The 71,665-nt window shown below is 44.0% G+C and overlaps 3 protein-coding genes across 17 annotated transcripts; 1 reads left to right on the plus strand and 2 right to left on the minus strand.

Moving 5' to 3' along the window:
• The first annotated feature begins 14,808 nt into the window (after positions 1–14,808).
• Positions 14,809–22,210, plus strand: LOC103643412 (katanin p80 WD40 repeat-containing subunit B1 homolog). Of its 14 annotated transcripts, none has more exons than XR_004855495.1 (18): positions 14,809–15,072; positions 16,181–16,311; positions 16,411–16,528; positions 16,634–16,860; positions 17,045–17,147; positions 17,309–17,379; positions 18,243–18,266; positions 18,415–18,489; positions 18,574–18,717; positions 18,797–18,920; positions 19,011–19,949; positions 20,031–20,086; positions 20,176–20,301; positions 20,406–20,493; positions 20,561–20,673; positions 21,432–21,548; positions 21,645–21,713; positions 21,819–22,210. XR_004855495.1 is itself a non-coding variant. In XM_008666584.4 (18 exons), exons 1-18 carry the CDS (start codon positions 15,026–15,028, stop codon positions 21,895–21,897), a joined length of 2,661 nt encoding a protein of 886 aa, XP_008664806.1. In that variant the 5' UTR covers positions 14,812–15,025; the 3' UTR covers positions 21,898–22,210. The 14 variants fall into 14 exon arrangements, 5 of the variants coding, with proteins under 5 accessions (XP_008664806.1, XP_008664807.1, XP_008664808.1 ...); XR_004855492.1 differs by having other exon boundaries at positions 14,812–15,072; positions 16,388–16,528; XR_560995.4 differs by having other exon boundaries at positions 14,812–15,072; positions 16,388–16,528; positions 20,419–20,493; positions 20,599–20,673.
• Positions 22,211–28,932: 6,722 nt separating this feature from the next.
• LOC100274384 (uncharacterized) lies at positions 28,933–32,995 on the minus strand. Its single transcript, NM_001148744.2, has 3 exons — positions 32,651–32,995; positions 30,720–30,778; positions 28,933–30,195 (listed from the first exon to the last, which is right to left on the minus strand). The coding sequence occupies exons 1-3, from the start codon at positions 32,966–32,968 to the stop codon at positions 29,121–29,123; spliced, it is 1,452 nt and encodes a 483-aa protein (NP_001142216.2). The 5' UTR covers positions 32,969–32,995; the 3' UTR covers positions 28,933–29,120.
• A 29,975-nt stretch (positions 32,996–62,970) lies between these two features.
• Positions 62,971–66,903, minus strand: LOC103643414 (ABC transporter G family member 11). Of its 2 annotated transcripts, XM_008666592.4 has the most exons (7): positions 65,987–66,639; positions 65,188–65,477; positions 64,916–65,090; positions 64,652–64,774; positions 64,396–64,527; positions 64,071–64,265; positions 62,971–63,933 (listed from the first exon to the last, which is right to left on the minus strand). In XM_008666592.4, exons 1-7 carry the CDS (start codon positions 66,410–66,412, stop codon positions 63,118–63,120), a joined length of 2,157 nt encoding a protein of 718 aa, XP_008664814.1. In that variant the 5' UTR covers positions 66,413–66,639; the 3' UTR covers positions 62,971–63,117. The 2 variants fall into 2 exon arrangements, with proteins under 2 accessions (XP_008664814.1, XP_020402335.1); XM_020546746.3 differs by lacking the exons at positions 64,396–64,527; positions 64,652–64,774 and having other exon boundaries at positions 65,987–66,903.
• Positions 66,904–71,665: the final 4,762 nt, after the last annotated feature.

A 71,665-nucleotide genomic window follows, 5' to 3' on the forward strand; every position in this document is an offset into this window, starting at 1 on the left:
ACGGGTAGGATTTAATTTAAACATATTGTTTCATTTTATTTAATCAAAACCCTTGATTGGAGATCTAGTGGCTCAAGGTTCGTCCACCTCCCACGCCCAAGCGCCAATTTATTAAAGAGTCCTTGAGTTTTGTCCTAATTAATCCACCATCCACTCTAAGGCAAAGAATATTACAAGTAGGTCCATAATTTTATAAATGGAACCCTGCCTTTTCTACATACTGAACTCGCAGTCCTCCGGTGTTGACTTTACATAGCAGACCTTATAGTTTTAAATAAAATTATATGATAGCCCCTAGAATTTTACAAATAATCCCTAATATAAGGAATGGACCTCGACACATTTAATTATATGATTTTGGTGTTTGATGATCAACATAATATTATGGACTAATGTGTTTACTAGTGTTTATGTTTATAGTTCACACGATGCAAAGTGGACTTGGACTAAGGTAATAAGGAAGCAACACCTTAAAAGAAGACATTAGAAGACCTATTGAAGGCTTACAAGTATCAAGAAAAAGTCTAAGACACAAAATAAGAAAAAGTCCATGGGTGGGCGGTCCGATCTCCCTATGTGGACGGTCCGACAGCACACCGGACGGTCTGATGCACCAAAGGCTAGCTCTAACAGCTAGTACAAGTGGAGGTACGAGCGAACGGTTCGGTGCACCGACCGAATGGTCCAGTGCACCAACAACTAACTCCAATGGCTAGTACATGTGGAGTCTGGTGCACCAACCGGACGGTCCGGTACGCCATCTGCAGGGATCCAATAACTACATAGCACATACGGTCTAGTGCACCACCCTATAAAGTCTGGTGCACTGCACGGAGCTAGAATCAACTTTCTAATATCTAGTTTTGTTTGGGGCTATATATATACCCACCCCAACTAGCCATTTCCAAGAGTGGGAGCCCAAGCAACACTGCTATTGAATAGAAACACATATTCATTGCTCCAAACACCCAAGTTCTTAATAGAATCACTCAGTGATTAGTGTAGGTGCTTTGTGAAGTGCTTAGGCTAGTTAGACTGCTATTGTGCTTTCTCTAGGTTGCGTCCTAATTGACTGAGTGAGGTTAAACAACCCACACAAAACCCTCGGCTCTTGTGCAAGCCATTGTACTTGTACCGAGTGGGGCTAAGTCTTGTGAGACAACACCAACCATGTTTGTGGTGTGGTTGCTACCGTGTACAAGAGGGAATGAGGCCCACGACGTTTCGGTTAGAAACTAGATAGTGAAGATGATGGAGAGCATCTGAGAGGTGTTGAAAGCGGAGCACCACTTGCATGTGGAGAAGGCTCATGGCTCTCTGCAGAGTTACCTATACGAGGTGCTTAGCCCTTGCATGTGCTTTCATTTGCATAGGGCACCAACAAAGATTATTTACAAACTTACACGGTTCTAGATACCTCGGTAAAAATACCGACGCGTCAACAGGAGTTTGTATCTTTACCTTTCTCTTTAAGCTTCTGCATTTATTGTTTACTTAAGTTGTGATCTTTAACATTCCTAGTTTAGAACATAGGCTAGTTGGTAGGGTTGGAACTTAGATTGCTATACTCCTTTTTGCGATAGAGATATCAACACTTAGACAAAATCTTAGTTGCACATTCATTTAGTTACTTGTATATGTTTTGTTTAAGAGATCGTTTATTGGCCTAGTTTAGAATGCAAAAAATATAAGTCCTAATTCACCCCCCCTCTTAGGTATTCATGTTCCTTTCCATTGGTATCAAAGCCAATGACTCGTTAGGAACCTTTTTGGCTTAACCGTTGTTGAGCCGACACTAGAACAGGAGTGGAGGGATGGATACCCATAGGCCACCTCACTTTGACGTCACTAATTTTCCGTATTATAGTACTAGAATTGCTTGCTACCTAGAAGATGTTGATCTAGGTATTTGTGAAAGGTCAATGGGAAAGATAGCCATTCCTACCTATTTTGGTGGTTGAATGTCCAACACAACATCATGGACTAACTTGTTTGCTAAGTATATGAGTACTAGTTCACTCGGATGCAACTTGGAGGATTCCAAGTTTCATAAATTTTATTTATAAAATTCACTGGACTGACTCCAACGACTAGTTCAATGGTTGGGTGACACGTGGTGGTGCGGTGGTGGTCCGATGTCAACCTGACTTGGAAGACCTCAATCAAGATCCTGGGGGACCTGTCCCTGTTCCCGGTTCGGTGGTGCACCTGACTGAACCGATGTATCAGTTGAGAGCAGATTTTTTGTAGTTTTTTTGTAGGCAAGTTCAACGGCCATATGGGCTCTTGGGGCTATAAAAGGACCCCCATTTTGACCTCCCACATACACCAAGAATACCAAAATAAAGTACTTCACACATTCGCAAGGTTCCAAAGTGGAAGACCTCCCCGCGTTGAAGATGTCTGCAGCACTGAAGGTGTTGGCCATGGAGCTGTCGTGATTCGATGTCGCACCCCCTACTTGGCGTGCCAGCTGTCGATGTTTAGTCCTGACTTTGCACTATGGGGTAGCCCACGTAATGCTTTTGGGAGGACGGTGACGTCGATCGCTGCTTGATGGTTCGTGCGGATGCACGTCAGAACACAGGGTTTATACAGGTTTGAAGCTGCGTGAGCGTAATATCCTACGTCCTGTGTGATGATGAGTGTTTGATTGCTATGAGTTTGTGGATTACAAGTGGTTGTGTAGGTGAATGAAAGAGTTCATATCGATCTAATGGTGAACGAGCAAGAGAGAGCCCTTGTAGGGGTACCTCAACAACCTTATATAACTGACTGAAGAGGTATCCCTTTACAAATCATAAAGCTTATCTAATTCCATCCGATTCTATCTTCTACTGAATGCTCTAGATCTTTTGGAGTCTGGTTGTTTTCTTCCAAGTTATCTCCCAAGTATCTCACTATTCGGTTGCGCGCAATACATGTCTTTGGAACATTAGCGATTCTTCTGCGATGGGTGCGTATGGATAGCAACCTTGCACCACACTATTTAGGATTGCTTTCTGCTCCGAGCATTATCTTATTCGGTGATACTTGCTTTGCCTAGGTGGGACCCAATAGTACGCCCTGCTGGGAAACTTATTGGGGGCCCACTAGGCAGCCCATGGAACGTGTCCACACTAAAAGGATCCATAGGATATATATCTCCCACATCGCCTTCCCCTTCTCCATGCTATGAGAACCTTAGAGAGAACCATCAAGGTCTTAGGAAAGGCCAAGAAGTCAATGAAGAGAAGTTAGGACGTTCATAACAAGAGAAAGCCAAGTCCGACTCAACTTTGTCTCCACCTCAGAGTTCATGACCAGTCTGCACTAAAATGGATGCCTAGGATGCATCCAAACTTCGATTATGTTGGGATTTATATGGATGGAAAACTAAGGAGGTAAGATTCACAACCCAATCGGAACCAACTTAATATTCATCTGGACTAAACGGGAATTGTCGAAACAAGTCAGCGTTTAGATCTTGTTTTGGTGCTGTGACACCGCATGTTGGGCTGTTGGCCTGTGTATCGTGTTGGAGCCCATTAGGGGTACCTACGAGGGTTGTGCTTGTGCATGCCCCTAAACTCTATTATATCAGCAACCACTGCCACATTAGGGTTTAGCTTTTGCTTATATCATATCTATCATCGAACAATGTCGTTGTTCATCGGTTTGTGAGACCCCACCTCGTGATCAATACAATTTTGATTGTGTTCTTCATGTTCTTGCTTGTGATCCTGATTGCACTTTCAAGGATAAGTCTTTGTGGCAAGGTCACTCGTGTGTCACGGATGATAACCAACGGAACAGTGGTGTAGTGATTGCAACGATCAGTTTGCTCAAAGCCTTGGATCATCAACGTTGAGATCTCCACCTAATCAAGTTATCCTACCTCACAGAAGATTAGGCCTCGCCTTTATCACCTAGTTTAGAATATAGGGTAGTTGGTAGGATTGAAACTTATGCTTCTAAACTTCTTTTGCGGTAGAGATAGCAACACTTTCAAGTTAGTTACACATTCAAGTTTAGTTACATGTATTGTTTTTGTTTAAGAAATCGTCTATTGGCCTAGTTTAAAATGTGAAAAATAGAAGTCCTAATTCACCCTCTCTTAGGCGTCCACATTCCTTTCACAACAAATAAATATGATGTCTTAACAGGAAATGAGAAAATATTTTTTTACTTATAACATAATCCGATTTCGTCTCAAAGTTCATTAGAGTCCTCTAAGAAAATTTCTTACTTGTACATTGCTTCATGTTTTCATGACTTTTCACTTTTAATAATAAGGCTCTAAAACAACAGTATCAATAAAATTCTTACCTGCATATTGCTTCATGGATTTTCACTTTTAGAATATCTCTACAACTTATTAAGGTTGCAAGGTTAGCCTGCCATTCCGTGTTTCCCATTCCCATGTTCTGCCACCATTCTATATTCTGTCATTCTCATTCCTTGTTCTACCTTTCTCATTCTCCTCTCCCCGCAAAGCCCATTTCCATTCTCAGTCATTGTCATTCCTTGTTCTACCTTTCTCATTCTCCTCTCCCCGCAAAGCCCATTTCATTCTCATTCCCCCGTACAACCCACGTCTAGATAAAATTTTAAAAACACAAATGTCCCTAAGGGGATTCGAACTCGCGACCTCTCAAGCAAATGCTAGCAATAGCTACTGCCACACCACATGTGTGTTTATGTCTACTTCTATGACAGGAAACACATCTACTACATCTCTCCCTAAGCCTACCTGGTACCCTTGCATAATGCGTAGTAGTAGATAAGTATCACCGAAATTCTTGAATTATATTTTTGGATGAAGGGAGTAGTATTTAAAGAAGAGCCTTGCATGCATTTTCTTTTGTTTGAATAATGTTTTTAACTTGAATTTTTTTGCATGCGTGACATTTATTCTTCTTAATATTTTTCCCTGTTGATCTGACTTGTGAGTCATTTTCATAAAACAACGCCAAACATGAATCCATGTTTCTTACTTAGAAACTCCGAACAAACACCATTAGCAGGAGGCACTCGCATTGGCGTCGCTCATCGACAACGAGAAGAAACTTGGTTACTGCCAGTTCGACCTCTAGAAGCAGTCCTACATGGCCGCATGCGTCGCTTGGACGCGGTGTAGAGCGGCTGCCCCGCGCTGTCCATCGTCAAGCAGGGAGATCTCATGGTCATCGCCAACGTCGGCGACTCTCGAGTTGTTCTGGGCACCGCATCCGACGATGACGCCATCACGTCGTCCAACTCATCGTCCACCTGAAGCCCAACCTGCCACATAAGTCGCTACTGACCGATCATAAATTCTTGTGCGCTGGGACTACGGCCGTTGCTGACGTTGTGTGAGTGTCCTCAAATATGATGTATGTAGAGGAGTAACACATCTTGTGGTGCAACGGACAGGGGTACTACCTCGCTGATGAGCTCGGGGTGCACTTCGTTTGGCAGCCTAGCCAAGAGTCATCGGTACTCGCCATGTCACGCGCGTTCGACGACTAATATATCGATGACTGTGGCGTCATCTTGGCGCCGGAGGGGACGCAAAGAAGGACCGACAACAATGACCAGTTGAGAGCACCTAGAGGGGGGGTGAATAGGTGATCCTGTGAAACTTGAAAACTTAAGCCACAAATCTTGATTAATCGTTAGCACAATAATTGCCAAGTGGCTAAAGAGGAATCCTCAACAAAACACAATAACCAACAAGAATCAATCACAGAGATGGCACAGTGGTTATCCCGTGGTTCGGCCAAGACCAACGTTTGCCTACTCCACGTTGTGGCGTCCCAACGGACGAGGGTTGCAATCAACCCCTCTCAAGTGGTCCAAAGACCCACTTGAATACCACGGTGTTTTGCTTGCTTTTTCTCAATCCCGTTTGCGAGGAATCTCCACAACTTGGAGCCTCTCGCCCTTACACTTGAAATTCACAAAGAACACGGAGCAAGGGAGGGATTAGCAACGCACACAAGACACAAGAATCAGAGTGTCAACAGTCAACACGCACACAAGTCGCAACAAGAGCTCGCAACACAACTCAATGAGTTCACAACTCCACTAGAGCTCTATATGCTATCACAATGAAACGAATGCGTGAAATCGATGTCTTGGTGCTTAGGAATGTTGTAGGAATACTTGGTGTACTCCTCCATGCGCCTAGGGGTCCCTTTTATAGCCCCAAGGCAGCTAGGAGCCGTTGAGAGCAATCTAGGAAGGCTGACCTTGCCTTCTGTCGACTGGCGCACCGGACAGTCCGGTGCACACCGGACACTGTCCGGTGCCCGATTTCTTTCCATAACTGGCGCAGCCGACCGTTGGCAGACAGAGAGCCGTTGGCGCACCGGACATGTCCGGTGCACACCGGACAGTCCGGTGCCCCCTTCTAGCCGTTGGCTCGGCCACGTGTCCCGCGCAGATCGCGCGGCCGACCGTTGGCCCTGCCGACCGTTGGCTCACCGGACAGTCCGGTGCACACCGGACAGTCCGGTGAATTATAGCCGTACGTCGCCGGTGAATTCCCGAGAGCGGCCACTTCGCTCGAGCCAAGACAATTCCAATTCGATTTTTCCTGTTTCCAGCACTTAGACACCATATATTAGTCCATAAACAATATACTAAGTCTGAGAAACATACCTTTATCCTTGATTTGTACTTTGTCCACCATTTTACACTTAAGCACTTGTGTTGGACACTAAATCACCAAAATACTTAGAAATGGCCCAAGGGCACATTTCCCTTTCAATCTCCCCCTTTTTGGTGATTTATGCCAACACAACATAAAGCAAGTAGAACAAATACAAAATCATTTCAAACAAGAACTCAAAATTGTTTTGGTTCAATTTTGGCATATATGGATCATCCTTTGCCACCACTTGGTTTGTTTTTGCAAATCAAAACTCAAAATTCTATCTCTACGTCAAACACACATGTTAAGGCATAAATAGAGTCATTTCAAGAGTATTTGATTCAAGATTCCAAAAACTCCCCCTTTTTCCCATAATCAGCATTTCTCCCCACAAGAAGCCAACTTTTGACGGGATAGACAATAAAAGAGTTTTGACAAACAAAAAGGCTCTATTCTACTATTTTCAAAATATCTCAAGTGGTAGCTGAGCCATTTATCGCTTTGGCCATTATTTTCTCCCCCTTTGGCATCAAACACCAAAACGGGATCAATCTTGGCCCAAGAACCCCATTGCCTCACCAAAATCTTCAATAAGAATACAAAGGCAATAAGAGTACATGAAATGAACTTGGAATAAGTTACCCTCTCATCAGAGTGCAGTGGAAGTCTTTCATGGTCCAAGTCCATCTTTTCCCTTTCAAACTTCCTTTGAGACTAAAACAAGCAAACTCAAGCACATGGTTAGTCTCAAGGGGCAAGTTGTAACACATCTCCCCCTAAATATGTGCATCACTTTGCAACGGACTTGTGAGGTCCAGGGAGTGTTTGTACAACTTGAGCACCACAATAAGCAACAAAATGCATAAGGAACATGATCAAAGGCATAACCACATGTATGCTATAAATCAATCCAGGTTCCGCGAATCTAAGACATTTAGCTCACTACGCAACCTGCAAAAGGTCTTCTCATCTAGAGGCTTAGTGAAGATATCGGCTAGCTGGTTCTCGGTGCTAACATGAAACACTTCGATATCTCCCTTTTGCTGGTGGTCTCTCAAAAAGTGATGTCGGATGTCAATGTGCTTTGTGCGGCTGTGTTCAACAGGATTTTCCGCCATGCGGATAGCACTCTCATTATCACATAGGAGTGGGACTTTGCTCAGATTGTAGCCAAAGTCCCTGAGTGTTTGCCTCATCCAAAGTAGTTGCGCGCAACACTGTCCTGCGGCAACGTACTCGGCCTCAGCGGTGGATAGGGCAACGGAAGTTTGTTTCTTAGAGTTCCATGACACCAGGGACCTTCCTAAGAATTGGCACGTCCCCGATGTACTCTTCCTATCGACCTTACATCCAGCATAGTCGAAATCTGAATATCCAATCAAGTCAAAGGTAGACCCCTTTGAATACCAGAGCCCGAAGCAAGGCGTAGCAACTAAATATCTAAGGATTCGCTTCACTGCTACTAAGTGACACTCCTTAGGATCAGATTGAAATCTAGCACACATGCATACGCTAAGCATAATATCCGGTCTACTAGCACATAAGTAAAGTAACGACCCTATCATTGACCGGTATGCCTTTTGATCAACGGACTTACCACCTTTGTTGAGGTCGGTGTGTCCGTCGGTCCCCATTGGAGTCTTTGCGGGCTTGGCATCCTTCATCCCAAACCGCTTCAGCAAGTCTTGCGTGTACTTTGTTTGAGAGATGAAGGTGCCGTCCTTGAGTTGCTTCACTTGGAACCCAAGGAAGTAGTTCAACTCGCCCATCATTGACATCTCGAATTTCTGCGTCATCACCCTGCTAAACTCTTCACAGGACTTTTGGTTAGTAGAACCAAATATTATGTCATCGACATAAATTTGGCACACAAAAAGATCACCATCACAAGTCTTAGTGAAAAGAGTTGGATCGGCTTTCCCAACCTTGAAAGCATTAGCAATTAAAAAGTCTCTAAGGCATTCATACCATGCTCTTGGGGCTTGCTTAAGTCCATAGAGCGCCTTAGAGAGCTTACACACGTGGTCGGGGTACCGTTCATCCTCGAAGCCAGGGGGTTGCTCCACGTACACCTCCTCCTTAATCGGCCCATTGAGGAAAGCGCTCTTCACATCCATTTGGTACAACCTGAAAGAATGGTGAGCGGCATATGCTAGCAAAATACGAATTGATTCTAGCCTAGCCATAGGAGCAAACGTCTCCTCAAAGTCCAAACCTGCGACTTGGGCATAACCTTTTGCCACAAGTCGAGCCTTGTTTCTCGTCACCACTCCGTGCTCGTCTTGTTTGTTGCGGAACACCCACTTGGTTCCCACAACATTTTGCTTAGGACGAGGCACCAGCGTCCAAACTTCATTTCTCTTGAAGTTGTTGAGCTCCTCCTGCATGGCCAATACCCAGTCCGGATCTAGCAAGGCCTCCTCTACCCTGAAAGGCTCAATAGAAGAGACAAAGGAGTAATGCTCACAAAAATTAACTAATCTAGATCGAGTAGTTACTCCCTTGCTAATATCACCCAGAATTTGGTCGACGGGATGATCCCTTTGAATCATCGCTCGAACTTGTGTTGGAGGTGCCGGTTGCGCTTCTTCCTCCATAACTTGATCATCTTGTGCTCCCCCTTGATCACATGCCTCTTGTTCATCATCTTGAGTTGGGGGATGCACCATTGTTGAGGAAGAAGGTTGATCTTTCTCCAATTGTTCTTGTGGTCGCACATCACCAATCGCCATGGTGCGCATAGCGGCCGTTGGAACGTCTTCTTCATCTACATCATCAAGATCAACAACTTGCTCTCTTAGAGAGCCATTAGTCTCATCAAATACAACGTCGCTAGAGACTTCAACCAGACCCGATGATTTGTTGAAGACTCTATACGCCTTTGTATTTGAGTCATAACCTAACAAAAACCCTTCTACAGCTTTGGGAGCAAACTTAGAATTTCTACCCTTCTTTACTAGAATGTAGCACTTGCTCCCAAATACACGAAAGTAAGATACATTGGGTTTGTTACCGGTTAGTAGCTCATACGAAGTCTTCTTGAGGAGGCGATGAAGGTAGACCCTGTTGATGGCGTGGCAAGCCGTGTTCACGGCTTCCGACCAGAAACGCTCGGGGGTCTTGAATTCTCCCAGCATCGTCCTCGCCATATCGATTAGCGTCCTGTTCTTCCTTTCAACCACACCATTTTGCTGTGGTGTGTAGGGAGCGGAGAACTCGTGCTTGATCCCTTCCTCCTCAAGGAACTCCTCCACTTGAAGGTTCTTGAACTCGGACCCGTTGTCGCTCCTTATCTTCTTCACCTTGAGCTCAAACTCATTTTGAGCTCTCCTGAGGAAGCGCTTGAGGGTCCCTTGGGTTTCAGATTTATCCTGCAAAAAGTATACCCAAGTGAAGCGGGAAAAGTCATCAACAATAACTAGACCATACTTACTTCCTCCTATGCTTAGATAGGCGACGGGTCCGAAGAGGTCCATATGTAGTAGCTCCAGGGGTCTTGAAGTGGTCATCACATTCTTGCTGTGATGCGCTCCTCCCACTTGTTTACCTGCTTGACAAGCTGCACAAGGTCTATCTTTTTCGAATTGCACGTTAGTCAAACCTATCACGTGTTCTCCCTTTAGAAGTTTGTGAAGGTTCTTCATCCCCACATGTGCTAAGCGGCGATGCCACAGCCAGCCCATGCTAGTCTTAGCAATTAAGCATGCATCTAGACCGGCCTCCTCTTTTGCAAAATCAACTAAATAAAGTTTGCCGTCTAATACACCCTTAAAAGCTAGTGAACCATCACTTCTTCTAAAGACAGACACATCTACATTTGTAAATAGACAATTATATCCCATATTGCATAATTGACTAACAGATAACAAATTATATCCAAGAGACTCAACTAAAAATACATTAGAGATAGAGTGCTCATTAGATATTGCAATTTTACCTAACCCTTTTACCTTGCCTTGATTCCCATCACCGAATATTATTGAATCTTGGGAATCCTTATTCTTGACGTAGGAGGTGAACATCTTCTTCTCCCCTGTCATATGGTTTGTGCATCCGCTGTCAATAATCCAGCTTGAACCCCCAGATGCATAAACCTGCAAGGCAAATTTAGGCTTGGGTCTTAGGTACCCAACTCATGTTGGGTCCTACAAGGTTAGTGCAAATATCCTTAGGGACCCAAATGCAAGTTTTGTCTCCCTTGCATTTTGCCCCTAATTTCCTAGCAACTATCTTCCTATCTTTTCTACAAATAGCAAAAGAAGCATTTAAAGCATGATAAATTGTAGATGGTTCATTAATTTTCCTATGAACATTAGCAACATTTCTCCTAGGTATATTGTGAACAATATTTTTCCTACCAACATTTCTATCATGCACATAGGAAGAACTAGAAGCAAACATGGCATGAGAATCAAAAGCATCATATGCATTATAACTTCTATAAGCATTTCTATATTGTCTCTTGTCATGATACATAAAAGCATGGTTCTTTTTAGCACTACTAGCCATAGGGGCCTTCCCTTTCTCCTTGGTGGAGATGGGAGCTTTATGACTTGTTAAGTCCTTGGCTTCCCTCTTAAAGCCAAGTCCATCCTTAATTGAGGGGTGTCTACCAATCGTGTAGGCATCCCTTGCAAATTTTAGCTTATCGAAATCACTTTTGCTAGTCTTAAGTTGGTCATTAAGACTAGCTACTTCATCATTTAATCTAGAAATTGCAACTAGGTGTTTACTACAAGCATCAATATCAAAATCCTTACACCTAGTACAAATTATAACATGTTCTACACAAGAATTAGATTTATTTGCTACTTCTAATTTAGCATTTAAATCATTGTTAACACCTTGTAAAGTAGAAATGGTTTCATGACAAGTAGATAGTTCATAAGAAAGCATTTCATTTCTTTTAACTTCTAGAGCATAGGATTTTTGTGCCTCTATAAATTTATCATGTTCATCATATAACAACTCCTCTTGCTTTTCTAACAGCTTATCCTTTTCATTCAAGGCATCAATCAATTCATTGATTTTATCAATTTTATTTCTGTCCAATCCCTTGAACAAGCTAGAGTAATCTATTTCATCCTCATCACTAGATTCGTCCTCACTTGAAGAAGTATAAGTAGAGTCTCGAGTACATACCTTCTTCTCCCTTGCCATAAGGCATGTGAGACGCTCGTTGGGGAAGAGGGATGACTTGTTGAAGGCGGTGGCGGCGAGTCCTTCATTGTCGGAGTCGGAGGAGGAGCAATCCGAATCCCACTCCTTTCCTAGATGTGCCTCACCCTTTGCCTTCTTATAGTTCTTCTTCTTCTCCCTCTTGTTCCCTTGGTCCTGATCACTATCATTATCGGGACAGTTAGCAATGAAATGACCAAGCTTACCACATTTGAAGCATGAGTGCTTCCCCTTTGTCTTGGTCTTGCTTGGCTGTCCCTTGCGACCCTTTAGCGCTGTCTTGAATCTCTTTATGATGAGGGCCATCTCTTCATCATTAAGTCCGGCCGCCTCAATTTGTGCCACCTTGCTAGGTAGCGCCTCCTTGCTTGTTGTTGCCTTGAGAGCAAGGGGTTGCGGCTCGTTGATCGGACCATTCAAGGCGTCGTCTACGTACCTCGCCTCCTTGATCATCATTCGCCCGCTCACGAATTTTCCAAGGACTTCTTCGGGCGACATTTTGGTGTACCTGGGATTTTCACGAATATTATTCACCAAATGAGGATCAAGAACGGTAAAGGACCTTAGCATCAGTCGGACGACGTCGTGGTCCGTCCATCGCGTGCTTCCGTAGCTCCTTATTTTGTTGATAAGGGTCTTAAGCCGGTTGTATGTTTGAGTTGGCTCCTCGCCCCTTATCATCGCGAACCGTCCAAGCTCGCCCTCCACCAACTCCATCTTGGTGAGCAAGGTGACGCCTCATGTGAAATCTTGAGGGTGTCCCAGATCTGCTTGGCGTTATCCAAGCCGCTCACTTTGTGGTATTCATCCCTGCACAATGAAGCTAGAAGAACAGTAGTAGCTTGTGCATTCTTATGAATTTGCTCATTAATTAACATAGGACTATCCGAACTGTCAAAGTGCATTCCACTCTCTACAATCTCCCATATACTAGGATGGAGAGAGAACAAGTGACTACACATTTTGTGACTCCAAAATCCGTAGTCCTCTCCATCAAAATGAGGAGGTTTACCAAGTGGAATAGATAATAAATGAGCATTTGTACTTTGAGGAATACAAGAGTAATCAAAAGAAAAGTTCGAATTGACCGGTTTCCTTCTCTCGTAGTCGTTGTGGTCGTCGACCTTTTGGGAGGAAGTAGACTCATCGCTGTCGTCGTAGTAGACAATCTCCTTGATGCGCCTCGTCTTCTTTTTCTTCCCATCTTTCCGTTTATGGCCCGAGCCCGAGTCGGTAGGCTTGTCATCCTTCGGCTCGTTGACGAAAGATTCCTTCTCTTTATCGTTGATCACGATACCCTTCCCCTTAGGATCCATCTCTTCGGGCGGTTAGTCCCTTTGTGAAGAGAACGGCTCTGATACCAATTGAGAGCACCTAGAGGGGGGTGAATAGGTGATCCTGTGAAACTTGAAAACTTAAGCCACAAAACTTGATTAATCGTTAGCACAATAATTGCCAAGTGGCTAAAGAGGAATCCTCAACAAAACACAATAACCAACAAGGATCAATCACAGAGATGACACAGTGGTTATCCCGTGGTTCGGCCAAGACCAACGCTTGCCTACTCCACGTTGTGGCGTCCCAACAGACGAGGGTTGCAATCAACCCCTCTCAAGTGGTCCAAAGACCCACTTGAATACCACGGTGTTTTGCTTGCTTTTTCTCAATCCCGTTTGCGAGGAATCTCCACAACTTGGAGCCTCTCGCCCTTACACTTGAAATTCACAAAGAACACGGAGCAAGGGAGGGATTAGCAACGCACACAAGACACAAGAATCAGAGTGTCAACACGCACACAAGTCGCAACAAGAGCTCGCAACACAACTCAATGAGTTCACAACTCCACTAGAGCTCTATATGCTATCACAATGAAACGAATGCGCGAAATCGATGTCTTGGTGCTTAGGAATGTTGTAGGAATACTTGGTGTACTCCTCCATGCGCCTAGGGGTCCCTTTTATAGCCCCAAGGCAGCTAGGAGCCGTTGAGAGCAATCTAGGAAGGCTGACCTTGCCTTCTGTCGACTGGCGCACCGGACAGTCCGGTGCACACCGGACACTGTCCGGTGCTCGATTTCTTTCCATAACTGGCGCAGCCGACCGTTGGCAGACAGAGAGCCGTTGGCGCACCGGACATGTCCGGTGCCCCCTTCTAGCCGTTGGCTCGACCACGTGTCCCGCGCAGATCGCGCGGCCGACCGTTGGCCCTGCCGACCGTTGGCTCACCGGACAGTCCGGTGCACACCGGACAGTCCGGTGAATTATAGCCGTACGTCGCCGGTGAATTCCCGAGAGCGGCCACTTCGCTCAAGCCAGCCTGGTGCACCGGTGCTCCCAGACTCAGCAGAGTCTTGGCTGCTCGAGCCAAGACAATTCCAATTCGATTTTTCCTGTTTCCAGCACTTAGACACCATATATTAGTCCATAAACAATATACTAAGTCTCAGAAACATACCTTTATCCTTGATTTGTACTTTGTCCACCATTTTACACTTAAGCACTTGTGTTGGACACTAAATCACCAAAATACTTAGAAATGGCCCAAGGGCACATTTCCCTTTCACCAGTTCGTCATCCTCGCCACCGTCGGAGTAGCTTTTGTGCCGGCCTACCTTTAATTCTTTTCGCAAACACACACCTGTCTTTTTTGTTTAAGCAAGAGCGTATGATGGTGCGTGCTTGATGACTAACGATGTACTAGTGAATTTCTTCTGGCATGTGTGAAACGTGCTCTCCATGATGAGATCATGCAAATCGTGGCATATATCGAAGTCTGCATGATACTAATGCTTGCAATGTAGTGGTGAAACAATTAGATTAAAATAACAAAATTTATGTATGGCTAGGATCATAAATTGATTAAAAAATATTTTTTCTCATAATAGTATAACACATATTTTGTATATAATTTATCGTAGTATATTGGTATTATATATTCCCGTTGCAACGCATCTGCGCGAAGCTAGTAAGAAAAAAAACTATAACAAAAATATATATGATAAAAAAAACTAAAAAAATGGCGTGAGAAACAAGAGGCCGGGAGCGACGCCGGAAGCCAGGACTCGCTGTGCAGTGCTTCCTTCCTCAACGTTCCTTCTCCCTTCACCATCCCACTCCACCTAACAATTGGGAGAAGTTTTAGCCCAGCTAAGCGGCTGTGGATGGGAGGATCCTAAGAGCACCCTGGAAATCCAAAACCATCTCGTCTCCGCAGCGGGAGCCCAGGCTTCGTATGACAGCGGCCATTGCCGATGGCCACTACGCGCGCCTACAAGCTTCGTATCCCGTGAATTGCTGGTTTGGGGATTTTGAATTTGAACTTGAAGTCGGATTGCTCTTGACTGCTTTGTTTGAACTGGTGCAGTTAAGTTGGGCTGGGTTGGGGTTGATTCACCCGCGATGATCGAATTCGATTCCAGGGCTTTGCGATTGAGTGTAGTGCAGCGCAGGAGTTGCGTTCCCACCAAGGAACGTATTCAGGACCATCCGAATTGTCTTGCTACTTGGGTTGGTGGGCATAGAATGAAATTTTAGTGCTGCAAAGTTTCAGACCTGAAATATTACAGCTTCCTGCCTCAAATCAACCTAATCTGGTGGTCTGGATTAACTTGAGACAGGAGACTACTGTTGTTTTCCAGGAATCGTGACTTCTGTTCTCTGTAGCTTATCATTTGCTTGGTAGGTTGTATCAATTGCTGTTAATAGGGCCACACTGTAGTTAGGGAGATCTATACAAGTTGCTCAATCCTCAATTACATACGTGTCGATTCTTTTGTCTGAGAACTTCTACTTCACGCTAGGTAGTTTGTTTCATAGAGAATGTAGCTGCTGGTATCATGGATAGTGCAGCTGCTGGTATGAACTTAGTGCTATGCCGAAAATTGGTATCATTTCGATCATTGCAATGATGAACAAGCATGCTCAAGTGCTATTGTTGCTGTCTGGTTGGAGGTCTTTGTTTTGTAAATTTAACCTTCTTTTTTACTCTGGCATGTGTGGTTCTTTCGGTAATTGATTGATTAACATGTTTGTGCTATTTAAACACTCTATTTCCTCTTAATGAAAAACATGCTATGGCACGGTCGCGAAAAAAATGAATTATGAAAGAATGAATTAAGAAAGAAACTCTAAACATGCTGGTAAAATGAATTGATATGTGCAATTGAGTAATTGTACTCTGGATTTTCAGTCAATATTTTTCATTGTGGAAATGCGTGTCTAGATCCTTCTGGAAAAAATGAATTATGAAAGAAACTTTAAACATGCTGGGTTCATGGTAGTCGAAAACATTTTGTTATATCTTTGGATATCATGCTGAGATAAGACTTTAATTCTCTTGTTGTTGCATGCAACCTTCAATATATCTTGTCTCCTTGACAATGACCAGAGGAGTTTGTCGCGCACACTTTGAATGTCAATTGTGCCAAGTTTGGGAGGCGAGCATCAAGGATCCTCATCACTGGTGGGGAGGATTTGAAGGTCAATCTTTGGGCTATAGGGAAACCCGGTGCCCTCCTGGTAATTTCCTATCCCGACGGTTTATGTGTAATGTCAATATGTCATTCTTGCTCTTTTTTGGCAACATCTACTTCAGGTGTTTTTCATTGTACATTGCAGAGTCTATCAGGCTTTACAAGTCCAGTTGAGTCAGTAAGCTTTGACTCTTCTGAAGTTACGATAGGTGCTGGTGCAGCAAGTGGAACGATAAAAATATGGAATATTGAGGAGGCGAAAGGTATTAACCAGTGTTGGTACTCAACAGTCAGTGCATTGAAAACATGAACTGCAACTATGTCTTGCAATAATCTCAGTTTCTATTGACAATTTGCACAATGTGCAGTTGTTCGAACTTTCACTGGACACAGATCAAGCTGTGCATCTCTTGATTTCCATCCTTTTGGAGAATTCTTAGCCACTGGGTCTTCAGATACAAACATGAAAATATGGGATACTCGAAAGAAGAGATGCATCCACACATACAAGGGTCATACCCAACGAATTAATGTGCTTAAATTTACTCCTGATGGCCGATGGATTGTTTCTGGTGGGGCTGATAACTCAGTGATGGTAAAATTTTGAGCATGTCCGTTTAATCGTAATGCAAAGTATTCGAAGATCATAGAACCCAAAAATTAAGGCATCTTACAAATTACAGCATGGTTGTTGAGATAGACAATCTCGTAATACCATGATATAAAATTTTACCTCATATTTCCTGATCATTAAAATTTTGTTTAAAATATCTTGCTAGGTCTGGGATTTGACGGCTGGAAAACTCATGCATGATTTTTGTCTTCATGAAGGTCCAGTCAACTGCTTAGATGTTCACCCCTATGAGTTTTTATTGGCTACAGGTAAATTTAGGCCCTATATACTCACACAGGATGTTGATTTACTAAAATAAGATTTCTATTATTTTTATTGAGGACCTATTACTCCCTCATGCTTCTTATTTGTACATCACCTGTAGATCTAAGTAACATATTCCATATTGTCCTTTTCAAAACCTTTGCAGGTTCAGTTGATAAGACTGTTAAATTTTGGGACCTTGAAACTTTTGAGTTGATCGGTTCTTCTGGACCCGAGGTACCATATCTATTTATAACGACTCACAAAATTAATTGTTCATATCCCCAGTTGAAGCTATTCTATGTTCAAAATCTGAATTAATATAGCCCTTGAAGGTTATATAGTGATCTGGAAAAAGCTATTTTTGAGAATGCTACAGTTTTAAAAAGTTGTATTTAAGCAATAGAATTTGGTCACATGCTTGAATTAATAATAATAATGGCAGCGAATTCGAGGTCTCTGACGAGCACGACGGATGCATACTGCACACGTGTGTTCGCGAGAAACTGGCGAACTGCAAGTTAGATCAGAATTTGGAAGTTTTGTCTCAGCTTCAGGCAAAAAAACAAAATAACCCAAATGGGGCATCGATGGGGACGGTTGACATGTGTGGGGACGGTGAACAACTTGGCGAAGTCGAGCATGGCGAGGACGGGGGCGGACGTGACGGCGACCTTGAGCGCTGTGAATGTCGCGGTCGTCGCGTCGTCCCAGGATAAGCCCTCCTTGAGTAGGGCCGTCAGTGGTGCAGCGATCGCCCCATTGTTGTGGACGAACTTGCGGTAGTGAAATAGCTATTGTTAAACATGTATAACATAATAATTTGTTTGTGAAATAAGTTGTTAAGTTTGAGGTTTTTTGTAAAATAGGTACATCAGTGTGCAGTTTTTTGACTCTTCTGTAGACTATTGGCACTCTAAAGTCTAAAATAGATATATTGGTATGCACCTTTTGTCACTTTTCTTTAGACTGTTGCAAACCAGATAGTGGCACGTATACCTGCTGTATTTCAATTTGATGAAGAATCTATTGTTACTGTCCATTCTCTATATAGGTTTTCTTTTCCTAGGATATAATTAACCTTTTCTTGCTTAATGCAGAACAACCGAGAATACTTTGAGCTGGTACGGATTCTATCATTAATTTCTTCAAATCATCATATTTCTCAAATTTTTGTGTGGAAATGGATGACATGCTTTCTGTAAACAAAGCACATGATCTGTAATCAGATAAACCAATTGCTTATTGTTGGTAAATGTCCTCAATTTTCAGGCTAGTGCAATCCGTTCTATGAAGTTCAACAGTGATGGTAAAACAATTTTTTGTGGATTGCATGAAAGCTTAAAGGTACATATCCAACTGATTTATCAATATCCTCATTTCATTCTTCTGGAAATAATAGTGAAACAAAGGTCATCTTTTTGCTTGTAGGCTCTTTCCTGGGAACCCACCATATGTCATGATGTGATTGATGTAGGCTGGTCCACATTAGCAGATCTAACTGTTGACGAAGGGAAACTTCTTGGCTGCTCATATAACCAAAATTGTGTCGGTGTGTGGGTTGTGGATTTGATGGTATGATGTGTTATGCATCATTTACTATGATATGTATTGAGTTGTTTCTTTCTGACATGGTACTTACATAAAATTTCAGAGAAATGAGCCTTATGTTGATAGTAGTGCTGGATCACACTTAAATGGAAGTATAAATAGGCCAATTCAATCAGATGATAGCATGTCATCAGTGTTTGGGAGGCTATCGATTTCCAGAAGCCCAGGTACTGAAAGCAGGAAACATTTTTCTTATGAGATCTCATTGTTATCTCTGCACTCTAAAACCAGATATGTTTTTGTACTTTTTGAAACAGCCAATGAAATTGGATCGGATACTCTGCTTGGATGCTCAATGTCTGGTTCAAAAGAAAGTCCTGTCTCAACTTCTGCATCAATGAGGGGATTGTCAAAGCCACCTGGAAAAGGGGACCTCCGGCTCTCAAGATCTATTTCTACACCTCTTCTTTCTCCTAGAGTTAGATTGAACCCAAATTTCATTGACAGACAGAAGAATCAGGCAGCTACTGCTGTACCATTACCAGAACCAATAGTCCGCTTTAAAGCGAATCTCTCTTCAGATGCTGGAATGTTGTCTCGCAAGTCACATGCATCAGCAGCTCCCATGTATAGATCAAGGTCCAATAGTTCTCGGTATGGTATTATGGAATCATCTTCCATACCTGTTCTGGCCTTGAGGCATAGCTCTAGAAAGGATGCTGGTCCCGTTCACAGTGAAGCTGCCACAGGTGAGTTAGCAGATATTGAGCCTCAAAATATAGAAAAGGAAGGTTTAGTTGCCAATCATGGCAAAGAAGATGGCAAGTTGGTACCTGTAATTGCTTCAAGGAGCTCAAAGATAGTCGAAGAAGTTGGCTATAGAAGAATCACCAATGATGTAGGATGTAAGAGAGTAACCCTAGAAAGTGGTTTGAGAGTTAATTCAGATATGGACTATAGAAGCAGAGCTCCAGAAAGCCACGAGGTGCAGCAGCTTATACATCTGTCAGAACCTGCTGGTTTACATGGGAAATTTATAAGAGAATCTTCAGGTGCTGGGGACAATAACTGTTCTGGTTCAATATGCACTGAGAGTGCTGAGTTTAATGAAGTTGATATCTGGTACAGGGTATCTGGTTTTGATAAATGGAACCCTGCTGCTGCAAGGAATCCAGAATTTGCCAGCATCCACAGAAATGAAGTGATTGGAATAAGACAGTTGATGGAGTCAAGTGGAAAGTATGTTGTTGACGATCGTAAGTGATCTAACAATTTGATATTGCTCTATTGGTTTCAGCCTTCTTCAGAATTATCACGAAGCTCTTTTGTTGGAACAGGACCTTCCTCTTCTAATTACGATAACATCCAGTATGTGACAACACTATACAGCTCGGTATGTGTACTTCCAAGATTGTGTCATTTTGGCACTAAAAGTATTTTTACATGGAACCTATTACGCATCTTGTATTACTGTTTCTGTAGAGGCTGCATCCTTCACTTTCTGGAAAACTTAGTGCATCTGCAAGTTATGAAGATGATATTTCTGGTCTAGTGGAAAACCATCAAGAATTCATTCATGTAATGAAATCTCGACTAACAAAACTAGAGGTATTAAGGGTCCAAAATAAGATCATCCATTGAGTTTTGTTCAAGAATCCATTTGGTGTTGTGGGACACAATTTGTTATATTATTGAGTAATTGTAGTCACTAGGTGATATCTGCAGGTGGTTTACCGTTGCTGGCAAAGAAATGATATAAAAGGATCTATTGATGCTACATGGAGAATGTTGGATTTTGCTGTATGTACTCTACTACTTTCTTGTAGTTGCACCAATTACAATTTCTGAATATTCTCTACTCTTGTAGGTCACTAATGATATTGTTAATGCTCTAATGGAGAATAGGAACTGTATCACATTAGATGTTTGCGCTTCTCTCTTACGTCTTACCACCAGTCTTCTTGAAAGCACATATGACAGGTCATTTCTCATATTTCCTATTAATTTATCAATATTGAAATTGTGAGATCATTTAAATTTGACCTTGCTATTGAACATGGCTGATTATTTTGATTAAAAGCTGACTTAATGCCCTTTTGGAGAGTTGGAACTCGCAATGGGAATTGAATCTGATTATAATGCCCCTTTCTTGAAAAAGAGATGGAATTCTGAATACGCAGATATGAAATATTGTTCATGGTCCAGACTATGGTCAAATTGTAGCACTAGCCGGCCTTTGTATTCAAGGCTATGACACGTACAGATTTGAGTATGCAGACTATAGGCTAGCACAAGCTGGTCATTCTATTCAAGGAATCAAGGCTAAGCCACATAAAAAAAAGAATCTTATGACACAGCAAATTACTGCATCACTAAAACCGCATTTGCACGACTGCACTTTTTCTTAATTCACTTGAGTCATGGGCTCCATGTTTCCACTTCTATGGATCGCAATCAAACAGTTTAGTGACCATGTATCGATGTCTTGCTTTACCTATTCCCAAAAAGGAAGTCCCAATGGTATACCCTCGGCTTCCTTCGCTGATGGTAGCACTAGTAGCCTCATCAATCAGAAGATTTTCTACTGTGCAATATTTAACTGCCCTTCCACTGTTTTAAGTTACTTTTCACATTTTGTATATGGTGCTACACTGCTGCTACTACGAAAAATGACTGGCGGTGTACATTGCAACAGTAACTGTTTTGTCAAAAGTGTGTGTTGACACTTTCCAACGCAGGCATATGAGCATTGCCTTGAGGATGATTCTCAGTTTCGTGAAGAGCTTTGGTCCCACAATTTCTTCAGCCTTGTTGGCTATACCACCTGTTGGGGTAGACCTTGAAGCAGAGCAGAGGTGTTTTTTTCTTTTCATCTCACTGAAATTGTAATGGATTCTCCTTCCTGCCTCATGCATACAACGGACTTGCTTCACGAGCGCGTATCTTGCTAGGATGGAGTGGTGCAATCTATGTTTCCAAGAACTGAAGAATGTGAGCGTCAGCCTCAAGTTTCTGACAAGGTAAACTTCAATGGCTCTAACCTCTTAAGTATCCCGTGAAACCTCATAGCATTGTTCAGTTCAATGAACTGAACTAATTGATGTCTCTCGGCATTTCCTTTGCAGGCGGCAAGGCGAGGTTGGGAGATTAGCTCAGGAGCTCAGCCTTTTTCTTCAGGATCTCTTTCAATTGTCAAGCGTGTAAACAGTGACCATACCACGACGTGCAAAATATTCACGCACTCAATTTCCTTTGGTCATAACAGATATAGCGACATATAGTAGGATTTACCTCTAGAAAGAAAGAAATATACAGAAACTATAGGGTGAAGCTTACAGGGTATTTTCTCCGAGCTAGTTTGGGAGCATCATTTTTTTCATAGAATTCCTATTTTTCTAAGGTCTCGTTTGTTTCCTTTCATTTTAAGGAATTAGAATCTTACTAATATAATATGCTATTTTTTTTAGAATATGACATTTCACTACTTTTCAAAGTTATCATATAAGCTTATCTTAAATTCATGGGGTGAGAGATGAAAATTGATTTTATAAATTTATGTTATTTTTTGATGTATAACTTATATCATACTCTTCTATTTGCTTTGCTATAATATAAATATAATATATAACTATCTCTCTCATATGATTTAGGATAATATATAAATACATTACATATATAAATATATGATCTTAATTAGTTTTGTCTAAATTATAATTATTAAAATGAAATTCAATTCCAATGAAACAAACGAGGTTTAAGGGAAGTTCGGTTTAAGGGAAAATGAACTGATTTCCCTTGGGAAAATAAAAATTCCTTAGGAAAATGGTGTTTCCAAACTAGCCCTTAAGGGTTAGTTTGGGAGCTCTATTTTTCTAAGGGCTAGATTGGAAACTTTATTTTCTCAAGGTATTTATGTTTTTCCAAGGGAAAATAAACTAAATTCCCTTACGAGGTGTTTGGATTCCTTCATTTTAGAGGAATTGGAATTCACTCAATAAAGTAACTTAGTTTGGAATTTGACATTCCACCATTTTCCAAAGTTCAGATATAAAACTATCTCAAATTCATAGGGTGGAGGATGAGAAATAATTTTATACATTAGTAGAATTTGTTTCCACTCTGTAACTTATATGACACTCTTTGTCTCACTCCTCTATAATAAAAATGTAGCATATAAATATCTCCAACATCTTCCTAACAATAGTATACAAATATATTTTGCATAAAAAACGAATTAGCTTAATTGATATATACCTAAATTACTATTATTAGAATGGAATTCAATTCCAATGATCCAAATGGGGCGTTAGGGGAAAATGAACTAAATTCCCTTGGAAAATAAGGTTCCTAAACTAGCTCTAAGGGATTTCTATTTTTAATGGAAAATAAACTAATTTCCCTTGAACAAATGAAATTTTTTTGAAAAATATAGTTCTGAATTAGCCCTAAAGATATATAGAGAATTCAGATGTTCTATATTTTTACCATGCGTGTGCACGCCCTCTTTTTACGCTTGTGTACCTAATGACAAATGTACATGCATAAGTGCCATTTATTTGAACCTTTTTATATTGGAAATTTTGAAATTTGTTAGTGTCATTTACTCCCTCATTTTTTTGGATTAACTGAGCAATTGTGTGCTCTACTGTCGACTAGGGATGGATTCGAATGTCTGGAGATTCGAATTGTATTCGAATAAAGTGCTAATAGGGATATTCATATTCGATTTTAATATGGATGTTAAATAGACATCCGAATTCGATTTTTCTCTATCCGGTTTAAGATTCGTATTCGACAACATTCGACAAAACCATAAAATATCTGATACTATTCCTATCCGAAAGGAAAAAAATTCGATAAAATCAATTTAAACTTACTTTTATTACTAATTACTAATGCAAGTGATTTTAAAATTTAAATAATGTACTAAAAACTGATGTACACCATTTAAAATGTTAAAAATATTTATATCATAAATAAATGATTGTGTTAATCTTAAATTACCAGTGGTGTACAATGATAAATTTTAATTAATATTAAAAGTCTAATTTTGAATACATTAGATTATTGGAGTTTTTAGAGTCCAAAATACAAATATACTTAATATACAAAAAGATTATATTTAGAGTCTAGCATATAAATACACCAAATATAAATATTTATTTAAAAATATGATATTCAACTAAGTTTCAACTAAATAATGTATATATGTACTATTGTTCATAATTTGCTTGTAATATGATTTTTATCAACTATAAATCCATCGATAAAACAAATTAATACTTGTCATGATGTTATGTTCTAAATCAAGTAAGAATCCGAACGTGAATCCGAATGTGAATCCAAATTCAAATTATCCATTTTGTATTCATATTCGATAGTATTTGTATTCAAATCCAAATTAAAATATAGTAAATAGTGACATTCGGATTCGTTTCCATGTACTATCCGAATCCATCGCGACAATACCATCCACGTGCAGTTTTTCTTTCCTTCTGCATGTGAAAATTTGGTTTCCCCGTGTAGAGGCACATTCAAATTGAGTTAACATTAAATGTGTCGCGTACAGAACTAGTTTGTGCAGAAATACCCCTGTAGTGATAGCAATTTATGCTGAAAGCATAATTACTCTACTCTTAGGCTCTTAAGGCTTGTTTGAAAATCCCATTTTTTCAAAGGATTTCCATTTTTTTCAAGGAAAATTAGTTTATTTTTCCTTGAAAAATAGGAGTTGTTTGGAAAAATAGAGTTCCTAAACTAGCCCTTATGTGCAAAAAAATGTATAGGTGTTTCCTGAAGCTCGTGTAGACGTAAATACGTAATGTATAAAGTACAGCCAGCCCGTGGGCTGTGGTCCGTAATTAGCAACCCGTAGGCGGATCGGATCATACGGTGTGAAGCAGTAATGAGCACGCGAAAAAATTATATATAAATACTTCATAGTGCATACATTACTCGTTAACGCAAGACATCACATTTTTTATTATTACATATATTGAGTAGGACACTACTCAATAGATTCATCACACACAAATACATATACGAAATCAACCATGAAAGCAACTTCAGAAGTCACCCTCGCTCGCATTATTTAATGGGCTATTTAAATCCATACCATTAGTTTTTCCACCCTCTATTTAATTGGTGCCAATATAGGGAGCCGGATCCGTAATTTGTTTATTACCTTGATCGTTGAGGACGTAGGTGATATAAACAGTTACAGGCGGGTCTTGGCCTGTAACTGGAGATACTGTTGTACATTCTTCTGTACTGGCTGGTTGGCCATCTTGTATTTCACATATCTCATTTACATCAGACCGCTCTACACAGATAGTGTCAACTGCCTCTTCAATTTCAGATCCAATCAGTTCGGGCCACTCAACCTTCCCCGGAACAGCCATGATCACGTACTACCCTTAGCTTTTCTCTCTTCTGAAATTGTTGTAGTACCAATAGTAATCAATGATATAATCAATAGAGACATAACATGTTGTTTAGAACTATTGCTATCATACTTTAAAAATATAAGAAGATGTCTTAATCTAATGCACTACGTACCAACCAAGCAGCAGCAGTGTACTGGAATATTAAAAAGAAGATTTTTGAAAGCAATAAGCAACAAAGAAATACATGACAACCTTTGGAGAATAAGAAGAAGAAGAACGCAGTAGCCTATGTCGATGATAGTGCTCTATGTATATGTGTGTATATATACACACACGTATCTCGGCTCTTCTCGGTGAAAACAATGTAAGTCTTTTGTCCACCGTTAACTAGGGAACATCGTCATAATGCCCTTTTTTTGCTGTCCAAAACCATAGTTGTCCACCATAACAAAGCATGCATGTAATCTATTTCCTTTGACTAAGTAAACTTAGTCAAACTTAGTAAACATCGTCCACCCTTGTTCGCATTGAGACAGCTAGCTGAATCCTCCTAAGGGCATGTACAACTCAGATACGACTGCACGGTACTCCAAGTATAAGACACAGCTAAAACACAACATAATACAGTGGTCGTGTCTAAAACGTGTGTCTTACCATATTCATTGTACCAATCAGAGCATTCAATAAATTAAAGTGACCAATCAGCTAGCCTCCTGTCTCGAACATAGAGCTAATACACTGTGTCTTCGTCAAGATACATGTCTTGAGTTTTTTTACATTCACCCCCCTAAACACACTCTAAGACACAACTTAAGACACTCATTGTACATGCCCTAATAGTTTACACATCCCGTGACTCATCAAGCCGTGCACATGTAATCACAAACATGTACATGTATACATGATCTAGGATTATGTATGTGATAATAAATAAGCAGTAGCACGATTCACCAGAGGATCCATCTTGTCGACCTGGAGGCCGGCAACCGGCCGACGGCGCCGCTGGTGCCGGGAGGCTCGTTACGGTCAGACAAGGGCGACCCAGCGCAGCGCACGAACCACCACCACCACCAAGGCAGTAGAGCCTGTTTGCTATGCTGGCTCGGGCGCCACAGCGCGCCACACCCCGGTCGCCGCGGTTGTGGCGCTCAAATCGGCCGCCGCAGGTGTGGCGTGCTGCGGCGCCTACGGCGTCTGTCCAAACAAGCCTGTAATTCAAGTCTGTTACTTGATAATCCTCGGGCCTCTGCCTCCGTGCCGCCGCGGCTGCTGCTGCCGGTTCCTCTGCTGCTAATTCAAGTCTGTTACTTGATAATGACGTGTTAAAGCCAAACCTTTGTTTAATTAGTAGTAGTTGTTTAGTAAAATAATTTATTCTGTTAATTAAGCTGGTATATTAAAGAGGATGACATATAAAGAATGAATTTTAGGAGGCGTTGCTGAAGACAATAAAGATATAGATGATGAAATCTTTTGAAGCGTACTGTAAATGACATAGAAATATTCTAAATTGCATGTTTCAGTTTTTTTTTAAAAAAACTGTTGTTAAAAAAATATATTGTCAATCAAATGGTTAGAATTAGCAATAGAGCAGCAGAATATCAGCCAAATAGTTAGGATCAAAAGCTATTTTTTAAAGAATCAGCTTACTTTAATTTTCATTAGCAGCTTGGATCATGTTTTTGATTTATATTTTCTAAATTTGTGGAAATAAAGAAAAAGTTGTATGGATCTAATTGGTTAAGCTGTAAGCTATTTTTTTCAACTATAGTTAAATTCTATAATAAAAATAAATTTTAAAAAATATAAGTACGTGTCAAGTATTTAAATCCTGATAGATAAATTCTATGACAAGAAATCCAACCAGGTGATCCATGCTTAAATAAGCTCAATTTGCAGGAATATGTTTCCTCTGCGCCGATATCCTGGAAGGAGGTGCTTATACATCCACATTTTCCTCATTAGATCTTTTTCTTTGTTACATACATTCAACTCTTCAAGTTCTTGGAAGCGTTATTTGTTATTCCATTTTATAAATTCCAAACTTATGCTTCCTCCATCGAAAATTGATAAAATATTTAAGCAGAGAAAAAAATAAATTTTATACACTTTGATCAACAATTAGGGCTCCCTGGAACACAACAATTATTTCATTTTCATAGAAAAGCATAGAGAACATAAAATTTCTTATGTGACAAAAGGTATTAGAGCATCTCTAATAGACTCATAATTTTTGACTCTTTATTTTACTCTCTATTTATCTATTTATAAAAAAATACATTTTATATGTATCATCTCACTCAAACAGACTTTCTATCTAGTATGACTAGTCAGAGTGGCTAGCTAGACTTTCTATCTAGATTGGCTAGTCAAATTTGGCTAGAGAGAAGATCAATTTAGAAAGTCCGATAGGTTGACGAGTTGGATGGCTAGTCTGTTAGAGAGTTGTTTTGATGTTGAGTAGTTAAAATATGGCTTAACGAGTTATTTGGCTAGTCTCTTGAAGATGTTCTTTTGCTATATGCTGCTCTACCCTATATTTAATGTATGAGAGCATCTCCAAAAGACTCTTTATTTTTGACTCTCTATTTTACTCTTTATTTGTCACTCTATAAAGATTAAACTCTAAATATAACATCTCATTCCAACAGACTCTCCAACATACAAATTAGCTTGGCTAGCGAGATTTGCTAGCCAAATTTGGCTATTGAGAGAGTCAATTTAGAGAGTCGGATAGCTTGTCAAGTTAAATGGCTAGCCTGTTGGAGAGCTATTTTGCTATTAAGTAGTTAAAATTTAGCTTGACAAGATATTTAGCTAGTCTCTTGTAGATGCTCTGATCTTCTACTTCAACAACGTTCGGATTAGCTTAATTACCGGACGACGCTACCGCCCGCCAAATCTGGCGGTTCCTCCGATATAGCGCGTACGGCTGTTGGCCAATGCCATTGCATTTTTTTGTTACTGATAAAAAAACGGCAGAAATAAAAATATTGCTACAACTGTTTACCGATCAATTCTTCGTGTCATTAAAGTGTCTGGGACATTTCGAATCACCCGTAGATAAATCCTAATTCGTAAAATGGTAACTATCGATTTATTTTATCTAATAATTTTTTTAAATAAATTATGTTAATAGGAAAATATAGAAGATAAAATATAAAAAAACGGAATTTAGAGGATGCTATTGAAGATAGTGAAGTTATAGAGAACAAAATCTTTAGAGTGTGTTGTAAAGAACATAAGATATTTCTTTAGATAATGAAATGTAGAGGTTATTGTTGAAGACAACCTTAGTCAAACTGTATCTATGCTTTTAGAAGTTGACTACATGTTGTACGAGAAGTTAATGATCAAAATCTAGACTTTTCAAATCATGTCAAATGCGCTTACGTGGAATAAATTTACTTCACACATAACGGTCAACGTGATTTGCAACATATGAGCTAAACGGTCAACGTGATTTGCAATATATAGAGCCGACATGCGTAATACAACTAAAATACCTCAAACGATGGCCATATCAGTCGTTCGAGAATATATCACATTTATAGAAGCCAAATGTTACAAACTTCTCACTGCATCGTTTTTTCTTCACAAGTATTTTACCAATACTACTCTCTCCGTTCATAAATATACGGCAACATTGACTTTCTTTCAAAAAATTGGCCACTTATTCAAATCAAAAATCTTGAATTATAGTTTATTTTACTAGTTTTATCACTTAAGGTTATTTAAGTGTAACTTGAAATTTTATATTTTCAAATAAATATTTTGAATAAGACGAACAACGTCATATGTTCAAATATTTGTGAACGGTAGTACAACCAATCACCCTGAACTAAAATTTCGTAACTTGGGAACACTTCATTCAAACAGGACAGTTACAGCATAATACACAGGCTCCTATCAAACCAGGGAATAGAACTGAGCCATCTAGTTCTCACAGGTTACATGCCAAAGACGATAAAATTACAGTTTCCTCAATGAATTGACATGGAATTTTGAGAGGAACCATCGATTCGTGCAAAACAAAATATATCAAGTCCTGTTAAATGTTTGCTGCGAGCCTGATGGAGGTTGTGTAGGCGGAGGTGGGGGAAGTGACATCTGCATTTGCATTGGCGTGGGCATCTGTGCTCGAACACCCCTTCCATCACCTCTATCGGGCATGCCTGTATTCATGGAGCCATCAGGCATGCCCCCAAAACCAGCTTGCATGAAGGCAAGGCCACCACCACCCTGAGGATCACCCGCACCATCAACCATTCCCTGACCAAGGGCCATCGGGTGAAATGGATTACCCATCATCCCCATAGCCCATGGGCGCTGAAGCCCCTCAGGGAAGCTCATAGGGCCAACTGGAGGCTGGACACTTGACATGGAACCTTGGTCTGATCCAGTATCTGGTAGCGGCGGCATCTGGAAAGGGGCAGAAAAGTACTGAGGGTTTCCATCTTGCTGGAGAGGGTAATTGAATGGTGCGTTGGAGATCAAAGGCTGATTCATATTCATAGGCATCATAAAGTTTCCCTGGTGAGAAGGAATCGGCGGGAACATAAAAGGTGCATTAGCCATCAATTGCTGCCTGTCCTGAGTACTGTGATCAGATTCTTGGCGAAGTGGAGTCGCCGCACCTGGGCTCTCCTGACGTGATTGAGAAGCCCAGTTGTATGGCCGGTCGAATCCTTGAGGTGGATTGTTCTCGGCCTGAGTATCCCCTGGTGGGTAAGAATGGCGACCATGGAACGGTGGTTTTGAAAGGGGTGGAGGCCTCAGTGGTGTTTGCTCCCTGGACTGGTGGTAGCGGGAGCGTTCTTCACGATCTTGTGAAACACCTGGCCTTGGAGGAGGAGCACGTGCAGTAGACATTTCAGGCATTTGAGATTGTCTTTGAGTATCCCCTGCAGAAGCACAGGGGATGTTAGGAGCATCTGACTCATTGCGTTCTTCTTCCTTCTCTAGATTAGTTTGGAGGAGGTTGGCATGGACATCAGGCACATGGAACTCAAAATCTGCTTTCTTAAGGAACGATTTGAGACACATTGGTGCAGCACAGATGAAAATCCCCTCCATCATTTTCACACTTTGTATCTTCTGAATGCGCTCATCACAACTGCAGAAGTAAATAAACAGAAGTTTCAAATTGACAGACTTAGACCAAGCAGAAGTGCGGAACTCTAAAAGAGAAACAAAGCATACATTAAATAAGGATTGAAATTACAACATTTCCCGAGTATCTCCCCTTAAATTGCCTGCCCAAAATTTAATTATGTATCCAAGGGTACATTGGCATCATGGGAATGCAGTACAGAAAATGTCAATTTTTAACCAAAATTCATACTGTCAATCCAAATGAACATAATATCTCATTTGTACACAGCAACAAATTTAGGATAGAAAATGATTTAAAAGTACCAAACTATTGAAAACATATGCCCATTTATTGAAATGAAATATCTTAAGAAAAGCAAGAACAATCAGTTAAGGATCAGGCTTCGTATAACAAACCAATTTACTAGAGCAAGCACCATCATGTGTTGCTGATAAACCAATGAAATATTGTATGCTACCTATCATGAACTAAGGTGACAACAAGACAATAGTAGGTTAGAGAAGTTTGGGAGTTAGAATGCTTACAGATAGCAGCTAGAATCGCTTCTTGCACAGGATAAACAGAAGGCATGTTCACAAGGGATCTGAAACCAAGAAGAAAGGTCATCACACTACTATATGGTCCAACTGTTTATATCAGAAAAAAAACTATAGAGTGAATGGCCACATGTAGCACTCATTCAGGAAACAGGTAAAACCACAGGAACATAAAATACAGAAAAGGGGGCAGACCCAATGCTGGATGCTCCCACACAAGTGGGGTCTAGGAAAGGGATAAACCAAGGCAAGCCTCCCCCTCCGCCCACAAATGTGCATGATTTCAGACTATTACATACTATATATACTATGCAAGAACACATTAAAAATATGATTCCAGACTATTACATACTATGTATGTAGCACGGATACACAATAAGGCCCTCGTATCCTGTATTGAATACGTATATGATACAAACATGTGCATGATGTAGCCCGATAAGTATCCATGGAGTATCGGGGATAAAAATAAATATTATGAATATCAGATGCTCGGGCTTATGCTTATACATATCACCACATCTATTCCTCTGTTGAATATGGTCCAGCCCAGTTAACAGATTGGTATTTGAAGACAATCACTGCTCGCTCAGGTCATTCCCTGCTCTGGTCGCCACAGCGAAAACACGTGGGTGTGCAGCTGCAGTGCTGCACTACCTCCCTGTTGCCCCAACTCCAGGAGTGGTGACCCCTGGTAACCAGCGACAGTGAGGTGAGTTCCTTTCCTCTCCGCTAACTCTACATTCCACTGTTTCCCCTTCTGATTTCTACCCTCTAAGAACTACAGTCGCACAGCTATGGATCCACCTCAAGGCCCACAGCGACAACCGCAGTGAGCTAGTGACACACGCTACCAACAAGCCTGCCCGCGTGCAACCACGCAACATGCGCTCCCGTAGTGGCACATCAGATCAGCAGCGACTCAGCGGTAAGTTTATTACCTCTCCTCCCTTGACCTTGCCTGAAACCAGTAGTTGCTAGCGAGTTAGTACTTAGTAGAATCAATTAGTGCTACTGATAACTGATCTAATGTTCTTCTTGCTTGATTTTTTCCCAGGCTGTGATTAGATGGCAGAAAAAACTGGGGATGAAGCGCATGAGGATGATGAAGCAGCCTGAGTTGCAAGCTGCACTTCCTAGTTGTCTAGGTATCAACTATCATGTAAGGAACTGGATCAATGGATCTCCTCCGAGACTCAAAGATGTATAATGTACTTGAATTCTCCATCAAGTTTTCACATGAAGCATTGTATCTTACAATATAACACTCATATAGATTCTTATGTCTTTTGCAAGTCATTAGGAGAATTGGATGATGGAGTTTTGGAGATGCTCGATTTGCTATAGATATGACTAGATCAAGCTTAAAAGCCAGAGTGGCAACTGAAGCCAAAATATTATTTCATGACGCAATTGAATGAAACTGTGAGTAGTCTATTTATCCATTCCTTAGGTCAGTATCACCAAAAAGCAAATCCTGTGTGGTCCATTAAAACAAATAGTCAAATAGATGTACTAGCATTGTAAGAGAACGGCAATACTGCCTTCATTCAATCGCTAACCAGTAGATCTTAGCTTCCCTTGACTGTCTGCCAGAAACAGAACGAGATAACATTGGCACTCCTTACAATGGAATCGCTAGAACACTGAGGCAATAGCCATTCCCGCTGAGCTACTACAATAAGTATCGGTATTTTTGTCCAACAGTCTAAACACAGGCGCATAAAACAAAAATGATGCACATCCGCTGCTCCATTTTCACTTATGCTATCAACAGAGGAATAGTAGGGTTTGTGGTGGTAAATGGCTCAACAACACACGCGGTTAACTAAACCTCTAATTTCCTTAGCAGCAACACGAGCGGAACATGTTCGAGGTTTGATAGCCGCATAAAAGAAAAGGGCTTAGCAAGTCCGTACGAGGCGGCCGTAGATGGCGATGGGGAACTCGCAGCGGGAGCAGATGTGGACGCGCTCCCCGAGCGGGCGACGGGAGCGACGGCCGATGGCGCGCGTGGCGGCGGCAGCGGAGGTCGTGACGGCGCCGAGGCTCTTCGCGACGGGGAGGTCCGCGATCACGAGGTGGTCGGGGCATGCCACGGTGACCGATTCCAGGATGCTGCCACCGAGCGCCGCAGCCGCCCCAACCGCGGCGGGGGCGCCGGCGCCAGCTGCCGTGCTAGCGGCGGCACCGCCGGAGTCCGACGAGCCAATCTTGCTCAGGCGGATCTGCAGCATCGCTAGGGTTTCTAGTTTTTCTTCCTCCTTTCTCGGGCTGGGTTTCGGCCTGCTTCGGCCGGTGCTCCGGGTCATGCGATTCCCACTTTCACTTTTCAAATAATTTTAATTTTGCTTAAGTTTATATAAAAATGATACTTATGATATTAAAATATTGTTGTATTAATTAGTGAATATAGTATTTTAACAATCTTAGCTAAAGATATAAATGTTGGTAGTATTTTCTACAAAATAATTAAATTTAAAAAATTGGCTTCGGTCAGTTCAATTTCTGTAGCCGCTGCAGCTGTTGACTTTGCTCTGCAACAACAATATAAACAGCTCTGCCAGAATCAGCGAGTCGCAGCCGATAATCCACGCTTATCCGCCAGCCGATTGAATAATAATATTGTTATTCTTTAATGAACAACCACAAAAGTGCAACTCGACCACAAGATACGAGTATCGGTAAAATATTCATCAAACACGAACGGCCACTCCAAAAGTATGAACACCGGAAACGAGACGGCTCGATGACGGTTCTACCTTAGCTAGACTCGGCTCGTCCATTACATGAGTTTAAGAATAAAGCTTGACTCGTCTAAAGGTAGGCTCAAGCTACATCCTAATTAATATTATTACATTATAAAATAAATTAAATCAAAAGCTAAGAAATAATTCTATTATTTATAAAATTATTTAATATATATTGTTATTTTATAAATTACTTAGTTTGACACGGTTGGTAGGTCTAAATGGCTCGGCTTGGCTCATTCCATCTACTAGATGGAAAAACCGACAGCTTGCTCGATGCTCCTGAGCCTTTTCAAGATCGAGCCAGCTTCGATCTTTTTTTTTCGGTCCCCGATGAACTGAACACACTTGTACTGCTAGACCCCTTACCAAATACATCTATGATGGATTTCACTCGCAGTCAATTTCAGATATCTCTCTTTTTTTCCACTCTACCGCTGTATGAGAGTACTACTAGGTAGGTAGGAACGAAGCAAGTCGCAATTACAAGCCTCAACGACCGACTCCGTAGCGCCTGAAATCACATCAATCATTCAGCTCACGCCGAACGCGACTGAGAATGTCAGGTCTGGTGTCTCTCAATTATCAAGACCGAACCCAACTTCTTCGCGGCCTTCTTTGTGCTATGTTAAAGCAAAAGGTTGGGTTGGGGGGGGGTTATGTTTGCGGGTATTCCAGGTTCCAGCAGCGGGTAATGGGCCCGAGTCTGTTGGCGCTTGATCGGCGGCCTTCATCTTGCATTCCATCTTCCTGTCAGAAAACAAAAAATGGTGGCTTAGCGGCACCACCTCTTCACTCCACGACTCCACCCATGCGTGCTTTGTTCCATTAAACTAGTCAGTGTTCATGAAGGAGCACAGATAGATAGTGCAAAGACCTCAGACTTCCCAAGAATAAAAAAAAGGCGGTGCCATTAATGGGTCCCTGTGTCATGTCCTGACCTGATGACAAATCCCAGACACTGCATTTGCGGGTCACTTGACTATAAGACGACAACACCACACGATTCATCAAGTAATTGCACGCCAACTCCGTCCGCCTCCTGCCGTCGGATCCACACATGCCATGCCATGCCGTGCCGTGCCGTGCGGCGAGCGCAGAGAGGCCAGAGGCGTCGGCGGCCAGCTGCAGATTGGATCCCGGAATGCCGTGCCGAAGCGGGGAGAGCTCGTTCTCCTGTCTCCCTCACATCTCTCGCTTGCTTGTTAATGCAGCCAAGTAGAGTACTACTATAATGCCATAGCTGAGTACGTAAGGTCATCCCCATCCTGGGCCTGCACTATATATACTTCAGCTAGTCATGGACCATGGCGAGACGATATTTTTCACGCATAGTGCTTGCGAAAGTGTCATGAGTTCATGTGCCGCCTGCGCTGCGGTCTCCTTTTGGTGTAGCACTGCTGTCTGCTGCCCACCCACCGCAATAACGTTCTTCGTGTCCAAACAGTTCGGCCGTAACGAATGAATTGCCTCTGGTAGCAAACAGTTTGGCCCATAAATGGCCATAACCATCCAGTGTCCTTGCCTCTTCTTGTCGTACACTGCACAGCCTCAAGGATGAAAACAGTTTCGGATTTTTTCGGAATTCCGGAAATCGATTTCGAATTTTTTCGATCAGATTCATCGATAATGGTATTTTTTGAAAACAGAATCGGTTTTCGGAATCGATATCGAAATCGGCATGGTGTTTTACCGACCGTTTCCTTCGGTTACCGATTTTTTACGGAAATTATCGGATTTGTGTCTCGGAATTTTTCGGAATTGTGTTTTAGAATTTTCCAGCATGTGATTTTTTTTGCATCGTCTGTACGTCTCTGGATAAGGATTACTTATTTTTGTATTTTTGAACGTTTTAAGATTTTTTTGTGATGGATGGTGTTGGAAGGCAGTTGAGATTAACGATTTGGTCTCTCGAACGAATCCACTATTTTCTATGCACATGTTATGTATTAGTAATATATAATGATAGAGAGCCGACATTTTGTCTTTTCCACACACTAGATTTTAGGGTTTTCCCGTGAGCCTGTGAAAAAACTATTTATGTGAAAAAAATATTTCATGAGTATGCATGCCATGTCAGCTAAATCGAGTGGATATTGTGAAATGTGAACTTTGAGTCTGTGAACTTGTGATATTTATGAACTTGTTATACTGTGATCTTGTTATATTGTGAACTTGTGATCTTTATAAACTTTTTATATTATAAATTTGTGATCCTTGTGAACTTGTTATATTGTGAACTTGTTATATCATGAATTGTGAACTTGTGGTCTTTGTGATCTTTTGTCAACTTTGTTGTATTGTGAAGTTTGATATGTTTACCGATCGTATTCTAGATGTCGACCGTTACAAGTGTATTTTCCGCACTGAACTTTCGTTTCCGATGTTTCTGAAACACCGAGATCGTTTCTGTTTTCGGAGTTACCATTTTCGATTTTGTTTCCGATAAAAAAATTTAAAACGGTAATGGTTTTAGTATTTACTGACCGTTTCCGACCGTTTTCATCCCTACAGCTTGGTGCCATTGCCCCAGCGAGCGAGCGTGCGAGATCCACCCATATCGGCGACATCTCCTCTAGTACACGAGCTATCACAGTTTTTCAAGCCCCACTTTACCATTCAAATTAATATTCAATAATAGTTAATTTTAAAGGTCTATTTTAATGCTACGGTATACTAATAATTTATTACCACAATGGAACTTCAAGTAACAAATCAATCAACTTAAGTAGGTGGACCATTGGTGTATTTACTGAGAAGTTAAGAAAATGATGAAGTACTGCCACACACGTGTGCCGCCGGCTGGGCTGGGTTGTGGTCGATCGGACCTTGGTCCGAATATTCCTTCCTAACGGTTGCGCATTTTGCCTGTAATAATGACTTTTTGTTTCTTGTCTTATGGCTAGCTGTAACGGCTGTTACGGTGGAGGTGAACGTTCTTCTGGTTACACGCGAACATCTTTTAGACGCATTGCACTTAACCCATCCTATCACACCCAGTCACCCAGATTTAAGGGATAAATCCGGGTGCGTCTCATGTGTGCATTAAAGAAGAACAACACATATAATGACCAAGTGTATAGAGATAAATATCACAAATATTATTATTACATTGTGGAAGCATCTTACAAAAATAATGGTAATAAATAAGCGAACTAATATTATTCCTTGGCGCCATTAAGCTGATTGGGAGACGTCACCTAGACTTCATCAAACTCTTCATAGTAGTCCTTCTCCTGGGCTACCTGCTCTTCACCTGGGAGGTTTATATATCGCAAGGGTGAGCTCACAAAAAGTTTATAGCTCAACAAGTGTGGGGAATAATGTGCATGAACTCACCAAAGGTGGGAGTTAATGTGAAGTGTAAGACTGATCAATAAATAATGGTTAAAGCTGAGCGTTGCTTTTAATAAGTTGGTCAAATTTTATTAATACTTACTAAGTATAAGTAAATACCAACCCAAATAATGAGATATCATAATTAATAAATAAATCACAATACCATGCAAATGACAAATTAAATTTAATTCCATAAGTTACTCATGTGAGGGTAGCAATGTTTTCCCGAGTGGTCGCTCCATGTTCCGATTAACATAATGATCTTGTCATGAATAGTAAATAACTCATTGGTAATAAAAGTATGATCATGAATAATATGTATCTTAACACTCGAAACCATATAAAGCAATAGCATGTACTACCCAAAAGTTCAGTGATAAACAAGGTGTAAAGATGACCAAACTAGGGTGACCTATTGGATCCCATCAAAATTAACCTATGCAGATCGTAATAATTAATAGAAACATTATTGGGTAAATAAAAGTGATCAAGGGCACAACTTGTCTTCAACGAGTTCCTGCTCAGTATTTTCCACCTGCTGAGTAACGGGATCCTCGGTTGCTTGCTCGTCTACTCGCAACAATACAAACAAATATGGTATAGGAGAAATTAACATCACATCAAACATGAGAACATAAAGCATAATAATATTCTATGCATCGTAACGAGATCGTAGGTTCAAGAACCACTAAATTTGGAGTTACAGTTAAAAAGTTATGATTTTCTAAAGATTTAAGTGTTGGATATAAAAGAAATTAAGTGCATAATTTTAACCTAAGTTTCATAACAAAATAAGGTTATCAGATTTTAAACAATATTAATATGAATTTAATGCAACTAGAATGGATAAAAAATGAGTTAAAATAAATTACTTATGAATTAAATAAGTTTCTAGAATTATTTTATACTAAAAACCATTTTCTATATTAATTTACTTAATTTATTTTAATCTCTGGATTGCACGCATAAATTCTAAAAAACCTAGGATTCTATTCATAAGTATTAGGATTCAGTTGCAATTACTTTCTAACTGATGTGGACGAGGGTTTATTTTATAAAAACGCAGGGGCTCTTCTGCATATTTGCACTTCCGAAAAGGGTACCGTCGCACATGGCCCGCTAGATTAGAATTTTGTGGCCTAGATTAGATCTGAGTTGTACCGAAGCAGTACTCGACGATAGCACTGGATCTAAAACCGATGGTAGGGATTTTAAACGGGCGCGGTCGGTTGGATCCGCCCGATCGTATGCGACGGGCCTAAAAATCTGGTACGCAACGGTAGCCACTGGATCTAAAAATCTGACAGATCGATTTACTAAGGGGCTATCACATATTGTGATAGATAGTGCATTAAGTGAGATGGGTGAGACCCACCTAAGGCCTTGTTCGGTTATTCCCAATACACATGGATTGGATGGGATTGGAAAAAATAAGAAGAAGTTTGACTTGTTTGGGATTCAAACCCATCCAATCCCACTCAATCCACATGGATTGAGAGCTAACCGAACAAGCCCTAAAGTTTATCATAGTGGTAACCTGTTCTATGTGATCGGAGATCCCGTGAAGTAGAATGGTGAAACAAGACAATGGTAAACTAGGAGGAAAGACCCTTAATAAGGTTCATTTTAGATGCACATCTTTCCTTACTGTACGGTAGGATGGTGTTTACATCTTAATATATTCTAAGTGACTTTGTGAAGCAAAGATGTCCTACAGAACATCTGTCGGTACCCTGAAACAGGGGTACCCCTTACTACAGTGAGAAGACAGTATACCTGCGCGGCTACCTCTAGTCGCGTGGTGAACAGCACCCTACTCCACCACGTGGACGGCTCCGAGGTCGCCACATGGCCGGGGAAGACGGTATACTCCAAGATGTCAACAGTGGGTCCGAACCCCATGGGAAAGTGTCGGACCCCTATACATGTAGGCCGGACTTTCGGGCAAGGTCTAGGACCCCCACGGGCGCGTCCCAGACCCCCGGGACAGGTCCCGGACCCCTCCGAGTGGGGTCCAGACCGCCCATAGCCGAGTCCCGGGACTCTGGGACAGAGAATACCCAGGCCTTGCTCAGGCAGGAGTCCGGTGCCGACACGTGTCCAAGCCCAGCCTGGTGCGGACCTGTCCGCATAACGCTACTGCTCCCCGCCCAGGCGGAGACCTGATGCTGCCATGTGGCCTACCGCGCGTGACGTAAGCCAGCGGGCGGAGCCTGACGTAAGGCCTCCAGGTTGCGCGGCCCTTGCATTTATTGTGGATAAGGCGCGCCGCCTGACAAGCAATGTGTCGCATCGGCATTTAATGAGGCCTGCCCACTCTGCTGTCAGGCAGCGACATGTCCACTCTACTGGCAAGCAGTGTGCCGCCTCAGCATTTAATGAGACCTGTCCATATCGCTGGCAGGCGGCATGCCTGTCCATTCTGATGGCAGGTGATACGCCCATGCTGCCGCGTGCACTGTGTTCATCATCACTCGTACGTTACCAGTGAAGCTTCCGCTGCACGCTAATGCTACGCAGACCATGGAAACCAGGACGCAGGAAGATTGCACTGGCGACTAGCATTAGTTGCTCCAAGTATTACATCTGTTATGTTCCTGGGACCATATGTCGGGGCTCAGCACCCTTGTGCGTGCCCCCCTTGGACTATAAAAGGGAGGGCACACTATGTTACAAGGCATTCTCATTCAGACTCAAGCCAACCTAGACATAACTCAAGCTCACGAGCAATACAACACACAGTGGAGTAGGGTATTACGCTCCGGCGGCCCGAACCACTCTAAACCCTTGCGTGTTCTTGCATGTTCATCCTGAATCCATCTAACAAGCAAAACGCTTAGGCCCCCTCCTCATCTTAGGATTTAGGGCGGGTGCATTCCGCCACCCGGCCGGAGATTTCCTCTCCGACATTTGGCGCGCCAGTTAGGGGGCTTGGCATTAGATTTTTTGCTTGTTTTCTTACTCAGCATGATGGTGCAAATCGTTGAACACCGCGCCGAGACTTCGGAGGACTTCCTGGTGGAGGAAGAAGCTGCATCTTCCACGCCACGAGTGTCAACCACCCTGCGTCTGGGGCTGCTGTTGTGCATGCAGCGCGGCAGCACACGCCTGCACAGGCGTCCTGGACTCCAACAAGGGCAGCGCTTGGGGCACTGTCAGCAGCCAGAGAGTTGCTGTGCCATCCTCCTAGCTCCACAGCCTCGCCGGGGGCCATAAAGCAGTGGCGTGACGACGTCGACCGGCTGCTCAGCATGGCGCATTCTGGCTCGACTAGATGCAGGTCTCGGTCATCCCAGCGCCATCATGAGGCAACGACGTCTGTGCGCTCACCCTCGGTGAGGGGTGCACAGACCGATGACCTCCGGGCAGAGCTCAACCGCAGGTGTGCGGGAGAGGATGCCCGGATCTCTCTGGAGAGGGCGCGGGAGCGCCGTTAAAACTTCGAGGGTCACGAAGACACTCGAGTCTCTCTAGAGAGGGCACGAGAGCGCTGATAGAACATCGAGGGTCACAACCTCGACCAAGACTTCGCTGCGGTCGCACCGCAGACTCTAAGGGGCGCCCAGATCCAAGCGGGTGTCCCATTGGCTGGCGTGGGCTGCGCCGCACTCGCAGACCATCTCTGCGCGGCGACCTGACCATCCAAGTTCCGGCCACACCTGCCGGAGAAGTATGACGGTACATCCAATCCGTCAGAATTCTTGCAGGTTTACGTCACCGCCATCACGGCAGCAGGTGGAGACACCACCGTGATGGCAACATACTTCCATGTTGCCTTGTCTGGGCCGGCCCGGACTTGGCTCATGAACCTTGCCCCAGGATCGGTCTACTCCTGGGAAGAGCTCTGTGCGTGGTTCACAGCGAACTTCGCCAGCGCTTACCAACAGCATGGCGTGGAGGCCCACCTCCACGCAGTGAGGCTCTGCCCGGGGAAACTCTCCGGACGTTCATCTCCCGCTTCACCAAGGTACGAGGCACCATACCTCGTATTTCAGATGCTTCCATCATCACTGCTTTCCGCTAGGGAGTATGTGATGAAAAGATGTTGGAGAAGTTAGCCACGCACGACGTGGAGACTGTGCACCACACTCTTCGCTCTGGCCGACAAGTGCGCCAGAGCCGCCGAGGGTCGTGCATGGTACTCGGCACCACAGACCGGGGCTACCCAGACGGGTGGCTCGGGTGCCGTCGCTCAGGACGACAAAAGGAAGAAGAAAAAGAACCGCGACCACGAGAAGCCGTCGTCTGTTGCTCTGGTCGTAGCAGCTGCGGCTGGGGGCCGGAGCGAACGCAACAAGCGCCCACGGTCGCAGAGGAGTAACAGCGGCTCATGCCCTATACACCCCAACAGTCGCCACAACACCGCAGAGTGTCGCGAGATCATCGAGCTTGTGGAGCGCGTCAGCGAGTGGCGTGAGCAGACCTCTAAGGATGGCTCCCCTCCTCGGCACCGGCCTGGCAAGGAAAGGGTCAATAGCGGCGAGGTGGTCGCGGGAGAGCCGGACCGCGGGTATCAGTCACCCGAGGGGGTCCTGAAGGATATTATCACCAGGGACTCTGACTCCGGTGATGACAACTAGACGGGCCACCGGAGGGACCCCGTACTCCCTGGTCTACGGGGCCGAAGCCTGCCTTCCCCTAGAAACCCCTATGGACTCCCCATGGGTCCAATCTTTTGATAAGTCTGTGCAGGAGCGGCTACAGCGCGAGGACATGGACTCCATCCATGAACGCAGATAGCAGGCGGTGATCCAAAGTGCACGTTGCAACCAGGTGCCCAGGTGCTACCGCCAACGGTTCGTGCATGAGTAGGGAGCCCCGGGTCGGGACCTAGTCCCATGGCGAGTACTGAACCAAGAAGGGGTCTGCAAACTCTCCCCAGCCGGGAAGGACCCTTCAAGGTGACGGAAGTATGCCGACCCGGGTGTATCCGTCTTGCCGCAATAGAAGGAGAACCTCTTCCCAGCCCCGGGAACATGGAGCATCTCCATAAGTTCTGCCCAATAGGAGCAAGTCTGAGGGGTTAAGTTTTTCTTCTTTTGTAATTAGGTCGTGCATATGTGTACGCCAGCCCGGTGAGGTCCGCCCTCATAAACCTGGCCTGTTGGTCTGCACCCATGCATGTAAGGTTATAAAGAAAAGAATTACCCCCTTAGATGTGCTTTTATGATAGTCTTATCCTCCTGCTCCATGGTTTTATCCTGCAGTTTCTGGATATTATTTTTTATCTAACCCACCCATACAGTTCCCATCCCTACTGATATGACGACATCCGAATTGAGTAGCCGGGCTTGTAGTTTGGGACCCCTCTACGAAGGCAGGGGGTCCGACAGTCTGGGGGCGGTTCTAAAGAACGGCAGCTCGTTCCATGGGGTGGTCCGGGGCTGTGTAGCCGCTTAGCTCGGTTTCGTACCCTAAGCCTGCACCCTCCACCACTCTGTGACGGGTACCCCAGTATTTGGAGCTATGGTCCTGTGGGTTCGACAATCTGGGGTCCGGTTCTAGAGAATGGATACTTGTCTCCTGGGGTGGTCTGGAGCCGTGTAGCTGCTTAGCCTGGTCCCATACCGTAAGCCTGCATGCTCCACCACTCTGCGACGGGTGTCCTAGTATCTGACACCGTGGTCTAGGGGGTCCGGATACACAACTTGGCTTCCCAGGCTAAGTCCTGCATGTCCTGTGCATGTATCAAAGGATGACTACTATCGAACGGAGGGTCCTATGGGTGTGCTACTAATGCTTCCTGGCTGAAGCTATGTACAGGTCTAGGTCCCAGCCGAGGCTACCTCCTGGAGGTCGTTACCAACTATTTTAAGTATGCTGGTATCCAGCCTCGACACGTCGAGCCTACATCCAAGGGGGGCCAGGTACCGGGAAGGAGTCGGTAACACCACTCACAATAGGGACAAATAGCATACAGATAAGTGCTAATACTGCTCAATAAATAGTACTCCAAAGTATCTTACAAAAACAAAGTTATTACATCCGCTTTCAAGCGAAGCCCTAACTCCATTCCTACAGGTACAAACTACTCGGCACCAGCAGGGTCGTGCCGAAAGCGCGCATCCACCGACTTCATGGCGTCCTGTACGACCTTCCGAGCGGCTCGCCGGCGGCGGTGGCCTCCTCGACGCGTGCGCCGAGACTGAAAGTCGCCTAGAGGGGGGGTGAATAGGCGGAACCTGAAAATTAAAACTTTATCCCCCAACTAGATCCCTTGATTAGTGGTTAGAACAAGATATACAAATATCGGAGAATAGAAACTAAGTTCTTGCTTGAAAAGAGTATTGCTAAATAATGCGGGAGAGATAAATCAATACAACTAATAAGTTATAGAATAACAAAGCATGAAGCCTTAGATGAGAAGAGCACTAGGACAAGTTCTTTCTTGCAATGTGTTGCTTCACTAAATGGGAATTTAACTTGAAGCAACACCAAATGATATTAGCAAATAATGGTGCAAGAAAACTTAGAGCAAAGGAAAACAAACAAATCACAAGCAATAAACACAATGGACACGAGTGATTTGTTTTACCGAGGTTCGGCCCTCGAAGGCCTAGTCCCCGTTGAGGAGTCCACTTAAGGACGGGTCTTTTTCAACCCTTTCCCTCTCTCCCCCGATCACACAAGGATCGGCGAGCTCTTCTTCTCAAGGATCACTCTCGATCCCACAAGGATCACCACAATCTTTGGTGTCTCTTGCTAGCTTTTACAAGCCTCCAAAACTTTGGAGGAAGTTCGATGGGAGTCAATACTCCACGCACAAATGAACACAAAGATGTAGCACACACTATCTCTCAATGAATCTCACAAGGCGCTAGGGCTAAACTCAATAGAGGAGCTCTCAATTGCTTGCTCTCTCTTTTGTGGCACTTGTGTTGGTTGTAGTGGACTAAATCTTGTGTATAGGATGGATCAATGAATATATGTGGTTGGGAGGGCTTGAGTATGTCAACTAGATGACTTGGAATGTTGCTTGGGCTCCCACTACTTGAAGTGGCCGGTTGGGGTGGTATTTATAGCCACCAACCAAAATCTAGCCGTTGGTGAAGGCTGTCTGTCGATGGCGCATCGGACAGTCCGGTGCACACCGGACATGTCCGGTGCGATAGCCACGTCACCAAAGAGCCGTTGGGTCGACCGTTGGAGCACTGTCTTCTGGGCCCGCCTGGATGTCCGGTGGCGCACCGGACATGTACTGTAGAGTGTCCGGTGCGCCAGCATGGGCGTGCCTGACCTCTGCGCGCGCTGGCGCGCAATAAATGCGCTGCAGGTAGCCGTTGGCGCTGGAAGTAGCCGTTGCCCCGCTGTTGCACCGGACAGTCCGGTGTACACCGGACAGTCCGGTGAATTTTAGCGGAGCTGCCGAAGTGAAAACCCGAGGCTGGTGAGTTCCGGAGGCGACTCTTCCTTGGAGCACCGGACATGTCCGGTGTACACTGGACGGTCCGGTGAATTATAGCGGAGTCGCCCCTGGAAATTCCCGAAGGCGAGCAGTTCGGAGTTGGAGTCCCCTGGTGCACCGGACATGTCCGGTGGCACACCGGACAGTCCGGTGCGCCAGACCAGAGGTGCCTTCGGTTGTCCCTTGCTCCTTTATTTGAACCCAAAATTTGGTCTTTTTATTGGCTAAGTGTGAACCTTTTGCACCTGTATAACTTATACACTAGAGTAAACTAGTTAGTCCAATATTTGTGTTGGGCAATTCAACCACCAAAATTATTTAGGAACTAGGTGTAACCCTAATTCCCTTTCAATCTCCCCCTTTTTGGTGATTAATGCCAACACAAACCAAAGCAAATATAAATGAACTAGTTTACATAATGTAAGTGCAAAGGTTGCTTGGAATTGAGCCAATATAAATACTTATATGATGTGCATGGATTGTTTCTTTACTTTTTAACATATTGGACCACATTTGCACCACATGTTTTGTTTTTGCAAATCCTTTGTAAATTCTTTTCAAAATCCTTTTGCAAGATAGTCAAAGGTAAATGAATAAGACTTTTGCAAAGCATTTTCAAGTTTGAAATATTTCTCCCCTTGTTTCAAATGCTTTTCCTTTGACTAAACAAAACTCCCCCTCAAATAAATTCTCCTCTTAGTGTTCAAGAGGGTTTTCAGATATCAAGTTTTGAAAGTACTACTTGCTCCCCCTTTAGAACACAAAGAGATACCAATTTTGAAATTTTCCATCCAATTGAAAATCATTAATTTTGAATATTAGGGTGGTGGTGCGGTCCTTTTGCTTTGGGCTCATACTTTCTCCCCCTTTGGCATGAATCGCCAAAAATGGAATCATTAGAGCCCAACGAAGTACTTTCTCCTCCTTTGGTCATAAAATAAATGAGTGAAGAGTATACCAAAGTTGGAGAGATGCGCGGAGTGACGGCGAAGGGTAGATAATACTGATAGAGTAGAGTGGAAGCTTTGTCTTCGCCGAAGACTCCAATTCCCTTTCAATGTACCTATGACTTGGTTTGGAATTTACTTGAAAACACATTAGTCATAGCATATAAAAGAGATATGATCAAGAGGATATATTAAATTAAGCATGATCATAGTTCTATATAACATAGATTGCTCCCCCTAAGTATGTGCATGGAGAGGAACACATATTTTGGTCTTAAATGCCAATTGCACATAATTAGGTAAATGAGAACATACCTATATCATATAGAAAGTGAAGTGCATTGTGTCATAGTATAAGTGTGATGCTCATGACAGTTTATGCACTTATGAAAGCATGTTGTAAATATTTCAAACTTTTTTCCTTAAGGATTTCAAAGAGGCTTAAGGACCATCCACCTTTGGAACAAAGGCAGCTTATCCTCGTTACAAGGTTAAGCTTTAAGCTCTTTGACAAATAAATCACTTCATCTAGTTTCAACAAAGATGCATTAAAGCATGAATGAATTTTGAGAAGTTAAACTAGATATGAAGCAGGGATATGCATGGACATGCTTTCTCTTCCTTTTATACAAGATATGCAGGGAATGTATAGAAAAGGAAGATTTAGGTACAAGTTTAAATGAAAGGAGATAGTTTTACCTTTACATAGGGGCGCTCTCTTCATTGTGCTTTGTCCTTGGTCTTAGATGCTTAAGACCTATTCTTAATGACAATATATGGAAATATTTTGCACAAGAGAGAGTTCTACAACCAGTGATCTTTTCAAGTTATTGTTAGCATATATCAAATGGATCACAAGTTGCATAAATGTATCATGAATTCCCCTTCTAACTTAGTGCATATCAAGAGAGATATCGATTGATAGTATATACGGCACTAAGAAGCATGATTGTTGATTGAAGTCATTCAATGATCAAACAAATAACAGATGTGATCAAATGAACAACATACATATTAGATTACCAATTAAGCTTAGAGTAGGAGAATCCAGCAAATATGCTACTTTGGAGTGAAAGACAAGAATTTAAAAATAGTAGCATATTTCATGAGAAACTTATTCTCAGGCAAGAGACTATATGAAATTACTGAGATAAAGCAATAGTCTCAACAAAATCAAGATATAAGAATAGACTCCCCCTAAAAATATGCATGGATGATTTACTTTAAAGACAAATAGGGAGAAGCATTATACATCTTGATCAAGGCTCATTAAATTTTGCAATAACAACTTAAGCCTAGTAATCTCATAATGAAAGTATTTAGAATACTCACAACCACACCATTTATTGTTTTGTAGACCTTATTATCCAAGTAGGTGTTGTTGTTCTTGACGTCCTCCTCTTTCATTTGAGAGTCCTCCCTTTGAAGTTGTTTCCTTTTCCTTTCAAACTTATTGAAAATACTCAAGAAAGATGTTAATAGCACAAGGGAGTATATGATGAAAGATGATTTCTTTAGATAGAAAATATAGACAGTTCATCATTCATAAGTCACACAGACATGAAGTAAAATCCTTAACATTAGTGCATTTCATTTGAGAAATATGAGTGAGCACCTTTTAAGCATTTTAATAATCATTGGAGATTTTACTTTATCATATTGAATTTAGTTAATCATTACTTGGAAGTAAATCAATATGATAACATATATATAAATATCGCAAAGGCATTAAATAGATTCTAATGGACATGAGCATTAAGAAAATGATATTTGAATGCACACTTAGTTAATTTCGGTCCAATAAAGAATCTATTCCTCACAAGGGTAGAATATGATAATTTAGATTAAATACCCATTGAGATGGGAACTAAACTTAATTAAGAAGATGAGTTCCCATACCTTTGCTTTTACCTTTCTTCTTTTGGGTGAAGATCAACCCATGAGGCTTGTGCACTTTCTCTTTTATGCATATTTATAAGTAAGCTCAAGAAATACGTTAGTAACACAAGCACTAGTTTCCATTTAGTAATCATTTTGATAGGGAATGAAAGGCTATATTACTAAAAGCATGGAAACTTCATAGCATGAACTAGATTATCCATAGATGATGTTATGCTCAATTTTAACTCATAAAACAAGCATAAATAAACTTTTGAGATTATAGGAATAAATCTAATTCATGATTTGGAAAGCGATAAATGTGAAAGAATCAAATCCAATTTAAGCAAGTAGAAATACATCATAAAATATTGGATTAATTTTTTCTTTTTATGTTAGATTACATGCTTCCAAAGAGAAACTTATTCTCTACAAGTGAGACTATTTTGGGTTACTTAAATAAAATCAATAGTCTCACTATTCTAGTTATAGAGAGAGTTTTCCTTTTATAAGTGTCCTAAGGATTTGAATTCCTTACATGACACCTTAATCCTTTAAGAACATGAAATATCTCTCTATATCTAGAATCATGGCAACAACAAGATAATTAGAGGAAGGATATGCCATGACATACTAGCAATAAATTAAAGCATGTAGATTGCCATAGTATGGAAATGATGAATGTGCAAACTACCATATGAGAGGAAATTCTTCAAAAAATGGTAATATCAATTTAAAGACATTTGAAGTGCTTCAATTTTTCTATGTGACTACACAGGACACATAAGAAATGATATTTTAAATACTTGCACTTAAAAGATAAGTGTTACCATCCTTTGGCTTTCCTCCATGTTGTAGGCCTTGATTTTTTCGCATAAGATAATTCTTTATTTCCTACAACATCAATAACTTCCTCGAGATGATATGAGTTTAAGATGTAGTAGTTTGAAGAATAACCTTGTGTCAATCACGGATATAGATTATTGAAGATTGATAGCTTGAATGGACTCTCTCAAGCACCCCAAGGCTTCATATCATCTCCTTCTCCTACAAATCTTGTCAAGCATATTTTGGTACCCATCGCTTGATGGGTCCATCATGGTTAGTCAACAAAGATCTAGGAACCCAAAAATCCTTTGTGTTAGCACTAGGTAAACTCATTACCTTTCTAGCACAAGTTGCAATTTTGGGTTGCCTAGTTACATGAGAATCAATTGACAAGTTAGGAGTGAAATTGTTACCAATGGGACAATCCTTGCATTGATGTCCCTTCTTACGGCATGTGTAGCAAAGGCGTTTTCCAAGATTTGACGTTTTCTTCTTTCCTTGTTTGTTGCCTGCTACATGGTTAGTAAAAACTTCCTTTTCTAACCCTATGCCTTTTTGTTTTAAATGGGGACAAGATCTAAGCAAGTGTCCCTTCTTGGAGCATTTAAAACAAAGTCTATCATCCTTGTTAATAATCAAGCCATTTTTAATGTAGGGACATGACCTAATCAAGTGCCCCTCTTCAAAGCATTCACTACACCTCTTAATGTGAAGTGTGGCTTGATCATTACCTTGGATGTTACCTTTTGTGGAGGCGTGGTTGAGGCTTTTGGAGGAGGTGTTGAATTTCATCTTTTGTTTCTTCCTCTTGGCAATCCTCAAATCCTTGACATTTTCTTCAAGGGATGTAGTGCATGCCACAGTTGTTCCCGTCTCAAGCTTCTTCACCATGTGATCACAGTTATCTTGAGAAGGTTGGGCAATGCATTTCCCTTTTAGTTGTGTCAAGCTCTTTTTTAGCCTCTCATTTTCTTCTTTGAGCTTTTGATATGAATCATCATTTGTTCCTGCAAATTCTAGCTCAAAGGAAGATTTGCTTGTTGACAAATAACAAGCATTAGCACATGGTAATATAGTATCAATTTGAATACATGTGCATGAGTGAGGTTGTTGGGATTTTAAGTTTTCTATCACGACCTCATGAGCAATGTTTAATATGATATGATCATCCATAAGGTTTTCATGGGAATATAGAAGCATATCATATTTTTCTTGAAAAGCTAGATTTTCAACTTTTAGCTTTTCTACTTGGTCCTTAAGCAAGGTATTCCTATTTACTAATTGAGCGATACAATGTAAAGCGTTATCATGCTCAATTGAAACAGTTTCATACCTTTGGACCAAATCAACATGAGAGCACTTTAGCTCCTCATGTTCTTTAGTCAACTCGTCAAAGTGTTGCATCTTCATGGAGAGAATACTTTCTAGCCTTTGACGAGCTTCGCCTTGCTCTCTCGCTCTTTCTATAAGTTTGAGCATGACCGCCTTATCTTCTTGGCTTAAGCGAGCGTAGAGTTGCACAAAGCTTCTTTCTTCCTCCTCATCCTCATTTGTGCTTCCGCTATCATTTGCATTAGCCACACAACACATGTGGGAATCGAAATGGGAAGACAAACCTTTTGGAGAGGTGGATTCATCGTTTGGTCTCCATCGTTCATTCTCTTCTTCTTCCTTGCAAGGGTTAGTATCACCAATACCAAAGGAAGTAGAGACACAAAATGAACTATCATGTTTGGACTCATCAAATTTGCTTCTAATTCTAGTCCAAATATCATGCGCATCATGGACGGATTCGTCATAGTTTGATATGAAGGCATGATAATCTTCTTTGCTAAGAGAATTAGTTAAGATGTCAAAAGCTAGATAGTTTAAGCGATAACATCTTTGATCCTCCTCGGAATTAATTTTTCCATTGAAATTAGAGGGAAAAATACTCTTGTCTATAATTTGTTCTAATCGAGGATCTATGGTTCTAAAAGCATTTATCACACTAGATGACCATGAATCATAGTTAGAACAATCATCAAATAAAATCTCAAGAGTTACCTCCTTCCGAGTTGGGTTCTCCTGGGTCTTCTTGTTCTTTTGGGATCTTCTACGAGCCATCACTTCGAGTTGTTAGACTCAAGATGAAGTGCCTAGCTCCGATACCAATTGAAAGTCGCCTAGAGGGGGGGTGAATAGGCGGAACCTGAAAATTAAAACTTTATCCCCCAACTAGATCCCTTGATTAGTGGTTAGAACAAGATATACAAATATCGGAGAATAGAAACTAAGTTCTTGCTTGAAAAGAGTATTGCTAAATAATGCGGGAGAGATAAATCAATACAACTAATAAGTTATAGAATAACAAAGCAAGAAGCCTTAGATGAGAAGAGCACTAGGACAAGTTCTTTCTTGCAACGTGTTGCTTCACTAAATGGGAATTTAACTTGAAGCAACACCAAATGATATTAGCAAATAATGGTGCAAGAAAACTTAGAGCAAAGGAAAACAAACAAATCACAAGCAATAAACACAATGGACACGGGTGATTTGTTTTACCGAGGTTCGGCCCTCGAAGGCCTAGTCCCCATTGAGGAGTCCACTTAAGGACGGATCTTTTTCAACCCTTTCCCTCTCTCCCCCGATCACACAAGGATCGGCGAGCTCTTCTTCTTCTCAAGGATCACTCTCGATCCCACAAGGATCACCACAATCTTTGGTGTCTCTTGCTAGCTTTTACAAGCCTCCAAAACTTTGGAGGAAGTTCGATGGGAGTCAATACTCCACGCACAAATGAACACAAAGATGTAGCACACACTATCTCTCAATGAATCTCACAAGGCGCTAGGGCTAAACTCAATAGAGGAGCTCTCAATTGCTTGCTCTCTCTTTTGTGGCACTTGTGTTGGTTGTAGTGGACTAAATCTTGTGTATAGGATGGATCAATGAATATATGTGGTTGGGAGGGCTTGAGTATGTCAACTAGATGACTTGGAATGTTGCTTGGGCTCCCACTACTTGAAGTGGCCGGTTGGGGTGGTATTTATAGCCACCAACCAAAATCTAGCCGTTGGTGAAGGCTGTCTGTCGATGGCGCACCGGACAGTCCGGTGCACACCGGACATGTCCGGTGCGACAACCACGTCACCAAAGAGCCGTTGGGTCGACCGTTGGAGCACTGTCTTCTGGGCCCGCCTGGATGTCCGGTGGCGCACCGGACATGTACTGTAGAGTGTCCGGTGCGCCAGCATGGGCGTGCCTGACCTCTGCGCGCGCTAGCGCGCAATAAATGCGTTGCAGGTAGCCGTTGGCGCTGGAAGTAGTCGTTGCCCCGCTGTTGCACCGGACAGTCCGGTGAATTTTAGCGGAGCTGCCGAAGTGAAAACCCGAGGCTGGTGAGTTCCGGAGGCGACTCTTCCTTGGAGCACCGGACATGTCCGGTGTACACCGGACGGTCCGGTGAATTATAGCGGAGTCGCCCCTGGAAATTCCCGAAGGCGAGCAGTTCGGAGTTGGAGTCCCCTGGTGCACCAGACATGTCCGGTGGCACACCGGACAGTCCGGTGCGCCAGACCAGAGGTGCCTTCGGTTGTCCCTTGCTCCTTTATTTGAACCCAAAATTTGGTCTTTTTATTGGCTAAGTGTGAACCTTTTGCACCTGTATAACTTATACACTAGAGTAAACTAGTTAGTCCAATATTTGTGTTGGGCAATTCAACCACCAAAATTATTTAGGAACTAGGTGTAACCCTAATTCCCTTTCAGAGACAAAGGAGCCCACATCGTTGGAGGCGACGTCGGGGCCATTAAAGCCAAAGAATTGGAAGCACGACGGCATGCGGCGCCAGGCGGCCTGGCCGCTGAAATGGAGCCGGAGCTCGACCAGTTCATGGAGGCGTGCCATGAGGCCGCTGCAGGAGGCAATGAAGTTCATGCGGAAGATGGAGCCGTAGCCCAGCTCGCTTTCCACCTCCACAAGGCTGATGAACATCCTTGAAACAAAGCACTGGCGGAAGAGCGCCACCTCCCAAGAGGTCGCGCTCCTCCAGCAACAGCAAGAAGAAGGGCGTGATCGGCAACACCAACACACAGGAGACGAAGAGCATAGACTCCCCGGTGGCAAGTTCGCCGAGGAGGATGGCGTCGGTGTGGATCCTTCCGCCGAACGCCGGCGCACTCCATCTATGCAGGCGGCGCACCATGTCGAGTGCCCACTTAGTCTGGAAGCGCTCGGGATGAACTAACAAGGTCATGGCAACTACGACAGTGCAAAGCAGAGCTCGGAGGCGAAGGGGTGCAACAAGTGGGAGAGAAGCGAAAGAATAACTGCTGCTCGCCGGGTGAATCCCTTTTTAAAACGGACTCTCCCGCTCGCGCCCCGAAACGCCATGGGAAATCTCCCCCGATGCGCACCAGGGCGACCCAACCTATGACACGGGGGCCCGGTCCCACTAGTCATACAACTGGTATGCTGGTCTCTGAGTGCGAAGAAGGCGAACCACCACGCGAGGAGCGAATCGCTGCGCCTCTTTGTCTCCGCCGAAAGCAGCGGCCCAGCCTCTGACACGGGGGCCCGAGCCCACGGGTCATGCTCCATCGGCGTCGGTCTCCGAGTGCGAAGAAGGCGAACCGCCGCGTGAGGAGCATGTCGCCGCCCGCGGCGGTGCGCCTCTTCACCTCCGCCGAAACCAACTGCCCAGACTCTGGCACGGTGTAAAGCCCTAAAATTTGTATAAGGTAAAAAAAAAAATAATACATGTATTTATATGAAAGTGTTTTAGGAATTATTCGATTTCCTTTTCTTTGTGCATACTCAGTTAGTGGTATTAAATTATTGTTCAACCAAACAAATAAATGAATAAAGAAATATGCACATCATGCCGATGATTTTGTTGTGATGCATTTTGTTTGAATAAAGGAATCAAGACTTAATTTGACCTCAGATGATAAATAAGAAAGTATAAAATAGAAAATGAGAAAAGGGGGGAAAAGTTAATAAAGTCATCCTCCTTCTATAAATAAATAAATGGAAAGAGAACAAATAATAATGACAAATAAATAGTTTAAAGGAAAAGAAGTATTATAATTTTTTTTGACAAGAGGAATCTAGGATTCAAAACAAGAGTTCGGATTTAGTTGAGTATTTCAAATTTGAAGTTAATTAGAAAATGGAAATGAAAAAAAAAACACCAGAACTCGACTTGGGCCGGCCCTCTCAAATCCACGGCCACTTGCTTCCTTAGCCTCCACGGCCTGGCTCCACTTCCGCGCACTGGTTCGGCCACTGCTGCGTGGGGCCCGCGTGTCATTACCGTTTTCCCTGTAATCGACAGTAGGGTTTCACTGCCTTGTGGGTCCCTTGCGTCGGCTCCGTCTTCCTCGCGAATAGACCTGAACAAACCCAGTTGCGCTCGTCGACCCGCGCGTCCGTGCCGTGATTCCCGGGAAAGTGCTCCGTGAATCTCTCTGGGTAGTTGGGATCCGACCGCGCCTTGGGGCTATATAACCTGGGCCTCCCTCAATCGATCAACAGGTGGACACCCGCGTCGTGTGCCAGGGCAATACGCAGAAGAAAGGATGGAGCTCACCGCCGTCGACGACCTGGACCTAGACCGATGTTCCAGTCCCCGGAGGTAGCTCGGAGGCTTTACCAGAGCATGCGCAGTCTCGTGGTGGCATCGGATCTATGGAGGGGATCTGGGGCACTGTTGGACTTTCCCCGCCGACGCTGCAGGGTCGCCATTCGCCGTGGCCAGGGGGCTCCATGCGATGATTTCCGGTGAGGCTTCCTCCCCCAGGATCGATTCCTTCTCCTCTACATAGACCGTAGTTGAATCGAGGTCTTGTGCCTGGGAGTCGAGGCAAAGCAGTGCGGCAATGGCGCCATGGCGGTGCACGCTCGCCGCCAGGGCGCGGGATACTGGATGAAGGGGGGTAACGGCTTGTCCGTTGGATTCGTGACATAGGGATGTGATTGGATCTGGGAAATGATGGCTCCGGGCCGTTGGATCTTTGTATCTGCGGCTCCGATTGGGTGAGGGATGCTCCCTCCGCGTAATTAAATCATGACCGTTGGTCTCTTGATGGACGGATCTGAGTAGTTATCAAGTGTTGGGGGCGCTGAGATCTAATCTAGACCCTAGATTGCAGATCGGACGGCTCGGGATTGAAGTTACCCTTTCGGGTGCGAAATTATTCAAAAGAACCCCTCGACTTGTTCTGATTCAACCCGCCGTCCATGCAGGTGTTGTTCTGAGTCTTGAGAACATTTGCGCTGGGGCCCCTGTGCTTTACAGAATTTGAGGCGCAGTCTAGTGGATAGGAAAATCATAGAAAATGATTTAGAAAATGATTTGTAGTGTAAAAATAAATCCAGAAACTTATTTAATTCATAACTAATTCATTTTAGCTCCTTTTTGAACCATTCCAGTTGCAATAATTTCGTATTAACATTGTCTATCAACTAGTAACATTGTTTAACCATAAAACTTAAATTAAAATTATTCATTTGGATTAATTTATTCTAGATGCTTATTAACTTCAGAAATTCATAACTTAGAATCCGTAACTCCAAAATTAATGATTTCTGTTCCTAGAATCTTATTTTAATGAGTAGATTATTATTATGTATTTTGTTTACATGTTTGGTGTGATGTTAATTTTGCCTACACACTGCTTGTTTGTATTGCTACGACTAGCGTGAGGACACGTGTCATCTGAAGAGCAAGTTGGTACCTGGAATCTCAAGTCCCAGGCAAGTTGTGCCCTTGATCACTTCTTTTTACCCACTCATGTTCTAATTAATCATAATGATCTGCATAGGTTAATTTTGATGGGACCTAATAGGTTACCCTAGTTTTGACTATCTTTATACCTGGTTTACCACTGAACTTTTTGGGTAGTACTTGCTAGTGCTTTATGTGGTTTTGGGTATGAAGATACATTAATTATGATTACACTTTTATTATCTGTTTATTATTACTGTTCATGATAAGATCATTATGTTAATTGGAACATGGAGAACCACCCGGGAAAACAGTGCTACCACAAGGGTTTAATGGGACGCCCTTGGCTGACTAATTAGGAAAGCTAGTGGAGGACTACCTTACCCGAAAGGGGCAAGGGCAGTAGGGGAGTGGTCAGTGTAGGGAGGCCCTCGGGAGGATTTTGCTGTGATGGCGGTCCTGCAAGGGATTCCTGCATTGGAGCTTCCTATAAACTGTAGCGGGTTTTCTGAAGCTAGTGGAACTTTGTAAAGGCCTCGTAGTGTTACCCTGCCTCGCCTCCTCGGTAGAGGTGTATGGGAAGTCGCGACCCCTTGGCAGATGGGTAACATGACTTGTGGGTAAAGATGCGCAACCTCTGCAGAGTGTAAAACTGGTATACTAGCCGTGCTCACGGTCATGAGCGGCTCGGACACTCACATGATTAAATTATGGAACTTAAACTCAATTTGTCATATGCATTGCATCGCAGGTGAGTTTGTTACTTTTGTTCTACTATTTAATTGGGTTGGTATTTACTTATACTTAGTAATTGCTAATAAAATTTTGACCAACTTTAAAAGCAATGCTCAGCTCTAACCATCTCCTTTGGTAAGCCTTACACTTCACGTGAGCTCCCACCTTTGGCGAGTTCATGCACATTATTCCCCACAACTTGTTGAGCGATGAACGTATGTGAGCTCACTCTTGCTGTCTCACATACACCACAGGTCAAGACCAGGTACTGCAGGATGATGCTCATGGAAGATGCTGCGATGAGTTCGTGAGTGGTCTAGGTCGTCGTCTCCCAGTCAACTTTGGGTTGCTGGACCGTTGTCTCCTTATAATGTAATTATTTATTTTGTATAGAACTCCTGTTATATATAAAGTTGTGACATTCGATCCTGTGCCACTATACATCATATGTTTGAGACTTGGTCCCAGCATACCTGGTGTTTATGTTAACCCCGGGTTTTGGACCCCTAAAATCCGGGTGTTACAGAAGTGGTATCAGAGGAATGTTGACTGTAGGACAAAACCTAGATTGAACTGGACAACCATTACTTACTTACCTTTGCTACTCTGATTCTTTTTCTAAACATTCCTTAATCTTTTCTCATCTATTTCCGCTTTACTCTGATTATTCTTACCTTTTTCCTTCTAAAGACTAATGTGGATTTCACACTTTGAAATCCTGTGCCTAAAGTGACTTTAGGAATAGGAGATCTACTCTTAGAAACAAAAACAAAACTATTTTTATATAGCTATCTATGAACTTGAATGTTTGTTCTTATGATACTTGTCTGATTTGGATCTTTGATTGAGTGTGATGGGTTGTGGAGTAATGTCCACAGTTACATCTGCATATACATATAGGAAAAAAAATGCTTATAAAAGTAACTAGACAAATTAGATTATCCCTTATTAAAAAAAATGTATCTAGCTTAATAGATTCATCTCATCTCAAAAGATTCCATCCTGCACTCATAGATCTATCTTATCTCAAAAGATCTTAACTTATCCTAATGTATCTAGATCCATCTTATCTTGAAAAGATTTTATCTCATCATAATAGATCTAACTGACCTCAAAAGATTCTACTTTATCCTTATGAATTCATCTTGCCCTAATTAGCATATTTATCCTACTATAGAATAACAACCATGAGCTATAATCCAGTCATATCCAACCTAATCTAGATTTTATCTAATCTAGAGTAAGTTATTTAGTGTTGGTACAAAAGATAAGGCCATACCCCTCATGCACTTAAAACTAAACTAGGGCCTTAAACCAACTCACTCACATGCATGAGGTCTATCCCAATCAATAGAGTCATGATGGATTGCATAATCTATCAACCCCCACCTAAAACAAACTTTTGACCTACATCATGGAGTCTATCTCATCCATATCTATCTTAACCATATCACCCAACTCCGATGATATACACTAACCTCAAATCAAAGAGACCAAGACCGAAGAATAAAAGATCGACATTGACAAGGAAGGATATAACAGTCAAGCGAATCTCGAGATGAATCAAGATTTAAATATTTCGGATGAAGTCTTCTCCTTGGCATAATCTCTCTTACCACAACCTGTCTAGCTTATATCCACATAATAAGTAGCTGGATACCTATGCTCTCCCAATCAACCCCTATTGACTATAAAAAAATGAGACTCTAGATTTTTGAAAGCTGAATTACAAACCAATTCTTTTGTATCCCTTTTCTTACAAATCTCGAGGACGAGATTTCTGTTAAGGGGGGTAGGATTTGTAAAGCCCTAAAATTTGTATAAGGTAAAAAAAAAAATAATACATGTATTTATATGAAAGTGTTTTAGGAATTATTCGATTTCCTTTTCTTTGTGCATACTCAGTTAGTGGTATTAAATTATTGTTCAACCAAACAAATAAATGAATAAAGAAATATGCACATCATGCCGATGATTTTGTTGTGATGCATTTTGTTTGAATAAAGGAATCAAGACTTAATTTGACCTCAGATGATAAATAAGAAAGTATAAAATAGAAAATGAGAAAAGGGGGGAAAAGTTAATAAAGTCATCCTCCTTCTATAAATAAATAAATGGAAAGAGAACAAATAATAATGACAAATAAATAGTTTAAAGGAAAAGAAGTATTATAATTTTTTTTGACAAGAGGAATCTAGGATTCAAAACAAGAGTTCGGATTTAGTTGAGTATTTCAAATTTGAAGTTAATTAGAAAATGGAAATGAAAAAAAAAACACCAGAACTCGACTTGGGCCGGCCCTCTCAAATCCACGGCCACTTGCTTCCTTAGCCTCCACGGCCTGGCTCCACTTCCGCGCACTGGTTCGGCCACTGCTGCGTGGGGCCCGCGTGTCATTACCGTTTTCCCTGTAATCGACAGTAGGGTTTCACTGCCTTGTGGGTCCCTTGCGTCGGCTCCGTCTTCCTCGCGAATAGACCTGAACAAACCCAGTTGCGCTCGTCGACCCGCGCGTCCGTGCCGTGATTCCCGGGAAAGTGCTCCGTGAATCTCTCTGGGTAGTTGGGATCCGACCGCGCCTTGGGGCTATATAACCTGGGCCTCCCTCAATCGATCAACAGGTGGACACCCGCGTCGTGTGCCAGGGCAATACGCAGAAGAAAGGATGGAGCTCACCGCCGTCGACGACCTGGACCTAGACCGATGTTCCAGTCCCCGGAGGTAGCTCGGAGGCTTTACCAGAGCATGCGCAGTCTCGTGGTGGCATCGGATCTATGGAGGGGATCTGGGGCACTGTTGGACTTTCCCCGCCGACGCTGCAGGGTCGCCATTCGCCGTGGCCAGGGGGCTCCATGCGATGATTTCCGGTGAGGCTTCCTCCCCCAGGATCGATTCCTTCTCCTCTACATAGACCGTAGTTGAATCGAGGTCTTGTGCCTGGGAGTCGAGGCAAAGCAGTGCGGCAATGGCGCCATGGCGGTGCACGCTCGCCGCCAGGGCGCGGGATACTGGATGAAGGGGGGTAACGGCTTGTCCGTTGGATTCGTGACATAGGGATGTGATTGGATCTGGGAAATGATGGCTCCGGGCCGTTGGATCTTTGTATCTGCGGCTCCGATTGGGTGAGGGATGCTCCCTCCGCGTAATTAAATCATGACCGTTGGTCTCTTGATGGACGGATCTGAGTAGTTATCAAGTGTTGGGGGCGCTGAGATCTAATCTAGACCCTAGATTGCAGATCGGACGGCTCGGGATTGAAGTTACCCTTTCGGGTGCGAAATTATTCAAAAGAACCCCTCGACTTGTTCTGATTCAACCCGCCGTCCATGCAGGTGTTGTTCTGAGTCTTGAGAACATTTGCGCTGGGGCCCCTGTGCTTTACAGAATTTGAGGCGCAGTCTAGTGGATAGGAAAATCATAGAAAATGATTTAGAAAATGATTTGTAGTGTAAAAATAAATCCAGAAACTTATTTAATTCATAACTAATTCATTTTAGCTCCTTTTTGAACCATTCCAGTTGCAATAATTTCGTATTAACATTGTCTATCAACTAGTAACATTGTTTAACCATAAAACTTAAATTAAAATTATTCATTTGGATTAATTTATTCTAGATGCTTATTAACTTCAGAAATTCATAACTTAGAATCCGTAACTCCAAAATTAATGATTTCTGTTCCTAGAATCTTATTTTAATGAGTAGATTATTATTATGTATTTTGTTTACATGTTTGGTGTGATGTTAATTTTGCCTACACACTGCTTGTTTGTATTGCTACGACTAGCGTGAGGACACGTGTCATCTGAAGAGCAAGTTGGTACCTGGAATCTCAAGTCCCAGGCAAGTTGTGCCCTTGATCACTTCTTTTTACCCACTCATGTTCTAATTAATCATAATGATCTGCATAGGTTAATTTTGATGGGACCTAATAGGTTACCCTAGTTTTGACTATCTTTATACCTGGTTTACCACTGAACTTTTTGGGTAGTACTTGCTAGTGCTTTATGTGGTTTTGGGTATGAAGATACATTAATTATGATTACACTTTTATTATCTGTTTATTATTACTGTTCATGATAAGATCATTATGTTAATTGGAACATGGAGAACCACCCGGGAAAACAGTGCTACCACAAGGGTTTAATGGGACGCCCTTGGCTGACTAATTAGGAAAGCTAGTGGAGGACTACCTTACCCGAAAGGGGCAAGGGCAGTAGGGGAGTGGTCAGTGTAGGGAGGCCCTCGGGAGGATTTTGCTGTGATGGCGGTCCTGCAAGGGATTCCTGCATTGGAGCTTCCTATAAACTGTAGCGGGTTTTCTGAAGCTAGTGGAACTTTGTAAAGGCCTCGTAGTGTTACCCTGCCTCGCCTCCTCGGTAGAGGTGTATGGGAAGTCGCGACCCCTTGGCAGATGGGTAACATGACTTGTGGGTAAAGATGCGCAACCTCTGCAGAGTGTAAAACTGGTATACTAGCCGTGCTCACGGTCATGAGCGGCTCGGACACTCACATGATTAAATTATGGAACTTAAACTCAATTTGTCATATGCATTGCATCGCAGGTGAGTTTGTTACTTTTGTTCTACTATTTAATTGGGTTGGTATTTACTTATACTTAGTAATTGCTAATAAAATTTTGACCAACTTTAAAAGCAATGCTCAGCTCTAACCATCTCCTTTGGTAAGCCTTACACTTCACGTGAGCTCCCACCTTTGGCGAGTTCATGCACATTATTCCCCACAACTTGTTGAGCGATGAACGTATGTGAGCTCACTCTTGCTGTCTCACATACACCACAGGTCAAGACCAGGTACTGCAGGATGATGCTCATGGAAGATGCTGCGATGAGTTCGTGAGTGGTCTAGGTCGTCGTCTCCCAGTCAACTTTGGGTTGCTGGACCGTTGTCTCCTTATAATGTAATTATTTATTTTGTATAGAACTCCTGTTATATATAAAGTTGTGACATTCGATCCTGTGCCACTATACATCATATGTTTGAGACTTGGTCCCAGCATACCTGGTGTTTATGTTAACCCCGGGTTTTGGACCCCTAAAATCCGGGTGTTACACACGGGGGCCCGGGCCCACGAGTCATCCTCCTTGGGCGCCAGTTCCTGGGTGCAGAGAAGTCATACCGCTGCTCGTGCCAGTACTACGCCTCCTCAAGTCAGCCGCAGAAGACAGAGAAGGTGAATTTTTAAAACCAACGCAGCGGTATCGAGGCGCCTCGCGCGTGGGCCGGCGAAACCATCAAGTATGGGGGCCACACATCAGTCAGCCGCGAGGACAGACACGACAGTTGATGTGACCGATGGCAGACTAACAGCACGTGCGCACCGAGTTAATGCGGCGCGCGCTGAGGTGGCGCCCCAGTCACCGGTCATGCCATGCTGACGCAAGGTGCAAGTTTTGGCCCCACCTGCAGGCTCGCATCCTCCCCGAGGTGGGCCCAAGGGCCACTGTCGGTACCCTAAAACAGGGGTACCCCTTACTACAGTGAGAAGACGGTATACCCACGCGGCTACCTCTAGTCGCGTGGTGAACAGCACCCTACTCTACCACGTGGACGGCTCTAGGGTCGCCACGTGGCCGGGGAAGACGGTATACTCCAAGATGTCAACAGTGGGTCTGGACCCCCTTGGGAAAGTGCCGGACCCCTGTACATGTAGGCCGGACCTCCGGGCAAGGTCCAGGACCCCCACAGGCGCGTCCTGGACCCCCGGGACAGGTCCCGGACCCCTCCGAGTGGAGTCCGGACTGCCCACAGCCGGGTCCCGGGACTCTGGGACAGAGAATACCCAAGCCTTGCTCAGGCAGGGGTCTGGTGCCGACACGTGTCTAGGCCCAGCCTGGTGCGGACCTGTCCGCATAACGCTACTGCTCCCCGCCCAGGCGGAGACCCGATGCTACCATGTGGCCTACCGCGCGTGACGTAAGCCAGCGGGCGGAGCCTGACGTAAGGCCTCCGGGTTGCGTGGCCCCTGCATTTATTGCGGATAAGGCGTGCCACCTGACAAGCGATGTGCCGCCTCGGCATTTAATGAGGCCTGCCCACTCTGCTGTCAGGCAGCGACCTATCCACTCTACTAGCAAGCAGTGTGCCGCCTTAGCATTTAATGAGACATGTCCATGTCGCTGGCAGGCGACATGCCTGTCCATTCTGATGGCAGGCGATACGCCTATGCTGCCGCGTGTACCGTGTTCATCATCACTCGTACGTTGCCAGGGAAGCTTCCGCTGCACGCTAACGCTACGCAGACCGCGGAAACCAGGACGCAGGAAGATTGCACTGGCGACTAACATTAGTTGCTCCAAGTATTACATCCGTTATGTTCCTGGGCCCATATGTTGGGGCTCAGCACCCTTGTACGTGCCTCCTTGGACTATAAAAGGGAGGGCACACTACGTTACAAGACATTCTCATTAAGACTCAAGCCAACCTAGACATAACTCAAGCTCACGAGCAATACAACACATAGTGGAGTAGGGTATTACGCTCCGACGGCCCGAACCACTCTAAACCCTTGCGTGTTCATCCCGAATCCATCTAACAAGCAAAACGCTTAGGCCCCCTCCTCATCTTAGGATTTAGGGCGGGTGCATTCCGCCATCCGACCGGAGATTTCTTCTCCGACAACATCTTTAGAGTAAAATACCTATATGGTTTAACTGTTAGTCAAAGTTTATGAGGTCTGGGTGGTATCTACATACACATGACAAGCTATAGAGTTTGACTTATATGCTCCAACCAGAGGGGATGCATTCAGCAATCTAGTACTGGTAAAGAGTATATATGAAACTTATTCCACGCAAAACTACCAATTTAAGGCCTAGTCCATTGTGAAGTTGTGGTTAAGTGTAGTCTAGGTTCTAGGTGGATGTTTAACTTAACAATCTCCATCGAAACACCAGTATATCAAACATTTAAGATGATGAGAGCATTTTAGTGTGACTTATCATTTGGTGCGGATTGTTAAATTAATGTGGGCCTGACCCAAATTAATATTGAATAATAGTCAATGCTAAAGGCCCACTTTAATGCTACAGTGTACTAATAATTTAGTACCATACCAGAAGTTTAAGGGACAAATCAATCAACTTAATTAGGTGGACCATTGGTGCGGATAAGTTGAGAAAAGAATGAAGGACTGTCACGCGCGCGCCACCGGCCAGGCCGTGGTTCGTGGTAATCGGACTTTGGTCCGAATATTCATTGCTAACGGTTGCACATTTTGACTGGATGACTCGTGGTAGATTGGATCTTGGTTCGAATATTTCTTTTTAACGGTTGTGCATTTTGTCTGTAGTAATGACCGTCTGTTTCCTGTCTTATGGCTAGTAACAGACAGCTCTTATGGCACGTCGGTTTCTGGCTGTGTCAGTTTCTGGTTCTTATAACTACTGTTACTATCTGTTCTCCTCCCTCCTCGTTTTTTTGCATGTTTTACTGTTGTTTACAACTTATGTGAGTAGTGATAAGCATATACACATAAATGTCGTCGCATATATCACAATGATTTTATGGATTAAATTAAAAGTGATAATGCATAATTCTCTTACACCTCTACCCTCCCTCGATTTGGCCTCACGCACATGAGGGATTTGATTGCCCAATGTGGGCTCGGTATCGTACGCATGTCGCAGGCGAAGAAAAACTTGCATCAAGCTGGTGATAACACACATCATCTTACCGGTGCATTGCATCTTCGTTACAGCTATAAAGCGGTTGCTACTAACAACTTAACACACGCATATCATATATATTGCAGTACAACTGACGGTTACGTTGTTCACGGGTGATCGGCCGGCAGGCTGGCGGCGGCGTGGACCACGTAACCGCGGAGCGAGGGCGTCCGGGCGGGCAGCGGCTGCTGGCGCCGCCGGCTCCGCACCCGCCGGCGCGCGACGTGGCGGCGCACCCGGGGGGTGACGTCCTCGGCGGCCTTGATCATGGCGAAGAAGAGCAGGCGGTAGACGACGACCATGCAGAGCAGCACGGCCAGGTCGAGCCACTTGGACCGCCCCGCGTCCATCTGGAACACGTTCTCCAGGATGAACTCGCCGGGGATCTTGCTGGGCAGCACGTCGTCCTGCTGGCCGTCGAACAGCAGGCCCTTGAGGTCGTTCTGGTACTGGCCCCGCAGCGCCCAGTAGTGGAAGCTGATGTAGGACATGGGGTACCTCCAGAAGGGCTTGGGGATGTCGTGGGGGAGCCTGAAGTAGCCCGACACCAGCATGAATATCCCCTGGATCCCCGCGCCGACGATGATGCCCATGAGGAAGTTGGGGATGACGCTCGCGATGGCCATCATCAGGCTCTCCACCACGGTGACGCTGGCGTAGAGGTCCAGCACGAAGAAGAGGTAGTGCGTGAAGCCCGGGTGCAGGCGCACCATGAAGTAGCACAGCGTGCCCGACACCAGGGTGATCAGGACCAGGAACGGCATCGCCGACACCGTGTTGCTGATCACGAACGCGACCACGCCGTAGTGCCCGTTCAGCCTCTCCCTCTGAAACACCTTCATGTCCTCCACGAACGACGGGAACCCCCCGATCGACATGAACGTGACGAAGCCGAAGATGAAGGAAGCGCATGCCCCCCGGGCCTAGTAAGTACGTAGTTGTTTTTCGTCAGTTCACCACCCGGCACCCAGACACCAGCATCAAGGGTTAGAATTCAGAACGAGAGAGTAGATACATGTGTAAGCATCATCAAGGGTACGAACAGCCTCTTATTACGTACCAGGATAGAGCTGTAGCCGGTGCCGACATTGAAGTATATAGTCCCGATGCAAATCGTGACGACGACATAGATGATGAGCCTCAGCCAGTAGTACCCGAAATCCCTGGACATATTGACGAACGACCGCTTCGTGAGCGTGGACGCCTGCATCAGGAAGCTAGCCTGGCTCCCTCCAGAGTCCAGCACAGTCCCTTTCTGCAAAACCACATGGACGATCCGCTTTCGATCAATTCTATTCTATTCTATTTTGGAACCGGGAATGGTCTCGTCAGCTAGCTAGGCCGGCGCGCTGATGAAGAAGATTAATTCGTCAGTGTCAGCTTACGAGCCGGGCCATCTCGTCTACTTTCTGCTGCGCGCTGACGTAGTGCTGCGAGTGCTGGTAGTGGCTGACCAGCCTGCTCATCGCCTCCGAGGTCGTGATCTTCTCCAGCGGATCGTCGTAAGATCTTTCGAACTACAGTACGGTATATATACGTGAGAGAGAGAAAAATGGGGAGTGCAGAAGTTCAGACAAGCTAGACATGCTACAGCAGGCTATACTGAAGGAGGAGGATCGGAGGTGGCAGAATCCGGCTCACCCTCGTCTTCATCGACCCTTTCAGGGTGGCCTTCACCCTGTCGAAGTCCGAATTTATGCACCGGAGGAAATGGTCCGACGGGTTGCGCATCGGCGGGCACGGGAACCCAGCTTGCGCGAAGAACTGCTCTCGATCGGATCGTGCACAGTAGACACGCATGCCCCCATTGGTGTAGCAAGCCAAAAACACGTACACGTACTCCTAGCTAGTCCTAGACAGGTCGGAGTACGAATTAGGAAAAAAGAAAACTCATGTTGTTGTTACCTCGCAAGCCTCTGAAGCCTTGCCAAAGTAGACTGTTCTGCCTCCTGACAGGAGGTAGAGGCAGTCGAACAGCAAGAAGACGTCGCTGCTCGGCTGGTGGACCGAAGCTACGACGGTCCGGCCGCCATCCCTCGCCAGCCCCCGCAGCGTCTGCGTCACGAAGAACGCCGAAGCGCTGCACGATTTTGTGTGTTTTTTTTGTTGTTGCATCGATCAGTCGTCAGATGATTGATAGGCCGGCCTGAAGCAAGCGCCCGCGCGCGTACATATACCTGTCGAGGCCGCTGGTGGGCTCGTCCAGGAAGAGCAGCCGGGGCCTCATGAGGATCTCCAGGGCGATGCTGACCCGCCTCTTCTCGCCGCCGCTGATCCCCCTCAGGTGCCAGTTGCCCACCACCGTGTCGGCGCAGTCCTGGAGCCCCATCTCGGCGATGGTGCCCTCCACCAGGGCCTGCTTCTCCTCCCTCGGCATGCTGTCGGGGAGCCGGAGACGCGCCGAGTACGAGATCGTCTCCCTCACCGTCAGCGTGCCGATCAGGTTGTCGTCTTGCGTCACGTAGGCCTGAATTTTTTTTGCAGATTGACAGTATTTTTCAGTAGCAAGAGGTGTGAGAGAGACGTTAGCAGATCATGATGGTTTGTTTGGTGAGCCCAGGAAAAAACAGAACCGGTACGGTGTCTCCTCACCACCCTCAGCCACAGTAGTGGGTGTGGGTGTTTAAACTCCAGTCACCAAACACACACCTGACAACAGAACGATCCATCAGGAGAACAGACGGGCGACAGCTAGCGAAGGCAGCATGTCGCCCAAATTTTGACCGGAGATGGCTACTGCTGCTGATCCAACAACCACAGATGCAAGGGCTGGCTTGATGCATGGCATCTTGTGCTGCGATCGCGAAGCCGCTGCCGAAAGGCAGCAAGGTTACAGAACCTGGCATGCATGGCATATGTGACGAGTCCTCTCCTCAGTGACCAAGATCGGCGATGCCGGAAGATCCAAGGAGAACTCAAGGTCACGTACGTACCGACGGCGAACCGGTGACACGAGGACGACGACGACGTGCGTACCGCGGCGCCGAAGGAGAGGTTGGCCTTGCGGCCGTTGAGGAGGACGGTCCCGTCGAGGAAGGCGTTGGCGGCGAGGCGTCCGGCGAGCGCGTCGAGCAGCGTGGACTTGCCGGAGCCGGACGGGCCCATGAGCGCGGTGATGGTGCCGGGCTCGGCGTGGCCCGTGAGGCCCTGCAGCACGGCCTGCGTGTCGCCGGTGCCGAGCGCCACGGTCACGGTGAGGTCCCGCCACGCCAGCCGCGCCGACACGTCCCCGAGGAGGACCCCGCCCGCCGCCGCCCTGTCGCGCCACAGCGTCTCGCTCAGCGGGCTCAGCACGGGCGCCGCCGCCGCGGCAGCAGCAGCGTTCCCCAACGAGTCCTCCAGCTCCGCCGCCACCGCGGCCGCGGCCTCCCTCCCCATCACGGCCACTGCCCCCTTCCTCATGCACGCCTCGTTAGTCTCCTCCGCTTTCTCTGTCTGTGTGTGTCTCACTCCCTCTCTCTCTTCTCGTCCTGGCAGCTTCACGCGAGAAGAGTGGCTGGCTTGTCGGGCCGGGCGTGTCCGTGCTGCAGAGTATACTCCTGTGTGCGCTTGGCCGCTTGCTCAGTTGCTGCTGCAGTGAGTGGCGAGTTTTATGAGCGGGAAGCAGTGGTGGATGCGAAGGCTGAAGGGAGTAAATGGAGCACCCAGAGCGGAAGTTATGACGGCGCAGAGGGGTTTGACCTGGGGTCAAGCGGTGGCGCAGGAAGCAGGGCGTAGCATGCGATGCGCATGCGGGTCGTGTTTGGCTTCGGCGTGCGCTGGGAGGACATGAGATTGAGATGGGTTCAAAACTGCATCTGCATGCGTCGCACGCAGCAAGATCGTGTGTAGGAGAGGATTACGTACGTACGTACGTCTGGTCTGGGTCGGCTGCATGCGATGCACGGACGGGCTGACGTGAGTGTGAGTTGCCGGTAGCCGTCCGTACGTCCTGTACGCATCATGGTGTGTCACGTACGTCCTGTATATATACTAGTACACTAATAAATAGTATTTGTATGTTGGCACATAAAGCTGGTAGATAAAGATGCAGAGAAGACGTTGGTAATCTCCAAGAGCTTACCTATATTTCCTATTTTAAACTCCATCTTATAACCAAGAGATACCCGAGAACAGTCTGATCATGGGAGACCCAGCGAGCATACTCCGAGTTTGGTTGAACGGAGGTGGTTTCACTGGTGTTGACGACGATGGTCTGAGCCGGCATTGCTTCGGCTCCGGTAAGAAGTCCCTCCATCTGCACCGCTCGGATCGGCGAGATGGCGACAGGACTTGGGCTTTCCACAACATGTAATTTGTTTTGTTGAGTTTCTCTGTAATCGGGATTTGGAAGGAAGAGGGGATGGTGGCAGTATTGGAGTCGAACGCCATGGCTAGATGAAAGAATTTCAGTGGTGGGCTCTGGTACCATGAAAGCTGGAATTGGTTTAAGCGTTTTCACCACACTTAGGTGGCCATAGGTTGCATGCATGTTAATATAGGCACCAATGGCTAGATGCAACAACACGTACAAGAAGCAATCAAATCAATCTGAGTTTATCCTTTCTATCTATAGGAGATTAATTATCCTTTCTATCTAAAGAAGATTGATTCGGTTGAAGATTACAGGAAGCTTCTAGAGAAAGAATCTCTAACAGTGTCAGTGTCGGAGGCACGATAAGGCCAACATGTCGGGTTGTCTGTCGGTCCGTCGCAATGAAATATCTTAAACATTAGAGAAAAAGATAATGCATTCAAATTTACAATGTATAACAAAAAACCCACAATGTTACATACTACATCACTAGTTCACTTGTTCATATCATAAAAAAATCACAAATCCATAACTCGAAAATTGCCATTGACAACGACAACAACCATTTCAGAACTAGACCACAAGTCAAAACTCACAAGATCACATGAAAGGCGAAAGGAAATCTCAAAATATAACTACAGCCTTAGTGCAATGTCACCTTGTTAAAAGCATTTCTAGATAAAAAATCATACTTCGTGAGAAACCTCTAGGAAGGAAAAGAGTACGACAAGTTCCTTCATGTTCAAACAATGCATAAGTATGTATTTGTCCAGTTCACTTTACTAACAAACAACATATAGGTAAACACAATAAAGGAGACCAACACCACCAATTAGCTCTTCCACTAGGCTAAGCTCCTTGGTTCTACAGTCCCTTGCCCTTCTTGACCTCATAATCCAGATACATGTGTAAAAACAGCTTCCAACTTATTGGTCTCCTTCTCCACATTATGATAAGCAGTCTCAGGTGATCCATTTCATTAGGCATCTAGTAAGGAAAAATAGAAGCACCTACAGGAACAATCCAGCAACAAACTCAGAGGGAGGGGGGCTATATATGTTAGTGTCTCGGGAAGGATATACCCCTAGAAGTAACTAAGACATATTCCGAGTATTTTAGTACAAGAGGCTATTGTGAGGCCCACTATGCTGGAACGACAACACCTAGGGTACCATGCCATAAGACTACATTCAATGGTCCCCGCCAACCTTCCCCTCCCCTTGTTGTGGCGGATACAGATCCACGCGAGCGCGTTCATTGGTCACCCCTACAACTGCTACAGTACAAGCGATGAGCACAGTACAACGCTAGAAAAAGGGTAGCGTTGTGCTGCCCCTTGCCTCGATTTCGGTGCACACATGTATTTGATAGTTGAGAAAAAATGGTAATGAATGATGAATGGGTAGGGGAAATTATATTTTATGGTGTAGTGGTGTTTTGGGGGAACCTTTATAGAGGGTGGAGATATAAGGGAAGAGAGATTGCTGGCGTGGGGGATAGTGGGATATTTGGGGAGAAATATAGAGGGAACCGTTGAACACAATCTAAGGAACTCCCTTGGCACCAGTCGGAAGAGGAGCTTGATGTAATTAGATTTGACGGGGGGCACCATGAACGGAAGAGGAACACAAAGACTTATAAAGTTATAGAGTGACCCAAGATTCAGTAGACCCTAGGGTGATCTAAGGACCTAGGGCACATAATGGCCCGAGAAAGCTCGAAGAAGGAATCATATAAGTCCTCGAAAGCCTTGAGCTATAGGGAAATACTTAGCAATAATTTAAAGCTCCTAGGACCCCTCGTGGTCCAGAACACTAATGAGAACAAGCCCTCAAGGCCCCTCATGCCCTAGGGTGATCATGAGAATAAGCCTAAAGTCTCTAAAGCACCTCCCACCCGAGGGCATTATGAAGTATAAATGTTTGTGGTAGTCCAGGCCCCAAAATACATAGCAACACTTAGACAATGGGAACCTTTTGTTGACCTCTAGGTCCTTAAGCACCCTGGCCTCATCTCGCGAAGACGGTTGGGCCTAGAGCCTTTTAGGGGTCCGATGCACCCTGGGGACAGGGTACTCATGCGCCTAAGTGTAATTCTATTATAAGATAGAAGAATGTGTTAAGACTAATCAGGAACAGTATGACTATAGGGATTAGACCCCAAAGATGTGAGGATAAGTCCATAACCATAGCTTAACAGATAAGTCTTAAGTACACCATATTAAATATGTGATGGGCGCTGCAGCAGCCATCACTCGGAGGATCGAGCAACTGAATCAGGACTGCTGCTGTTCTTCCCGCCGTTTTCTCAGCCCATCCTTTAATTTCCTGTTGAGATCGGAGCGGTCGGGGCTGCTGCCCTGCCCTCTCTCATGGTCATGGGCGGGGGCGCGGAGCGGCTGGTCGACGATGCATGCATGGGCTCATCCATGGCAGGTTCGGAGAACCAAGAACTGCTTTCATGGCGCGTGGCGGGATATATAGCGTTTGTGCTGCGACAGTTGTGATCGCATTGCAGGTTTCGAAAAAAAAAACATATTGCATAGCGTACATACTGCATTGCCTACCTCGATTAAGAGCACAGAGCCATAACATCGATGAAGGACAGAGGCGTGTTAATCCAGTGCCGGTTGCACACGGGCTGCTGCCATGCCATCGTCCCTAGCTACCGCATTTACCACTGCACGGCGACTTTACTCGTAGTCGTTTGCACATCAGACCAGATCCCTGCAGCCAGATCTTTTACTCCGATTCGCGCATGCATGTAGCCTCCGGTATCCATGGATCTGATGAATGTCGCAGTCGCGCGCGGTAGCTGCATGCGCAGTGAAGCCGTTGGAGACTTGGAGTGCTGCTGCTGGTCTGGGGGTCTGCGCGCGGTAGCTGCATGCGACGGGGTGCAGCAAGCAATCTAGCAGAGCGTGGCGTCGCGCGACTCATCGGACGGCAGCAGCCGGGCCATGTAGGAAAAAAAAAAACACAGGCGCTGGCTGAGCCCGTCAGCCAAAAAAGAAAGAAAAAAACTTCAGAGCCTGTTTCAGATTCTGGAGATTACAATTAGCAGAGACGACACAGTTGACCATAAAACGGTCCAGATCAGGAAGCAGTAAGCGGCATCAGGTTGGCGTGACAGCCATTGTAACGTACTCCAAAGGGCAATAGGTTTTGAACTACTTTTTCTGGATCAAAACGCAGCCGGAGAAGGCTAGTGGATATTAACCTGTCAACTTGCGTAAGCCCCATAGGCTATATTGCAGGTGCTAAGATCATAAAAATGAACACATGTGGTACTATAGTTCTTTTTTATAATAATTCGCTAAGATGACGTACAATATATGCCAGGCAACATGTAGATTAAGGTGTTGTTTGGTTTACATTTATATATTTGTAACGTAATAGTTAACCGATGAGGTTAAACTATGTTTATTTTAAGTTCAACCATAACCAGATGCCACGCTAGGATTCGATACCTTTCTATTTAAAATCATACGTTACCGCTAGTAGTACTCGAGTGCGAATCGTTATCACTGTCATTTGCGCTAAGTTTTTGCATTTGCCCATGGAAGAGACCAACCATGCAGATGCAGGTGCCGGCAGCCTGCACCAAGCACCATCAATGATGTATCGAAGGGAAATAGTAGCTGGGCTTCTTGTTGGAGTAGAACAGTTCAACTGCGCTTGCGGCGCTGGGCTAAAACAGGCCCACGGAAACGGAGCGGCCATGTTTCATAACTCAAAGTCGATGACGGGCAAATTTGAGCTTCGGGCCCACTAATGACGTTCCACAACAGTGGCCATGCTCTTTGTAATTCTCGTGATGTCACTCAAAACACATTACAAATCTTTAAGCATAACATAACTTAGTCTGATGTTGAAACGACCAGCCCCACCCACCCACCGACGCACCCCCACAGTCCCACAGTATAGTTATTGTTAGAATTCGACCAGATCAGAGCCACCGGTAATAGACGACCGATCGAGCCCATGGCCATGCCCATGCATGTACTTCAATTCAATGACGATCTGGTCGAGCACATCACCTCCATGGCGCATTCAACGACGATCGATCGATGTAGTATAGTTAACGTGTACTTGTAGCACCACATTCCACAGGCCATACAAAGTTGATTAGTGCTAATAATAATCTACAGTTTTTTTTTTTTGCAAGGACCATGATAAGAGATGAGAAGAAAGTCAGACCGAGATTAATAATCACATGGGCGCCGCGTGTGGGGGGCTCTGCCGCTCTGGGCTCGTGCCCGTCGCCGCCCGGGTTTGACAATGTCTCTCTACTCTCTAGAGTCTAGCACCGCACCTTACAATACCAGTAGCTAGCTGATAAAAGAGAATGCACGATCAATA

This window comes from Zea mays, chromosome 1, assembly GCF_902167145.1.
Source record: "Zea mays cultivar B73 chromosome 1, Zm-B73-REFERENCE-NAM-5.0, whole genome shotgun sequence".
NCBI lineage: Eukaryota > Viridiplantae > Streptophyta > Magnoliopsida > Poales > Poaceae > Zea > Zea mays.

Bases quoted from the DNA above. Each gene is read 5' to 3' on its own strand.
- LOC103643412 (XM_008666584.4), top strand. From the start codon at position 15,026: ATGACAGCGGCCATTGCCGATGGCCACTACGCGCGCCTACAAGCTTC. The intron at 15,073-16,180 runs GTATCCCGTGAA...GACAATGACCAG, and splicing joins TACGCGCGCCTACAAGCTTC to AGGAGTTTGTCGCGCACACT. The intron at 21,549-21,644 runs GTGTTTTTTTCT...GTATCTTGCTAG, and splicing joins GACCTTGAAGCAGAGCAGAG to GATGGAGTGGTGCAATCTAT.
- LOC103643414 (XM_008666592.4), bottom strand. From the start codon at position 66,412: ATGAGGAAGGGGGCAGTGGCCGTGATGGGGAGGGAGGCCGCGGCCGCG. The intron at 65,091-65,187 runs GTATATGTACGC...AAAATCGTGCAG, and splicing joins CCCACCAGCGGCCTCGACAG to CGCTTCGGCGTTCTTCGTGA. The intron at 63,934-64,070 runs GTACGTAATAAG...CGTACTTACTAG, and splicing joins CCGGCTACAGCTCTATCCTG to GCCCGGGGGGCATGCGCTTC.
- LOC100274384 (NM_001148744.2), bottom strand. From the start codon at position 32,968: ATGCTGCAGATCCGCCTGAGCAAGATTGGCTCGTCGGACTCCGGCGGT. The intron at 30,779-32,650 runs GTACGGACTTGC...TCTTGGTTTCAG, and splicing joins TCGCCATCTACGGCCGCCTC to ATCCCTTGTGAACATGCCTT. The intron at 30,196-30,719 runs GTAAGCATTCTA...TTACTTCTGCAG, and splicing joins AGCGATTCTAGCTGCTATCT to TTGTGATGAGCGCATTCAGA.